This window comes from Rhinoderma darwinii, chromosome 2 (assembly GCF_050947455.1).
Source record: "Rhinoderma darwinii isolate aRhiDar2 chromosome 2, aRhiDar2.hap1, whole genome shotgun sequence".
In the NCBI taxonomy this organism is placed as follows: Eukaryota; Metazoa; Chordata; class Amphibia; order Anura; family Rhinodermatidae; genus Rhinoderma; species Rhinoderma darwinii.
In genome coordinates this window covers 294,187,837-294,259,925 of record NC_134688.1, presented here as the reverse complement: position 1 = coordinate 294,259,925, position 72,089 = coordinate 294,187,837, and the positions used below count along the sequence as shown (strand labels likewise).

Genomic DNA, 72,089 nt, shown 5'->3' with positions numbered 1-72,089 from the left:
TGGAGGGGGAACAAGAAGGTGGAAAATGAATGAAAGATGAATCCACTCATCTTACGAGACCCAGGCCCGCCCACTGTACTGTCCACCCAATCAGCTCATTTCTTGCTGTTTCCCTCTTCCTCGTGATCTGTTCAGAGGGAAAGGAATGGCTACAGCAAGAAGATGGTGTGCATGTCTGCTGCTCCCCTGCAGTACGAGCTGCTCTCTGACCCCACAGCAGATGTAAGTAGCAACTAGTAATCCAGCTCTTAACCCTTTCACTGTGTGTGTGTATGTCTGTCATGCTGAGCAGTCACACCTCAGGGCTGACAGTTTAGCATAACAGACAAAGTATCTATCTATCTATCTATCTATCTATCTATCTATCTATCTATCTATCTATCTATCTATCTATCTATCTATCTATCTATCTATCTATCTATCTATCTATCTATCCCATATCTAGCTCATATCTATCTCATATCATCTATCTATTTATCTCATATCTACACTGGCGTAGCTATAAGGGTCGCAGCGGTCGCAATTGCGACCGGGCCCCGAAGCCAGGGGGGCCCACAGCCCCCCGCACCACATCAACAAAAAGTTACTATAGTAACTCGGGCCGCGGGCCCCTGTTACTATAGTAACAGACTGACCTTACCTTCCTGGTTCCGGATCGCAGCGGAGGTCCTGACGTCACAGCGCTATGCGCCGCTCACAACATCGAGAGGACAGAACTTCCGCTGCGGCTGAAGAGGAAGGTAAGATTAGTTGCCCTGACTGGCGGGGTCCGACTCCCGGGACCCGCCAATCAGCTGTTTTGAAGGGGCCGCAGCACTCGTACGAGAGCTGCTCCCCTTCATTACGGTCACACTGTGAATCGGTGTCGGCGATTCACAGTGTGAGCGAGTAGTGAAATGAAGGGGAAGCAGCTCTCGTACGAGTACTGCGGCCCCTTCAAAACAGCTGATTGGCGGGTCCCGGGAGTCGGACCCCGCCAGTCAGGGCAACTAATCTTACCTTCCTCTTCAGCCGCGGGAGTCGGACCCAGACACATCAGCTATTGATGGCCTATCCTGAGGACAGGCCATCAATGTTTAGGGACTGCACAACCCCTTTAAGCCTACGATGTAGCAGGCCTAGAGGGCCCATGAGACAGGATCACAGATTGTGTGATCCTGTCTGCTGGGCCCTGTATCTAAGACAATCACATGGTAGGCTTAGATACATGGCCAATGTGTGATCCTGTCTGTGGGACCCTGTATCTAAGCCTACCACACTGTCGGTTTAGATACAGGGCCCCAGCACACAGTAATCTTATACTGTATAAGATTACTGTCTGCTGGACCCTGTATCTAAGCCTACCTTGTGGTAGGCTTAGATACAGGGTCCCACAGACAGTATCACACATGGGCCCTGTATCTAAGCCTAAAACATGTGTTACTAATAGTTTTTTGTGTGTTTTCTTACAGGTTTGGTCGTTGGACTACGTCGGATTCCAGGACTACTTCGATGACGGCTTTTTATATTATCAATAAAATGGTTAATGAGGGCTGTGTGGGTTTTTTTTTAATTTCAATAAAATATTTTTTCTATGTCTTTGTGGTTTTTTTTAAACTATATTACTACCGCCTTAGTAATGGCCGCCGGCTGATTGACAGCATCCATTGCTAAGGCGGGGCTTAGTGTTAGCCGGTGCAGAGGTGAACACTAACCCCCTTTATTACCCCGGTACCCACCGTCACCAGGGGTGCTGGGAAGAGCCGGGTACGATCCAGTACTTGACCATCTGTAGTGATGGTCGGCCACTGGGGTGGTAGTATCAGGAGGGGAAAGGCCAAAAACAGTGGCCCTTCCCACCCTGGTAATGCTAGGCTGCTGCTGCTTTATTGTATCTGGCTGGTTATGAAAAATGGGGGGGAACTCACGTCATTTAAAAAATAAAAATAAAATAGTAATTGGAAAGAACGATGTGGGGCCCCCCCCCAATTTTCATAACCAGCCAGATACAACACAGCAGCAGCAGCAGGCAGCATTACCAGGGTGGGAAGGGCCACTGTTTTTGGCCTTCCCCAGCCTAATACTACCAGCCTGCGGCCACCCCGGTGCCTGCCCGTCACTACAGATGGTCGGGTACTGGTTCGTACTCGGCTCTTCCCAGTACCCCTGGTGGCGGTGGGTACCGGGGTAATAATGGGGGTTAGTGTTGGCCTCTGCACCTGCTAACATTAAGCCTCGCCTTAGTAATGGAGGTTGTCAATCAGCCAGCGGCCATTACTAAGGCAGTGATAATAAAGTTTAAAAAGATACAAGCACATAGAAAAAATATTTTATTGAAATAAAAAAACACAACCCTCATTAACCATTTTATTGAGAATAAAAAACGCCGTCATTGAAGTCCTCGTATCCGAAGTCCAACAACCGAACCTGTAAAAAAATACAAACACACAAAAATAATCAGTAACACATAAAGAAGCAAAATTATTATTCTTACCTTTCCTGGGTCCAGCGCTGGAGCTGCAATGTCAGCGAGCTGAGCCCTGTATCTAATCCAATCATGTGTGATACTGTCTGCTGGGCCCTGTATCTAATCCTATCATGTGTGATACTGTCTGCTGAGTCATTGTATTTAATCCTATCATGTGTGATACTGTCTACTGAGCCACTGTATCTAATCCTATCCATAGTTTATAGGGTCGTAGTGCTATAGATATGCGGTCTCCTATACACACATTTTTTTGGGCAGACACATATGTATTGGTGCTATTTCCCCTGACATTTTAAGCCCTTAGTGACGCCCCGGCTGCTAGTGCTGCATTGTTGGGTCACTTAGGAGACCCAGCGATGCAGCTGAAAGCTGCGGACCGTCGGCCATGAGAAGTTTGCGGGGGGGGGGGGGGGCCCAATAAGAACTTTTGCATCGGGGCCCATGAGCCTTTAGCTACGCCCCTGGCGCCACAGACGTGAGCTCTTTAGGCAGGCTCTAATTTCGTCTGGCCTCGTCCCTAGTGATATGACTGGCAAAGTCTGCCTAAAATCACGACAGAAAAGCAATGTCATCCCACCCATGTGCCGGTCATTTTGTCTGATATCTCGCAAGGTTCTATCTACCACTTCTACCGCTTTATGGTTTGCCATAGTGCACTGTAACGTCTATGGCCGGGGGTCGTCGTTCAGACTTACCCCTTGACGGCCCCGGCCATGGACATCTCTCTTCACGGCGTCAGCTCCCTCCAGGAAGACTCCGGCACTCACTTCCGGGTCCTCAGACTGGTTCCCGCAGGGCGCGCGCGCCCGCGCGTGCACAGCCTTAAAGGGCCAGTACGTGTCCAGCTGTCACCCATCAATTATTAGCCCAAATGGCTGCTGGACTATAATAAGGGGTACTGCCCACTGGTTCCTTGCCTGGGCGTTGTCGTTTACCTAAGTTTGTCTTGAAAATGGTCTCCCAGTGTTTTCCAGTTCCCAGTGTTACCCGTTCCTGCTGCCTGTACCCTGTATCCCGTGCTATCGTATCTACAGTGAAAGTAAAGTTAAGTCGTGTCTTCCGCTGCATTCACGGTGTCACCTGCTGATACAGTCAAGTCGTGTCTTCCGCTGCATCCACGGTGTCACCTGCTGATACAGTCAAGTCGTATCTTCCGCTGCATCCACGGTGTCACCTGCTGTGAACAGTGGCGGATTATCATTAGGGCAGTTCGGGCGGCCGCCCAGGGCCCAAGGCTCCCGGGGGACCCATGGCCGTCCGAACCACCCATGATCGAACGGCCCCCCTCATGCCCGGTGTGGCGTTGCTAGCACTGGAGGGGGCCCCCCCGGTGCTAGCGGCAGCCACATTCACACATCAATGAAAAGTTACTATAGTAACTGGGGCCTATGTAATAAACTACACGGGCCCCTGTTACTATAGTAACTGACAGTACTTACCCCTCCTCTTCCTGGAGCGCATCGGATGTTGTGACGTCACTGCTCTGTGCGCAGCGCATAACGTCACGATGCTATGCGCCGCGCACAGCGTCCCGACAGTTGATGCAGTGAGGACCTGCGGCCGAAGAGGAGGTAAGTTTAGTTTTATTGTTTTGCTGATGGGTTGGGGTCAGACACCCGGGACCCCCGCAAATCAGCAGTTTTGAAGGGGTTGCAGCCGCTCGTACGAGCGCTACTTCCCCTTCATTCCGGTCACTTTCTCACACTGAATCGCTGACACGGACGTGTCAGTGATTCACAGTGTGAGCATGTCAGGGAAATGAAGGGGAAGCTGCACTCGTATGAGCGGCTGCAACCCCTTCAAAACAGCTAATTGGCGGGGGTCCCGGGTGTCTGACCCCAACCCATCAGCTATTGATGGTCTATACTGAAGGTAGGCCATCAATGTTCAAACCTTTAAAGCCTGTATCTAAGCCTAAAGTGTGTTAGGCTTAGATAAAGGGCCCAGCTTACACTGCATAAGAATACTGTCTGCTGGACCCTGTATCTAAGCCTACATTAGGCTTAGATACAGGGTCCAACAAACAGTATCTCACATGCACATGGGCCCTGTATCTATGGCCCTGTTCAGATCACCACCGCCCTTCCGTTGAAGGTTTCCGTCTGGTTAACCCCTCAACGGAAAGGCAAACGGAAACCTTAGCTACCGTTTGCATCACCATTGATCTCAATGGTGATGGATACTTTGCTAAAGATTTCCGTTTGGGGGGGATATTCATTTGTATCTATAGGGGGCTGTGTGTAACGCTCTCTATGGGGGGGATGTGTGATATCTACAGGGGGCTGTGTGTGGCACTATGTATGGGGGGTGTAATATCCACAGTGGCTGTGTGTGGCACTATGTACAGGGGGTTGTTCGTGACACTATGTACAGGGGGATGTGTGTGCTACTATGTACAGGGGGCTGTGTGTGGCACTATGTACAGGGGGCTGTGTGTGGCATTATGTACAGGGGGCTGTGTGTGGCACTATGTACAGGGGGCTGTGTGTATGTGGTGTTTTACAGTGTGTGGTATTATTATATTCAGGTGCACAGTCTTTTGTGCTATTATATTTAGGGGCACAGTATGTGGCACCATGATAACTTTATTTTCATTTATAGGTGTGGAAATGTTGGAAAAGTGAGGAGTCGAAGACATCTGAGTGGCAAATTCTGCAGAAATCAGTCATGGCCGGGAGATGTCGTCATGAGCTCTGGACCGGATGGAGAAGAAAAGAGGAAAAAAACTACTAGAATCTGAGACATCGTCACATGTGAGTCACTAGATTTATAGAGAATCTGTCACCTCTCCTGACATGTTTATTAGAGGAAATCCTCCTGATCTCAATGGTGATGGAAACTTTGCTAAAGATTTCCGTTTGGGGTGGATATTCATTTGTATCTATAGGGGGCTGTGTGTAACGCTCTCTATGGGGGGGATGTGTGATATCTACAGGGGGCTGTGTGTGGCGCTATGTATGGGGGGGGTGTAATATCCACAGGGGCTGTGTGTGGCACTATGTACAGGGGGCTTTTTGTGGCACTATGTACAGGGGGCTGTGTGTGGCACTATGTACAGGGGGCTGTGTGTGGCACTATGTACAGGGGGCTGTGTGTGGCACTATGTACAGGGGGATGTGTGTGGTGCTATCTATCGGGGGGGTGTAATATCTACAGGGGACTGTGTGTGGCACTATGTACAGGGGGCTGTGTGTGGCGCTATCTATTGGGGAGTTTAATATCTACAGGGGCTGTGTGTGGCGCTATGTACAGGGGGCTGTGTGTGGTGCTATCTATGGGGGGGTGTAATATCCACAGGGGCTGTGTGTGGCACTATGTACAGGGGCTGTGTGTGACAATATGTACAGGGGCTGTGTGTGGCACTATGTATAGGGGCTGTGTGTGGCGCTATCTATGGGGGGGGTGTAATATCCACAGGGGCTGTGTGTGGCACTATGTACAGGGGGCTGTGTGTGGCACTATGTACAGGGGGCTGTGTGTATGTGGTGTTTTACAGTGTGTGGCATTATTATATTCAGGCGCGCAGTCTTTTGTGCTATTATATTTAGGGGCACAGTATGTGGCACCATGATAACTTTATTTTCATTTATAGGTGTGGAAATGTTGGAAAAGTGAGGCGTCGAAGACATCTGAGTGGCAAATTCTGCAGAAATCAGCCATGGCCGGGAGATGTCGTCATGAGCTCTGGACCGGATGGAGAAGAAAAGAGGAAAAAAACTACTAGAATCTGAGACATCGTCACATGTGAGTCACTAGATTTATAGAGAATCTGTCACCTCTCCTGACATGTTTATTAGAGGAAATCCTCCTGATCTCAATGGTGATGGAAACTTTGCTAAAGATTTCCGTTTGGGGTGGATATTCATTTGTATCTATAGGGGGCTGTGTGTAACGCTCTCTATGGGGGGGATGTGTGATATCTACAGGGGGCTGTGTGTGGCGCTATGTATGGGGGGGGTGTAATATCCACAGGGGCTGTGTGTGGCACTATGTACAGGGGGCTTTTTGTGGCACTATGTACAGGGGGCTGTGTGTGGCACTATGTACAGGGGGCTGTGTGTGGCACTATGTACAGGGGGCTGTGTGTGGCACTATGTACAGGGGGATGTGTGTGGTGCTATCTATCGGGGGGGTGTAATATCTACAGGGGACTGTGTGTGGCACTATGTACAGGGGGCTGTGTGTGGCGCTATCTATTGGGGAGTTTAATATCTACAGGGGCTGTGTGTGGCGCTATGTACAGGGGGCTGTGTGTGGTGCTATCTATGGGGGGGGTGTAAGATCCACAGGGGCTGTGTGTGGCACTATGTACAGGGGCTGTGTGTGACACTATGTACAGGGGCTGTGTGTGGCACTATGTATAGGGGCTGTGTGTGGCGCTATCTATGGGGGGGGGTGTAATATCCACAGGGGCTGTGTGTGGCACTATGTACAGGGGGCTGTGTGTGGCACTATGTACAGGGGGCTGTGTGTATGTGGTGTTTTACAGTGTGTGGCATTATTATATTCAGGCGCGCAGTCTTTTGTGCTATTATATTTAGGGGCACAGTATGTGGCACCATGATAACTTTATTTTCATTTATAGGTGTGGAAATGTTGGAAAAGTGAGGCGTCGAAGACATCTGAGTGGCAAATTCTGCAGAAATCAGCCATGGCCGGGAGATGTCGTCATGAGCTCTGGACCGGATGGAGAAGAAAAGAGGAAAAAAACTACTAGAATCTGAGACATCGTCACATGTGAGTCACTAGATTTATAGAGAATCTGTCACCTCTCCTGACATGTTTATTAGAGGAAATCCTCCTGATCTCAATGGTGATGGAAACTTTGCTAAAGATTTCCGTTTGGGGTGGATATTCATTTGTATCTATAGGGGGCTGTGTGTAACGCTCTCTATGGGGGGGATGTGTGATATCTACAGGGGGCTGTGTGTGGCGCTATGTATGGGGGGGGTGTAATATCCACAGGGGCTGTGTGTGGCACTATGTACAGGGGGCTTTTTGTGGCACTATGTACAGGGGGCTGTGTGTGGCACTATGTACAGGGGGCTGTGTGTGGCACTATGTACAGGGGGCTGTGTGTGGCACTATGTACAGGGGGATGTGTGTGGTGCTATCTATCGGGGGGGGTGTAATATCTACAGGGGACTGTGTGTGGCACTATGTACAGGGGGCTGTGTGTGGCGCTATCTATTGGGGAGTTTAATATCTACAGGGGCTGTGTGTGGCGCTATGTACAGGGGGCTGTGTGTGGTGCTATCTATGGGGGGGGTGTAATATCCACAGGGGCTGTGTGTGGCACTATGTACAGGGGCTGTGTGTGACACTATGTACAGGGGCTGTGTGTGGCACTATGTATAGGGGCTGTGTGTGGCACTATGTACAGGGGGCTGTGTGTATGTGGTGTTTTACAGTGTGTGGCATTATTATATTCAGGCGCGCAGTCTTTTGTGCTATTATATTTAGGGGCACAGTATGTGGCACCATGATAACTTTATTTTCATTTATAGGTGTGGAAATGTTGGAAAAGTGAGGCGTCGAAGACATCTGAGTGGCAAATTCTGCAGAAATCAGCCATGGCCGGGAGATGTCGTCATGAGCTCTGGACCGGATGGAGAAGAAAAGAGGAAAAAAACTACTAGAATCTGAGACATCGTCACATGTGAGTCACTAGATTTATAGAGAATCTGTCACCTCTCCTGACATGTTTAATATAGGAAATCCTTGTATTTCACAAAAAGTCTTTCTGCAGTCCAGGACTGATAGACAATTCCCCTTGTCAGGAGGATGTGTCCCTGCACAGTGTGATACTGTCAGTATTTAGGGACACAGCCATGTGACAAGGGGAATCCATAACACCCATTTGTTAATGCTTGCCCAAAAAGGTAGTGTTAAAAATAGTTACAGCGCGGCAGGGCGGCGGTGCTCAAGGGGGGCCCAAGTTTGGGTAACAGCCCAGGGCCCATCGTCTACTTAATCAGCCACTGGCTGTGAAAGTCAAGTCGTGCTTCTGCTACTGTCTACATTGCTTCAGGTACCCGTTCTGAACTATAGACATTGTTTTATACCTTGTTGGCCAGCTGCTACCCCGCTATGCGGTACGGCCCAGTGGGTCCACACGCCGTGACAGTCCCATATTACTAAGCAGCAATCGCGTAGAACCCTTGCTTTGTCTCTGTTTCTAGAAACATTACACACTGGGCTTTCCGTAAGATTCAAGTCAATCGGGATCTTGAACATTGTATGGGCGGTTTTGCCTCCGGGCAACAATGTGGCTGCTATGCCCGATGAAGAGACAGCAAGAGCAATTTTGCTTTGATTGCGTATTTGGGCCAAAGTGACTTTGGTGAGAAATGTTTTTTGTCCCACCAGGTGCATCTAAAAACAGCATTTCTCCCAAAGTACCATCTACGCTTTGACACACGCGATCTAATATCATACGCTGTTCCGATGTCAGACTCAAGACACCGTTCCCCATCTAAAGCTGGTGTGGGCATACCATATTGAGAGACAGGGTTAAGCCCTATAGATGTAACTATGTATTGGATAGCCAGCAAACATCGATTCCTATTACTTTCACGCAACCTGACATTTAGTTCACCGTTATTGTTTAGTTGTGCATTCCTCAAAAAGTCTTCAACTAATTTTTCCTGATATTTTTGCCACCACTGTGCAGCATCCGAAAATCCACAAAAAAACAGCAAAATGGCAAACAAATGACGCAACGATGTGGACTATCGCTGACACATGCTTCGGCCAAAGCACCACCCCAATGATGATCACCATCTAGCAAGTAAAGCACTCGGCAAGCAGCCCGGTAAGTAGGATATTCAATATCGCCAACCTTTCGCATTTCGGCAAAAGAAGTAGGTCCTCGATATGTATGTAGAAGTTAGGGTATGTTCACACGGTTTATTTACGTAATTCGGGCGTTTTTGCCCCTTGACTCTTCCAATGACGTGTTCTTTTAAAATGGCGGGCTCGTCATTCACAGATGTCCCACGTGTTCTACGATGGAAAACACCTTGCTGCTTATTATAAGTATTATATAACGAAACTTCGTTATATAACAGTGTTTTTGCGAAATCATCTGTTTCACAAAAGTATGAAAGTATGCATCAAAGTGGTTTGCCTTGGGTTTTCTAACCGCTCTGCCACATTTTCAGTGTTGAAGTAAACCCGTTCCCCGCCTTCAAGGTGAACATCAAGATGCATCTATCATGATCTGTGGGTATGTGGACCCACTGGGCCATACCGCCGTAGCGGTATAGAAGCTGGCCAATACAGAGTACCAAGTAAAGTCTATAGTTCATGCAAGGGTACCTGTTATGGTTCTGTTATGGTTCAGACAGTAGCGATGACTAGGCTCAGATGGGACCTTGGCAGCAGACACCAGGCGTGGTGTAACACAGCAGACAGATCGATGGTACAACACGACTCCAACTGGAAGACACTAAGGGACCATTTGCAAAGACTAACACGGGTAAGACAAACAACGCTCAGGCAATGAAGGAAGGGGCAGGACCCTTCTTATAGTCCAGGGTGATCATAGGAGCAATCAGTCAATCTAAAAGATGTGTGTACTCTTGTCCATAAAGGCCGGGAATGAGCTCGAGTGCGCACCCTAGTGGTCACTGCAGGACAGGATGGCCGCATGTGCTGGCATCTCTGGGGAGGAAGACGTCTGCAGGATGATAGGAGTCTGCGGTCTACGACCACGGACATTACAGCATCAATTGCAGATGTCTCTCATGAATGTTACTCTCCAGAGACCGAGAGGCTGCCATGTGAGCACGCTGTGTACTTAGCCGAGACTGACGCTGGGTAGAAGTTTCTGATGCGTGAGTTCTGGCCTGACGTAGTTGAGCTGCAGTAAGTGTTGCCTCATGATCTTCTTCAGATTCTTGAGGCCTAATTAGTCTAATTATTTTAGCATTTCTGCTATATTGAGAAATATTTGATCTTTTTCTGGAAGGCATTTACTCTCCTCAGACCGAGAGGCCGCTGTCCGAGCCCTTTGAGACAACCAATCAGATTACAGTTTTTTGTGGCAGCTAGGTGCATGAAAGCAGCGAGTGGATTGGTTGCTTTATCTCTCTTCTATATGTAATATCCAATACAGGTTGAATAGTGGAAAAGACAATTTAATACTTAATGGTATTTGGATATGTATGTTAAATTAACCTGTCTTTTTCTTTTGTTATGTTTATGTTATGTTGAAAAATAATAATAAAAATAAAATTAAAAAAAAAAGTAATATCCAATACAGACCAATGTTGGAACTGTTGTCCATAGCAACCAATCAGATTACAGTTTAGATTCTTGTGAGGCAGCTAGGAGAATGAAAGCAGCAACCTGATTGGTTATTTTATCTCCCTTCTATGTGTAAGAACCAAAATAAACAAATGTTGGAACTTTTGTCCATAGCAACCAATCAGATTGTAGTTTACATTCTTGTGAGGCAGCAGGTGAATGATAGCAGCGATCTGATTGGTTGCTATATCTCCTTACTATGTGTAAAAATCAATGTAGACAAATGTTGGAGCTGTTGTCCATAACAACCAATCAAATTACAGTTCTTTTTTTCTGAGGTAGCTCGGACAATGAAAGCAGAAACCTGATTGGTAGTTATATGTGTCTCCCATGCATAAAAAAAACAACATAGACGAAAGTTGGAGTTGTTGTCCTTAGTAACCAATCAGATCACAGCTGTAATTTGTCTGAGGCAGCTTGAAAAATTTGCTGCAATCTGATTGATTGCAACCTCTCCCTTATACAACAATCAGTATAGATGAAATTTGAAGCAGTTGCCCATAGCAACCTACTGGTGTCTATTTTTTCCAAGACAATGCAAAATGAAAGTAAAAATGTGATTGGTTGCCATGGTTTCCATGTGTTTATTGTTGTTGTTGTTGTACTAATGCAATGTAAATTAATTTTTGAAAACATTACATTCGCATATCTTCTGATTGAGTGAACTGATTGTGATGTAATAAAAACTGAATGTTACTTCAAGTTGACCCACACGTTTTTCTAAAAACTCCATCCGAATTGGGTCAGTAGTTTTTACGTGATACGTGCACAAACAAATAGACAAATAGACAAAAATTCCAAAAATGATCTTAATGCATTCTATCACTTATCCTTCATCCCCCCAATTATTTTTTTTCACAAATATTTTCAATGTACAGACACGCAAAGTTTACAGTTTTATTATATATAGAGATAGGCTAAGAGAGAAACAATTGCAATACTTTATTTGACTTTATTTTACTTATTGACTTTAAAGACCTCCATCCAAGATAAATAAAAAAGTTATAGGGCATTATTTTATAGCTATAATAAACCATGTAAAACAAGTATTATAACTCAATTGGTGTGTAATGCTTTTCAGGGGACTATGAAATCCATGCAATTTTTCATGAAAAATAGCATCAGAGTTAGGCTGGATTCACACGAGCACATTACGTCCGTAATGGGCGGAACGTATTTCGGCCGCAAGTCCCGGACCAAACACACTGCAGGGAGCCGGGCTCCTAGCATCATACTTATGTACGATGCTAGGAGTCCCTGCCTCGCCTCAGGACAGCTGCCCCGTACTGAAAACATGATTACAGTACGGGACAGTTGTCCTGCAGCGAGGCAGGGACTCCTAGCGTCGTACATAACTATGATGCTAGGAGCCCGGCACCCTGCAGTGTGTTCGGTCCGGGACTTGCGGCCGAAATACGTTCCATCCATTACGAATCCAGCCTTACTGTTCTACTTTTGAGATATTTATTGTACATTATAGGTGTCCCTAGGGTCAGGGCGCCTGCTGAAGGGAATCTTTACACAGGTTTACACTAAACAGTGCGCTCATCTGTAAATTATGCACTTAGGGCCACGTGTTATTAACTTGGCATCTGTCCACTGATTTTACCTATATGCTGTTTTACGCTTTATGTTTGTGAGTATAATAAATCAGTTTTTTTTTAAACTGCTAAACCGTGACGTTATTACACCATTGAGCGCTGTATCCCTATTTTCCCCTTTAGTGATTGAGACGGATACACAACTTAAGCATAATTTACAGATTCATTTAAACAACTACGGAGATCTTTACTGCAATATGTTCATATATTTGGACTACTTGCACCTTCAAGTCTATATACTCCGATGTGGAACTGTGACATCTCAACAAAATTTGGAGCTGCGTATTTTAGATTTTAGTTTTTGAATATATTATGGACATTTAGATGTTAATTAGGAGGAATACACCTTGTTGGGGAAAATGAAAAAGCAGCAGAGGTTGCCGTAGATGACTTAAAGGGGTTGTCCACTACCGGACAACTGATGACCTATCCACCAGATAGGTCATCAGTACATGATCTGTGGGGGTCCGACACCCGGACCCCGCACCGATCAGCTGCTCCGGTTGCCGCCGTGCACCGGACGTACATGCTGTAAGCAGTTGGCTCTGGCCACAGAATAGCAGCCGAGCTGCAGCACGACCACTATGCTATGTATGCTTCCGGCTCCGTACTTAGCAAAATGTGCTATAACATCCCGTGCAGGAGAGGTTTATCGGTGCAGGGTCTGGGTGTCGGACTTGCACGATGATATACTGATGACCTATTTGGTGGATAGGTCATCAGTTGTCCGGTAGTGGACAAACCCTTTAAGGTATGGCCTATTTGGTATCGTTGCAACCATAACTGAACGCTAAAAATATAATGTTATTTATTCCACGCGGTGAATGGCGTAAAAAAAAAAAGTAAAAAATACTGCCATAATTGATGTTTTTTTGGTCACTTTGTCTTCCAAAAATTAAAATAAAAAGTGATCAAAAAGTCGCATGTATCCAAAAATGGTACCTATAAAAACTATAACTCGTCTCGCAAAAAAACAGCCCTCATACAGGTCTCTCGATGAAAACATTTAAAAGTTATGGCTCTCACAACATGGCGACAGAAAAAATACATTATTTTTACAAAAGTCATTTTTTTGTGCAAAAAGTTGTAGAACATAAAAAAGTGCTATAAATTAGGTATCGCCGGAATCGTACTGACCCGCAGAATAAAGTTAACATCTAATTTATCTAATTTATAACGCATGGTGAGCGCTGTATAAAAACACCTAAAAAAATATGCCAGAATTGCTGTTTTTTTTTGTCACCTTGCCTCCCAAAAAAAAGGATAAAAAGTGATCAAAAAGTCGCATGTACCCCAAAATGGTACCAATAATAACAACAGCTCGTCATACCGCTACGTCTATGAAAAAATAAACTTATTTAAGGCTCCAATAAGTCAGGAAATAAAAATATCCAGTTGTGCCGGCCCAAGGGGTACATTTCTACTGTTTCAAGAGGCGAATTATCAAGGCCCTAAAATTAGGGAACCAGGAAGGGAAGGGACATAGCACATCTGCTGGAAGCGAGGGCGCCCGCATTTTAACACTTTCCGAAAAAAATTCCCCAAGCTGCAAATGTGCAGAGTGTGGACCAAAAGGGGGATAAGTAGGGACATTTATCAGTGCGACACTGGTCTGTGCAGAAAGGATTGCTTCACAGCGTAACACACTTATATGGATTATTTTATTGTTTTTTTTTACCCCATTATTATACCACCTGACTTTGCCCCTGATGTACTCTGCCCGGCTTACATGTACCCCCACATTATAAACTGAAATACCAGTAAGACTCCAAACAAAACTACTACCAAGCAAAATCCACGCTCCAAAAGCCAAATGGCGCTCCCTCCCTTCTGAACCCTACAGTGTGACCAAACAGCTGTTTACTTCCACATATATGCCATTGCCATTACCCGGGAGAACCCTTTTAACAATTTTTAGGGTGTGTGTCTCCAGTGGCACGAGCTGGGCACGACATATTTGCCACTGAATTGGCATATCTAGGGAAAAAAATAAAATTTTTACTTTGCACCATCCGCAGCGCAAACATTTATGGAAAAGGCCTGTGGGGTGAAAATGCTCACTACACCACTTAATAAATGCCTTGAGGGGTGCAGTTTCCAAAATGGGGTCACTTGTCAGGAGTTTCTTTTATTATTTCACATCAGAGCCTCTGCAATTGTGAACCAATACTGTGTAAGTCACCAAATTAGGCCTCAATTTTACATGGTACTCTTTCACTCCTGAGCCCTGTCGAATGTCCAGGCAAAAGATTAGTGCCCCATGTAGGGTGTTTCTAAAACCGGGAAACACAGCATAATAATTAGAGAGCGGTCTTGTTATGGGGGCACAAGCTGGGCACCACATATTGGTATATCTATGGAAAAAAATCCCATTTTCACTCTGCAACATTGAGTGCATACCAATTTCTGCCAAACACCTGTGGGGTTAACATGCTCACTACACCCCTACACTACACGGGTGTCGGACTTGCACGATGATATACTGATGACCTACCTGGTGGATAGGTCATCAGTTGTCCGGTAGTGGACAAACCCTTTAAGGTATGGCCTATTTTATGGGCGGAATTTAAGGTGCCAGGCAATATGTGCCTACAGGCTACTGAGATATAAATCTGGTACTATAGGCATGTTAATCTACCCCCTTTGCTAACTAAAGCTGAGTGGCAGGTGTGTGTGTTTGTGTGTGTGTGTTTGTGTGTGTGTGTGTGTGTGTGTGTGTGTGTGTGTGTGTGTGTGTGTGTGCGTGGGTGTGTGCGTGCGTGCGTGCGTGTGTGTGTGTGTGTGTGTGTGTTCATAAAAACATAGATACAGAATATAAATAATAAGGAAAAATAATAATTCTGAATTAATAATAACGATTTGTTCCTGAATATAAGGAAAATTGGCTTTTGGCTTTTTTTTTTTTTTTGCCTTCCTTTGGAGCAACATTGCAGGAGAATGGGCTAAACTGGATAGACTCATGTCTTTTTTTCAATCTTACTAACTACAGTATATTACTAATACACTTGAACAAAAATAAAAGTATTGTATACATTTCCAGCATGCAGTATGGTATAAATTCACTTTAGTTTTTACTATGTCTAAGCAATTATAGTAATATAAATTAGATGGATAGGTTTATAATTTATTACAGGACTGTGTGTGAGTATTCAAGTCTTCTGCAACTGATAATACAGCAGCTAAAAATTTTATTGGATTGCAAATAGGAAAAACATGATTCCGTGTATCTTAATTCAGGATATGCTCAGCAGACACTCCGTACTTAGCTGTTTGGCCCAGTAGAAACTCTGATGACATTTTCCATTGAAATAGTAATGTTTCAGCTTCATAGCATTTCTGATATAAGCTGTATCCAAAGGCACAGAAGACTGCCAAACAGCAAAGTAACAGACAAACCTGAAAATAAAGGCTTCTTGTTATTGAAAGTCATTGCTCTCCATCTGTTTTCCCTCAGACTAGACCTGTCAACTATAGTCAATTTGAAGCACACACTAAAAATAATCAGAATATGACAAATATATTCATTGTATCAGAAGTCAGCAGCACAGGAAAACAACTGTATGGGTGCACGCCTCGCAAGATTTGATCCAACAGTCCCTTTAGGTATAAAAAATGGAATTCCAGACTGCACTTCAATGTTTATGGGGGAGTTAGTAACAAAAGCTGGCAATGTATGTCCAGCTTTATGTTTCATTGTATGAAACAGCCACTTTTTCATGCGTATCTTGAGTTTTTAGTTTACACATTACCACAAAAATAATTAGTTATGGACATTTTAATTAAATTGCATCATATCATGAAATTATATAAAAGTTTGGGTCTACGATACAGTTTGAAAGCAGAAAGAAACACTTTCTGGAGTAATATTGTAAATGTTTTAATGCAAATCTATTTATCAGTTGAAAAAGAGGAACATTTAAGGAGTATGGAGGGACAGAGAGATTTGGGTCAAATGTAGGGTCAGCCCTTCCAAAAGAGAGACTTTTGGGAGGTATGCAATCACCCAGAGGGCAACAAACATGAATTGTGGGAAAAGGGAAATAGCTGATATCACAAACCTGAGAGGATGACATCATCTCCCCAAGGTATGTTCTGCTATGAGGCAATGTTCATACGGTACTTAAAGGAACTAGTAAATTATTATATGTCTGCAACAGGGGCGTAACTAGGAAAGACTGGGCCCCATAACAAACTTTTGACTGGGGCCCCCCCTCCCCTGGGTGTCACACAACCCCCCCCTTGTAGATAGTGCCTTTTTTACAGCCCCCCCTGTAGATAACGCCATACAGCCCCCTGTAGCTAACGCCATACAGCCCCCTCTGTAGATAACACCATACAGCTCCCCCCTGTAGATAACACCATACAGCCCCCCCTGTAGACTGTATGGCGTTATCTACAGGGGGGACAGTATGGCGTTATCTACAGAGGGGGACTGTATGGCGTTATCTACAGAGGGGGACTGTATGGCGTTATCTACAGAGGGGGACTGTATGGCGTTATCTACAGAGGGGGACTGTATGGCGTTATCTACAGGGGGGACTGTATGGCGTTATCTACAGAGGGGGACTGTATGGCGTTATCTACAGAGGGGGACTGTATGGCGTTATCTACAGAGGGGGACTGTATGGCGTTATCTACAGAGGGGGACTGTATGGCGTTATCTACAGAGGGGGACTGTATGGCGTTATCTACAGGGGGACTGTGTGGCGTTATCTACAGGGGGGACTGTGTGGCGTTATCTACAGGGGGGACTGTGTGGCGTTATCTACAGGGGGGACTGTGTGGCGTTATCTACAGGGGGACTGTGTGGCATTAACTACAGGGGGGGCTGTGTGGCGTTATCTACAGGGGGGACTGTATGGCGTTCTCTACAGGGGGACTGTATGGCGTTATCTACAGAGGGGGCTGTATGGCGCTAACGCCATACAGGCCGCACTGTAGAGAACGCCATACAGTCCCCCCTGTAGAGAACGCCATACAGCCCCCCCCTGTAGGGAACGCCATACAGCCCCCCCTGTAGGGAAAGCCATACAGCCCCCCTGTAGGGAACGCCATACAGCGCCCCCCTGTAGGGAACGCCATACAGCGCCCCCCCTGCAGGGAACGCCATACAGCGCCCCCCCATGCAGGGAACGCCATACAGCGCCCCCCCCCTGCAGGGAACGCCATACAGTGCCCCCCTGCAGGGAAAGCCATACAGCGCCCCCCCCTGCAGGGAAAGCCATACAGCGCCCCCTGCAGGGAACACCATACAGCGCCCCCCCTGCAGGGAGCGCCATACATTGTCCCCCCCTGCAGGGAACGCCATACAGCGCCCCCCCTGCAGGGAATGCCATACAGCGCCCCCCCTGCAGGGAATGCCATACAGCGACTCCCCCTGCAGGGAACGCCATACAGCGCTCCCCCCTGCAGGGAACGCCATACAGACCCCCCTGCAGGGAACGCCATACAGCCCCCCCCTGTAGGGAACGCCATACAGCCCCCCCTGTAGGGAAAGCCATACAGCCCCCCTGTAGGGAACGCCATACAGCGCCCCCCTGTAGGGAACGCCATACAGCGCCCCCCCTGCAGGGAACGCCATACAGTGCCCCCCCTGCAGGGAACGCCATATAGTGCCCCCCCCTGCAGGGAACGCCATACAGCGCCTCCCCCTGCAGGGAACGCCATACAGTGCCCCCCCTGCAGGGAACGCCATACAGCCCCCCCCCTGCAGGGAACGCCATACAGTGCCCCCCTGCAGGGAAAGCCATACAGCGCCCCCCCTGCAGGGAATGCCATACAGCGCCCCCCCTGCAGGGAATGCCATAAAGTGCCCCCCCCTGCAGGGAACGCCATACAGCGCTCCCCCCTGCAGGGAACGCCATACAGACCCCCCTGCAGGGAACGCCATACAGCACCCCCCCTGCAGGGAACGCCATACAGCCCCCCCCTGCAGGGAACGCCATACAGCCCCCACTGCAGGGAACGCCATAAAGCGCCTCCCCCCCTGTAGGGAACGCCATACAGCCCCCCCCCCAAAAAAAAAAATGCAACCTATAGTGTGTCCTACAAATAACATGCATCTCCTATCCACAGGATAGGGGATACATGTGTGATCGCTGGCATTGATAGGGAGAACGGGGGACTGAAAGTCCCCTGAAGTTCTCCATGACTAACCTCTGACTTTCGGCGTCTGTGTCGGAAGCTCAATAAAAATGAAAGGAGCGCTGGTCACGCATGCGCACAAGCGCGACCGGCGCTCCATTCATTTCTACGGAGCTGCCGACACAGACCCCGGAAGTCCGAGGTTTGTGATGGAGAACTTCAGGGGACTTTCAGTCCCCCGTTCTCCCTATCGCTGCCAACGATCACACATGTATCCCCTATCCTGTGGATAGGGGATACATGTCTTTTGTTTAATGGGAGAGCGGGGAGATACCTCCCTGCTCTGCCGTAGTGTTCAGTGGCGTCCCGCTGTAGCAGCCATAGCGGCTGCTAGCGGAGCCTCCGGCCATGGTGGGGGCCCGTTCCGGCGGGCGACACGGGCCCCCTCATGCCGCGTGCCCCATAGCAGTCGCTACAGCTGCTACGGCGGTAGTTACGCCACTGGTCTGCAATCATATACGATACATGTTGTCAATGAGCAGAATATCTTACCTTTTTGATTGCTCGCAGAATAATCTATGTTTTCTAGAGAAAAAGAAAAACATTCAAGAAAGAGTCTATGAAAATCATAAAAGGTGTCACATATGTTTGTGTGTTTTGCGTCTTTTAGAAATATCTTTGATATTTTAGTATTTTACGTACAACTTTACTTTCTTAAAACAGAAGGTATGTGGCTGCAATAATTTCCTTTCTAAATACCAAATACAAAACAAGGGGCATCATTTTTGGATAGTGTGTGAATAAAAATCATTATTTTTCGCCCATGTAGCTATGTATCTAGAACCACTAATGTAAAGCACATATACAGCTGATGAATAGGTGCCGTTTACATCAACATACAACTGTTTCAGACATGGTTTTGATCACCATCCTAAAATCAAGAACCCCTTGTCTTTGTGATGGAGGTCATCATGTGAATACATTTTGTGTTAAGAAGGCAATAATGTAATGTTAGGAGAGTTTTTATTTTAATACCCATTGTATCTCTTAGTACGGGAAGCATTTAAACAGCTTTTGACATGAAAATACAGAATCAAATCTTAAAACCTATATATCTCTAAGCTTAGCATCTCCCCCTCTATCATATGCTTTCCTCAGATAGAGGAGCATAGGACACCTGACAGAGATGCTTCAACATGAATAATTGCAAAATAAGTTCTCTTTAAAGCCATGAGGACATGCAGCAGATCTTATCCACTGTGGAGTGGCCCTCAAATGCACAGTATGCCCTTAGGCTTCGTTCACATCTGCGTTTGGGGCTCTGTTCATGGGTTTCATCTGAGCTTTCTGTCGGGGGAACCCATGAACGAAAACCAGACTGAAACAAATGGAAACCATAGGTTTCCGTTTGGATCAGCATTGATTTCAATGGTGACGGATCCATTGCAAATGGTTTCCATTTGTCACCGTTGTGTAAGGGTTCCTTTGTTTTGCCGGAATCAATACTATAGTCGACTACGCTATTCATTCCGTCAAAACAACGGAACCCTTACACAACGGTGACAAACGGAAACCGTTTGCAACGGATGCATCACCATTGAAATCAATGGTGATGCAAATGGAAACCTATGGTTTCCATTTGTTTCAGTTTGATTTCCGTTCATGGGTTCCCTTGACGGAAAGCTCAGATGGAACCCATGAACGGAGCCCTGATGAACATGTGCACGAAGCCTTAATCTGCACAGATTTTTTTTTCTGCAGCATGTAAATGGGGGTTTGTTAAAAATAATATGTCCATTACCTTGGAATGTAAAAGGACCAAGACCAAATTGCACAGTTTCCAAAGAAGCCTCACGAGATGAAGAACACTGAATGCAAAAAAAATAATAAATAAATAAAAACATTAAAAAAATAATAATACAGCTAGTAAAGAGAGGATAATATGTGACAAGGACGAATATAGAATTTACATAAAGGGCAAATCACGATCACTTACTTTTGAACAGCTGCCAGATGCAATGCTACATAGCCGAGCATTGCAAAATATGTAGACAGTATTATAGCCTTGGAAGGCAAATGATGTAACACTAAATCTGACCTCCTTAGATTTTCCATTTTCAACCACTTCAATATATGGTCCATTATCAATTGCACAACTGCCAGAGAAAATGTAGAAGATATACAAATATGAACAACTTAATTTTAGTATTATGTGTGAGTAAACAATAAGATATGATCCAAACTTGCCAAATAACCATAATGGACTGAGATGGTGTTTTCATTATGACCTTTGGAATATTGCAGAATATATACTCTATAAAGGCATGGTTCCCTTACAAGTTACCGTATTCAGTTATAAGCTTATTGCAGGTAATTCAAATTTCTCGCTGCTGCATAGGAGATCTCTGGGTATAATGCAGACTGCTGTTACTGGTAGTAGACAAAAGCTGTAGTAAAGCTTGTCCGCTTACAGGCGTTAGGCTACATTCAGATGAGCATGGATGAGTTTCGCACGTAAAAAACGCACCGTTTTTCCTACATTTTACATCCGTGTGCATTGCATATTGGCATCAGTGTGCTTTGTGTGTAGCATGCGTTTTTCACGTCTATGCAAGCACTTTTTTTTATTATTTTATTATTATTTATTTCTCTGCTTTTCTATGTAACTGATGCGTGAAACACGGACAGCACACGGATGTCGTCCGTGTGCTGTCCATGGTTTTCACGCACCCATAGACTTCAATGGGCGACTAGGTGTGCAAAAACGCATCAATATAGGACATGCAGTGAGTTTCATGCAACGGACACACGTTGCATGAAAACTCACGCATGTCTGAATAGCCCCATTGAAATGAATGGGTCTGTGTGCCGTCAGTTATATCACACGGGCGTGTATTATGCTTATCTGAATGAGCCCTTAGGGCAGAATATGATAGAAGGAGAGATGGTTGGCTCGTGAAAATATAGTATTTACATGTCAAAATGCTGACAGGACTCCTAGAGTTCTTGATCATGTTGCTTACATGAAAAAGTTTTTTCCTGTGAGCACTTTATCACCTTTTCCAGACATTACTGTAACATGTAGCAAGTGCCTAAATATAAAAGCCTGTAGTTTACAGTATATATGTTCTTGATGGCTACATATATTAAGATACTACAGCTTAGGCCTCGTTCACATCTGTGTTAGAGGCTCCGTTACCTGCCTCTATCGCAGATGTTTGGAGGCGTTCTGCTTCCGATTTTCTTGGCTGTTTTTCGCGCGTTTACGGCCCGAAAAATGGCCGAAAACACTCTGTGTGAACATACCCTAATACTATTCAAATCTAAATCTAAAAAAGACTACAAAGCTTTACAGTGCCTTTAAAGTGAATGTCCACCCATGAATTCCATTCCCTTTTTTATTTGTTTAAAATATACTATGCTGCCTGTCTGTAGCCACCACTACAGGTAGAATAGGAGATTACTGCATACTGTTACATATTAAACCCTTATCGTCGAGCGACGGATATATCTGTCACAAGAAAGTGCTAGTTCCTGCATCACGACAAACTTATCAGCGGCAGGGTAGCGACTGTTATACACAGAGGGGCTCCTGCTGCAACTGCCAGGAAAGAAGATAACTCCGATCCAGGCAGCTTAACCCCTTACATGCCCCTTAGAGCCAATCATTGCCAATGACTTACCATGGCAGCCGGGGACCTAACAAAGTCCAAAAAGGCAAAATATCAAAGCACTGGACAAGATATGGGTGCGCACCTCAAAAGGACTTGATCCAAAGTCCCTTGGAGTAGGCAAAAGGAAAAAAGTAAGGCAGCACCTCCAAAATACAAGTAGGAGCTTTATTCCCCCATTGCGACGTTTCAGTCCAGCAGGACCTTTCTCAAGCATGAGGGACCTAACAAAGGCACCCAGATCTGCCATCGGTAACTGCCTATTAGGCCTGGCAGGAAATAATGCTTTGGAATACTATGTATTCCCAAGCATTATATAAGCAATTAAACGATCGATGCTTGGAATCGCCTAGTGGGACAACAAAGTGTAAAAGCGGATTCAATAAAGTTTAATAGAAATTAAAATGTACCCTCCAAAAATAAGTAAATTAAATCTTATTTTTTATTTTTTTTAAAGGGTTCACCTTAATGAAAAAATGCACATATAAGGTACTGCCACAATCATAACGACTCGTAGAATAAAATAACTTGTTATTTATACTGCAAGGTGCATGCCATAAAGAAACCCCACAAAAACGCAATTTTTCGCAATTCCGACCCAATTTTTTTAAATTAAAATTAGTCAATAAATTATAGTTACCTCAAAATGATACTAATAAAAACTACAACTCATCCCGCAACTCAACCCTGCAAAAAACAATCGCAGAATTTCTGATTTCTTTGCATTTACTTCCGAAAAAAATAAATCAACAAATTAAGGGGTTAAACTGAATTATAAGACAGTATGCAGTAAGATCCCACTAGTAGTGGCAGAAGGTATCCAGCATGTTATCTTTGAAATTTAAGAAGATATATTAAGAATTTATTAGGACAGAATTTTTCACCTTAAAACGACATTATGATAAAAAGTGGAGAGAGATTCACTTTAGGGCATGCCCAGACGTGGCGGATTTCTTCCGAAACTGTCCGCATCTGCGTTGCAGATTCTGTTGCGGATCTGCCCAAAATGGGCATTAAATTGATGCGGACTAGCCATTGCGTATTGAGGTGAAAGTACTTCCCTTCTCTCTATCAGTGCAGGATAGAGAGAAGGGACTGCACTTTCCCTAGTGAAAGTAAAATAATTTCATACTTACTGGCCGTTGTCTTGGTGACGCGTCCCTCTTTTGGCATCCAGCCCGACCTCCCTGGATGACGCGGCAGTCCATGTGACCGCTGCAGCCTGTGATTGGCTGCAGCCGTCACTTAGACTGAAACGTCATCCTGGGAAGCCGGACTGGAGGAAGAAGCATGGAGTTATCGGTAAGTATGAACTTCTATTTTTTTTACAGGTTGATGTATATTGTGATCGGTAGTCACTGTCTAGGGTGCAGAAACAGTTACTGCCGATCGCTTAACTCTTTCAGCACTCTGGACAGTGACTATTTACTGACGTCGCCTAGCAACGCTCCCGTAATTACGGGTGCACACACGTAGTCACCCGTAATTATGGGTGCACACACGTAGTCACCCGTAATTATGGGTGCACACACGTAGTCACCCGTAATTACGGGAGCCCCATTGACTTCCTCAGTCTGGCTGTAGACCTAGAAATACATAGGTCTAGCCAGAATGAAGAAATGTCATGTTAAAAAACCAATACGCTCCGCAGCACACATAACATCTACATAACATCTGCGGACTTCATTGCGGAATTTTGAATCTCCATTGAAGTCAATGGAGAAATTCCGCAATGAGTCCGCAACCAGTCCGCCACACGTCCGCAACAACCATTGTATGCTGCGGACACCAAATTCCGCACCGCAGCCTATGCTCCGCAGCAGAATTGTCCGCAACGTGCAAACGAACCCTACTAAAAAGCTGTGGAAGGCAATGGAGAAACGGGTCCGCTGCGGATTCCAGAGCAATTCCGCCACGTCTGGCCATGCCCTTAAAGTCTGGCTCGGCTCAAAGCATGAATACTCAAGTATGACTGCAGGGGACCTAATATCCCACTCCACCCATATCACATTCAGAGGGATCCAGGACGCTAAGCATAGGACGTTAAATTAGAAGGTTCCTTGAACTGGAAAGCGAGTGGTTATCAGTGGCCACAGTTGATTTTTAAATGCCTGTAGAGTATTGTCCAACATAACAATTGCTGCACGCGGCTGAAACCCCACTCACTTGCGGCAAAATCATGCAGACGTTGGCCTCTGCAAGTACGTTATGTGTTTTTGTTGCGTGTTTGAAATGCTGTAAAAAAAATAAAATTCATCTTAAAAAAACATGCGTTTTTTAAATACCCACAATTTTTACTAAGTGCTTCGCAACTGTAATCTGGTTTTCAATTTACTGATCATAGGCTTACAGCTTTAACATTTTGTAAAACAAGTGGGTATTTAACAAAAAAAAACATGCTTTTTTTTTTTTAAAACACATTTTTTTTGGCAACATAAAATGCACAATGTAAACCACCAGTACTCCAGTTTGATGACCCCTCCAAACATATCTATTATATAACCGAGAAGGACGTGGTGTCTGAAGCTCACATAGAGCTCCGTCCCACAGTATAATACCCCCTCCCTCCCATACACAATATAATGCCCCCCTCCCTCCCATACACAGTATAATGCCCCATATGTATGGACCTAATAGAAAAATAATAACATACATACTGACCTATCCCCGTTCCCCCGCGAGGTGGAGGATCCTTCTCCTCTTCCGGTCTGTGCGATGTGAGTGACTCGGTGCAGACAGGTGCGATGACGTCACTACATTGCGCCTGCCTTCGCCGAGTCGCTCACAGCACACTGAACACAGTGCAGAGGAGGCAAAGGATTCTCCACCCGTCGTGGGAATGGGGATAGGTAAATATGTATGTTATTTTTTTTTTTGAGCTGTAAATATGGGGGCATTATACTGTGTATGGGAGGGAGGGGGGGCATTATACTGTGTATGGGAGGGAGGGGGGGCATTATACTGTGTATGGGAGGGAGGGGGGGCATTATACTGTGTATGGGAGGGAGGGGGGGCATTATATTGTGTATGGGAGGGAGGGGGGGCATTATACTGTGTATGGGAGGGAGGAGGGTCATTATACTGTGTATGGGAGGGAGGGGGGCATTATACTGTGTATGGGAGGGAGGGGGGAATTATACTGCGCACGGGAGGGAGGGGGGCATTATATTGTGTATGGGATGGAGGGGGGCATTGTATTGTGTATGGGAGGGAGGGGGGGCATTATGTTGTGTATGGGAGGGAGGGGGGCATTATATTGTGTATGGGAGGGGGGCATTATACTGTGGGGGCATCTATGGGGAGCATTATGCTGTGTGGGGGCAGCTATGTGGAGCATTATGCTGTGTGGGGGCAGCTATGGGGTGCATTATACTGTGTGGGGGAAGCTATGGGGGCATTATCCTCTGTGAGGGCAGCTATGGGGGGCATTATACTGTGGGGGCAGCTATGGGGGACATTAGACTGTGTGGGGGAAGCTATGGGGGGCATTATACAGTGTGAGGGCGGCTATGGGGGGCATTATACTGTGGGGGCAGCTATGGGGGGCATTATACTGTTTGGGGGAAGCTATGGAGTGCATTATACTGTGGGGCAGTTATGAGGGGCATTATACTGTGGGGGCAGCTATGAGGGGCATTATTCTGTGGGGGCAGCTATGATGGGCATTAAACGGTGGGATGAGCTGATATGGGGGGAATTATACTGTGTGGGGGCAGCTGTGGGGGGGCATTATGCTGTGTGCGGCATAACAGACCACTGCATTCCTTTTGCTAGCAAACCCAGGTAACTGGTTTTCTATACTAGTCTCCATATAAGGGTATTTTCACACAGCAGCGTCCGTAGCGGCTGAAATTACGGCATTTGCCGTATTGGCATGTTGAGGCGCTATTTCGCTGCGTCCATTACGGACGTAAATGGAGCTGTTTTTCCATGAAGTCAATGGAAAACGGCTCCATTTACGTCTGAAGAAGTGACAGGCACTTCTTTGACGCGGGCGTCTTTTTTACGCCCCGCCTTTTGACAGCGGGGCGTAAAAAAATTGACCGTCTGCAGAGAACATCGTAAAACCCATTCTAATGGCCGACGCTTTGGAGCCACTATTACGTCCGTAAATAGTGTGTGTGAACATACCCTAACAGTTTCTAGGACCCTGTAACATGGGGAAGGGAGATGGGAAATTAAGCTTAACTGCAGTCACACCTGTTTTTTTAGGTTATGGCTTCAAGACCATGTTTACACCTTACATTGTGGTGCTTTTGAAATCCGCATCACAAGTGCAGAAATCTGTAGCAAAACAGTATGTTAGTTTTATCTTAACATAATACTGTTGTATGAGTAACATAGTAGTCATGTTCTTAATGATTTCAAATGTTCTGTGAACGGTCATTTCTTACCCGCCTTGAATCAGCGTTATTTTTAATGAACCAGTGCCATCTTTAGTAGGAGTAGCAAAGCATTGCTCTACTCGAAGAACAAAAGCAGGGTCAGGGAACTGTGTGGTCATCCCAAAATAGACAGTTGACCCGATAGGTAAATCTTCCTGTTGCGACTGTTGCATGGGATTAGTGTATGTTGGGTTCACATAGGCAGCAAGTGTAGCGCCAGCATCAACTCCAGTGCCACCAGTATTCAGATTCTCTGTGCTGTTAAAGTCAGTGGATATATTAATGAACAATACATCAAGCTGGACCACTCAATAAGCATACCTCCCAACTTTCAAATATTGCAAAGATGCAGCGGGTGTAGCCTTTTAAGCAACACCTCTAATCCCGCCCAATCCCCGCCCATACAAGCCCAGTTGATCCCACAAAGTATCATGCTCCGATAGTGCCTTTGACACAGAATAATGCCTAGAAAAAATGGGGTTGAATCCAGCACGGACAGTTATTTTAAAATGGAAGAACTATTTCCAAGTTTAATGGGCCAGTATGTTTGGCAGGTTAAAATCAGGAATAAAGAGCACGGTGTGACATCCTGATATAGTGGAGAAAAAATTGTGGTAGTGGTAGATAGAGAGCCTACGCGTTTCAGACGCTCCAAGCGTCCTTAGTCATGGCTGAAGCTGGCCCATTAAACTTGGAAATAGTTCTTCCATTTTAAAATAACTGTCCGTGCTGGATTCAACCCCATTTTTTCTAGTCTCGTCTAATGTGTGCCGACACAAGGATCCGTGCATGAACTTTCCTAGAAATACTTCTGCATATCAAGGTGAGCTGGAGGTGCTTCTCTTATCTATCTGTGTATACAGAATAATGCCCTTTAGCTCCCACCATACAATATAATGCCCCATAGCTGCCCCAATAGAGTATAATGCCACCTTAGCTGCCACCATACACTATAATGCCCCCATAGCTGCCCCATACAGTATAATGCCCCTTTAGCTGCCACCATACAGTATAATGCCCCCTTAGCTTCCCCATACAGTATAATGCCCCATAGCTGCCCCCATACAGTATAATGCTGCCATAGCTGACCCCATACAGTATAATACCCACTCAGCTGCCCCTACTGCCAGTGCTCACATATAAAGTTCCAGTGCCCACATAGTGCCACAGTGCCCATGTAGATAGTGCTACACACAGTGCCCATGTAGAAAGCACCAGTATCCCCTGTAGATAGTGACACAGTGCCGATGTAAAGAGGGCCACATCCCCTTGAAGATAGTGCAAGCTCCCTGTAGATAGCACTACCCCCTGTAGATAGTGCCAATGGGACTCCCTCTAGGAGCGGAATCAGAGAACCAGTCAGAGCATCGGCCTCGCTGTGGCTGGGGATTCTGCTCCAGGAGGAGCCTCTGATGTCACTGTCCATATATAGACAATCAGAGGTTCCCTCTAAGAGCAGAATGTCCATACAGAGCGTCGCTAATGCTCTCTGGCCGGGGATTCCACTCCAGGAGGAGCCACTGACGTCACTGTCCATATATAAACAGTGACATCCGGGGTTCCCTCTAGGAGCGGAATGCCCGGCCGGAGCGTCGGCAATGATCTGGCAGGGGATTCGCTCTAGGAGTAGCCCCTGGCTTCACTCTCCATATATGGACAGTGATGTCAGGGGTTCCCTCTAGGATTGGAATCCCCGGCCAGAGCCTAGGCAACTCTCTGACAGGGGATCCCGCTCCAGGAGTAGCCCCTGACGTCACAGTTCATATATGGACAGTGACGTCAAATGTTCCCTCTAGGAGCAAAATCCCCAGCCAGAGCATCGGCAACACTTTGGCAGGAGTTTCCGCTCCCCTGCACTCCGCGCCTGGGGAGTCTTCTGTACTAATGCTGAAGCATGGAGCTGACGGTTCCCTTCTTCAGCATTGGGTTCAACTGTGTCTGTGTCCTGAGTACGTGGATACAGTTGACAACGGGATATACGACCGGCCGCCCGTGATACGGGACTGTTCCGCTAAATCCGGTACGGTTGGGAGGTATGCAATAAGTTTTCATATTATACTAATTAAATTCTATAGCTATTACTATGATTAAGTGTCAGGTAGGTATACATACATCATAACTGGTTTGAACACTGTGTATAGTGAAGTCTGCATGGTAATATTGTAGGAGCAGGAGAACTGAATGCTAATGTTCCCTGTAGTGATAATTCCATTGGTGATCAGTCCAGGAATATTAATGTAATTTGTAAAACTTACATGGGACAAATTTTTCTGCAAGTAAAAGAAAAAAGAAACAGAAGATGAAAATTTACATTATTCAGTAAATAGGAAACTTTCCTGTAAAGTTTTACATTTCTAGAAGTAGTTTACTAATCAGAAAAATAAATGTGGACCTCAAGGCAGATAAATTACATTGCCAATATACACTAGATGACAAAAAGTGTGTGGCCAAATTCCTAATTTTTGCTTTCAGGTGTTTCAGCCACATCCATTGCAAACAGGTTCAGAAAATCAGGCACAAAGCCATGTAATCTCTATAGACAAACATTTATATTAGGGTTTATTCAGACGAACAGGATATACGTCCGTGCAACGCGCGTGATTTTCACGCGCGTCGCACAGACCTACACCGTGTTCCAAATTATTATGCACATTGGATTTAAGTGTCATAAAAATTTAATTATTGGTTTTTCAATTAAACTCATGGATGGTATTGTGTCTTAGGGCTCTTTGGATCATTGTAATCAATCTCAGACACCTGTGATAATTAGTTTGCCAGGTGTGCCCAATCAAAGGAAAACTACTTAAGAAGGACGTTCCACGTTATTAAGCAGGCCACAGGTTTCAAGCAATATGGGAAAGAAAAAGGATCTCTCTGCAGCCGAAAAGCATGAAATAGTGCAATACCTTGGACAAGGTATGAAAACATTGGATATTTCAAGAAAACGTAGGCGAGATCATCGTACTGTGAAAAGATTTGTGGCTGATTCAGAGCACAGACGGGTTAGTTCAGATAAAGGCATAATGAGGAAGGTTTCTGCCAGACAAATTAATAGGATTAGGAGAGCAGCTGCTAAAATGCCATCGCAAAGCAGCAAACAGGTATTTGAAGCCACTGGTGCCTCTGGAGTCTTGCGAACCTCAAGGTGTAGGATCCTGCAGAGGTTTGCAAGTGTGCATAAAGCTATTATTCGGCTACCCCTAAACAATGCTCACAAGCAGAAACGGTTGCAGTGGGCTCAGAAATACATGAATACTAATTTTCAAACCGTGTTGTTTAATGATGAGTGCCGTGCAACCCTGGATGGTCGAGATGGATGGAGTAGTGGATGGTTGGTGAATGGCCACCATGTCCCAACAAGGCTGCGACATCAGCAAGGAGGTGGCGGAGTCATGTTTTGGGCTGGAATCATGGGGAGAGAGCTGGTAGGCCCCTTTAGGGTCCCTGACGGTGTGAAAATGACCTCTGCAAAGTACGTAGAGTTTATGTCTGACAACTTTCTTCCGTGGTACAAAAAGAAGAACCGCGCCTTCCGTAGCAAAATTATCTGAATGCATGACAATGCACCATTTCATGCTGCAAAGAATATCTCTGTGTCATTGGCTGCTATGGGCATAAAAGGAGAGAAACTCATGGTGTGGCCCCCATGTTCCCCTGACCTCAACCCTATTGAGGACCTTTGGAGCATCCTCAAGCAAAATATCTATGAGGGTGGGAGGCAGTTCACATTAAAACAGAAGCTCTGGAAGGTTATTCTGACATCCTGCAAAGATATTCAAGCAGAAACTGTCCAAATACTCACAAATTCAATGGATGCAAGAATTGTGAAGGTGATATCAAAGAAGGGGTCCTATGTTAACATGTAACTTGGCCTGATAAGTTTTTTTTGATTGAAAGAGCTTTTGATTTCTGTAAATATGACCTCCTGATGCTGCAAATTCAACAAATGACCATTTTAGTTCTCTTTACAACCTTTAAAATGTTTTGATCTCTGTTGTGCATAATAATGTGAAACAGTGCATATTGAGTTTTTTACGTCTAAAAAAAAAACTGTTATCATTAGGAGATTTGTTCAATAAAATTTGCATTATACTCCAACGGTTGATGGTTCGAAGATTATACTGACTGTCATTTGCATCGACTATTTAGGAAAATCAGTGAAAAATAACATTTGCATAATAATTTGGAACGCGGTGTATATTAGTCTATGGGGCCGTGCAGACATGTGCGTGATTTTTACGCAGCGTTGGTCCGCTGCGTAAAAGTCACGACATGTCCGTTCTTTGAGCGTTTTTCGCGCATCACGCACCCATTGAAGTCAATAAGTGCGTGAAAACCACGCATGCCACACGGAAGCACTTCCGTGGGACAAGCGTGATTCGCGCAACAGCTGTGAAAAGAATGAATGAAAACAGAAAAACACCATGTGCTTTTCTGTTTACAAACATCCAAATGGAGTGCCATAATGATGGCAGCTGCGCGAAAAGCACGCAGCCGCGCATCATATGCTGCTGCCACACGGAGCTGTTAAGTGCCTTTTTCGCAGGCAAAACGCCGCGTTTTTTGCGTGCGCAAAAAGCACACACTCGTGTGAATCCAGCCTCAGTAGACAACGCTGCAAAATCATGCAGAGACACAACGAAAGTAATGGCATGTGCAAGTACAAACCATTATTTGTGAATAATAAATTGCTTGTCCACAGGTAGCGGATTTGCTGTTTTTTTTCCGTCCGGAATTGTCGCCTGAAAAAATGCAACAGAATACAGAAGCAGCAAAGTGAATGAGATTGAACAAATCTCATCCACAAGCTGCGTAAATACAGAGCGAAAAAACGCTCAGAAATGGACCTGCGGTTCGGAATTTTATTCCGCAGCATGTCAATGGCATTTGCATAAACGCTGCATATTTGCTGTGGGTTTTCCCCATTGGATTCAAAGGGAGGTAAAACTCGCAACAAATAGCAGTTGTTGCTTTTTTTGTGGCAGGTTCGCAGGGAATCGGCCGCAAAAAAAACGCAACTCTGGAAAAAAAAACAACTATACTTACCTAGGATTCTGTGTTTCTTCCTCCAGGCTGGCCTTACAGGCTGTAACGGCAGTCATATGGGATGAAACATCATCCCAGAAGGCTGGCTTGCTGGCAGTCCGGTTATTGCAGCAGTTTTCCACAGCAGATTGGTGCGGTTATTGGTCCGGAATTCCCTGTGGCGCACAGGGCGGATATGCTGCGTGCTTTTACACAGCGTATCTGCCCCGTGTGAACCCGGCCTAAAGAGGCTGCAGCCCTCATACAAGTGCTGCTGCCCCTTCACACAGCTGTTAGTAGACGGGAATGCCTAGAGTCAGACCCCCACCGATCAAATGGGTTATCCAATGGATAAGTTAAATTTTGGATAACCTCTTTAAGGCCAAAAATGGTGGAATCATTAAGGGGTTAATGCCTAGGCATTTAGAATGGCATGTGCAACAAGATTGTATAGTTGTCCACATATTTTTGGCCAGGTAGTGGTGTACATTTTTAATGGGTGCCAAGGTTGAAAATGCTGTAATTCAGGTCGTATAAAAGGTGTATATACTTTCCATAAGCGTAAAAGCAGCTTGGAACATTCTATATTGATGTTCTGACGATACTGATACATTTTGCAGAGTGGACAATAGCAAGGGTATCTTCAGACGTTGCAGTAGAGGTAATGTTAAAACAGCATTCAAAACCAGCATGCGTTTTTACCATGATTTGGTGCATTTTGCGATGCAATAAAAAGTTAAACCACATCGAAAAATGCAGCAAATCGCAGTAAAAATGCATGTGGTATTCGGATGTGTTTTTTCATTGCAGTTCTAACCGCTCTTAAACCAATACGTGTGAATGGACCTTTAGGGCATGCCCACACGTGGCGGATTTCCTCCACAACTGTCCGCATCAATGCCGCACAGAATCTGCGTTGCAGATTCTGCGGCGGATCTGCCCAAAATGTGCAGTAAATTGATGCGGACTAGCTGCTGCGGACTGCGGTAAAAGTGCTTCCCTTCTCTCTATCAGTGCAGGATAGAGAGAAGGGACAGCACTTTCCCTAGTGAAAGTAAACAAATTTAATACTTACCGGCCGTTGTCTTGGTGACGCGTCCCTCTTTCGGCATCCAGCCCGACCTCCCTGGATGACGCGGCAGTCCTTGTGACCGCTGCAGCCTGTGATTGACTGCAGCCGTCACTTAGACTGAAACGTCATCCTGGGAAGCCGGACTGGAGACAGAAGCAGGGAGTTCTCGGTAAGTATGAACTTCTATTTTTTTTACAGGTTGCTGTATATTGGGATCGGTAGTCACTGTCCAGGGTGCAGAAACAGTTACTGCCGATCGCTTAACTCTTTCAGCACCCTGGACAGTGACTATTTACTGACGTCTCCTAGCAACGCTCCCGTAATTACGGGAGCCCCATTGACTTCCTCAGTCTGGCTGTAGACCTAGAAATACATAGGTCCAGCCAGAATGAAGAAATGTCATGTCAAAAAAGTAAGACTCATCCGCAGCACACATAACATGTGCATGACAGCTGCAGACTTCATTGCGGAACTTAGAATCTCCATTGAAGTCAATGGAGAAATTCCGCCATGAGTCCGCAACCAGTCCGCCACAACTCCGCAACATCCATTGCATGCTGCGGACACCAAATTCCGCACCGCAGCCTATGCTCCGCAGCGGAATTTTCCGCTTCGTCTAAACGAACCCTACTAAATAGAAGTGGAAGTCAATGGAGAAACGGCTCCGCTGCGGATTAACGCTGCGGAGTGTCCGCAGCGGAATTCAAGAGCAATTCCGCCACGTGTGGCTTTGCCCTTAGGCTGGGTTCACACGGTGTGGTCAAAATGCGTTTTAAAACGCGATTTTCCGGAAACCGTGGCAAAACGCATTTTTTGCGACGTGTCAACCAAGCCTATCGCAACATGTGAACCAACCGTTTTTTCAACGAAAAATGCTTTAAATTGCGGTAAAAACTTTTTTGTGCGGTTCTAAACGAAACTCAACTGCAACGTGTGAATGGAAACTTAGGCTGGGTTAACATAGTGCATTTTTGTTGTGTTATCAAACACAGCATTTAAAATTTGCATATATTTTTGTAAAACAAAACATGCATTTTTCAAAGTGTTTTCAAGCACAGCATACAGAAATGCATCTGAAAAAAAACCGCATGGGTTTTTTAACCGTTTCAGCTGTAGGTGCTTTTCACGCGTGTCGTACGCATCTATATAAGGGCGGGTTCACACATGGCGGAATTGCACTTAAATTCCGCTGCGGACACTCCGCAGCGTTAATCCGCAGCGGAGCCGTTTCTACATTGACTTTCACTTTAATTTAGCAGTGTTCGTTTACACGATGCGTACAATTCCGCTGCGGAGCATAGGCTGCGGAGCGGAATTTGGTGTCCGCAGCATGCTCTGTCTGTTGCGGAGCAGTGGCGGACTCATGGCGGAATTTCTCCATTGACTTCAATGGAGATTCAAAGTTCCGCAATGAAGTCCGCAGCTGTCATGCACATGTCATGTGTGCTGCGGATGCGTCTTGCTTTTTTTACTTGACATTTCTTCATTCTGGCTGGACCTATGTATTTCTAGGTCTACAGCCAGACTGAGGAAGTCAATGGGGCTCCCGTAATGACGGGAGCGTTGCTAGGAGACGTCAGTAAATAGTCACTGTCCAGGGTGCTGAAAGAGTTAAGCGATCGGCAGTAACTGTTTCTGCACCCGGGACAGTGACTACCGATCCCAATATACATGTATCTGTAAAAAAAAATGAAGTTCGTACTTACCGAGAACTCCCTGTTTCTGTCTCCAGTCCGGCCTCCCAGGATGACGTTTCAGTGTAAGTGACGGCTGCAGCCAATCACAGGCCAAGCACAGGCTGCAGCGGTCACATGGACTGGCGCGTCATCCAGGGAGGTCGGGCTGGATGCCGAAGGAGGGACGCGTCATAAAGACAACGGGCGGTAAGTATGAATTTCTTTTACTTTCACTAGGGAAAGTGCTGTCCCTTCTCTCTATCCTGCACTGATAGGGAGAAGGGAAGCACTTTTCCCGCAGTCCGCAGCAGCTAGTCCGCATCAATTTTCTGCACATTTTGTGCAGATCCGCAGCCGTAATCCGCAACCCGGATTAGGTGCGGCATTGATGCGGACAGTTGCGGAGGAATTCCGCCATGTGTGGTCATGCCCTTAGTCTATGGGGGCATGCAGACAGTCCGTGAGTTTTACTCAGCGTGAGTGCGCTGAAAAAAACTCACAACATGTCCTTTCTTTGTGCGCTGTCCCCGCATCACGCACCCATTGAAGTCTATGGGTGCGTGAAAACCATGCATGCCGCACGGAACTGCGTGATTCGCGCAACAGCTGTCAAACTCTGAATGTAAACAGAAAAGCACCACGTGCTTTTCTGTTTACAAACATCCAAACAGGGTGTCATAATGATGGCGGCTGCGCGAAAATCACGCAGCTGCGCATCATACACTGATGACACACACAGCAGTTAAGTGCCTTTTGCGCACGCAATACGCCGCGATTTTTGCGTGCGCAAAACGCACACGCTCGTGTAAATCAGGCCGTAATGTGGTTTTGAATTTAAGGCTGGGTTCACACACCCTATTTACGGATGTAATTCGGGTGTTTTAGCCCCGAATTACGTCCGAAAATACGGCTCCAAAGCGGCAGCAAACATCTGCCCATTCATTTGAATGGGTTTTACGATGTTCTGTGCCGACGGTCATTTTTTTTCAAGTACCTGTCACTTCTTTAGACGTAATTGGAGCCGTTTTCCATTGACTCCATGGAAAAACAGCTCCAATTACGTCCGTAATGGACGCAGCAAAAAGCGCCTGCACATGCCATTACGTCTGAAATTCCGGAGCTGTTTTCTCCTGAAAACAGCTCCATAATTTCAGACGTAACGGAGGCTGCCGTGTGAACATACCCTAATAGTTCTAGGCTTACCACTTTGAAAAACGCATGGGTATTTAAAAACGCATGCGTTTTTTAGATGCATTTTTTAGGCTGCATTTGTAAATGCAACAAAAACGCACTGCTAGGACACAAATACTCTCAGGGATGCAACATTTTCAACAGGTTCCCTACGTAGCTGACAAAAGTTTGAAAATATTTCAAATAAGCCATATCTTAATATACAACTAAAATAAATATTTTGGGGATGTAATACTTTATATCCTATAAAAATGAGAAGATTCCCCTTAGGGTATGTTCACACGCAGTGTTTTCAACGTAATACGGGAGTTTTACGCCTCAAATTACGCCTGAAAAAACGCCCCTAATATGCCTACAAACATCTGCCCATTGCGTTCAATGGGTTTTACGGTGTTCTGTTCCCACGAGCCTAAGGGTATGTTCACACGAGGGCGTCCGTTACGGCTGAAATTACGGGGATGTTTCAGCCTGAAAACATCCCCGTAATTTCAGCCGTAACGGCATGTGCAGGCGCTTGAACGCCGCGTCCATTACGGCCGTAATTAGCGCTGCTATTCATTGGAGTCAATGAATAACGGCTCCAATTACGGCCAAAGAAGTGACAGGTCACTTCTTTGACGTGGGCGTCTAGTTACGCGCCGTCATTTGACTGCGGCGCGTAAATATACGCCTCGTGTGAACAGACAAACGTCTGCCCATTGCTTTCAATGGGCAGATGTTTGTCAGCGCTATTGAGGCGCTATTTTCAGACGTAATTCGGGGCAGAAACGCCCGAATTACGTCCGTAAATAGGCCGTGTGAACATACCCTTAATTTTACGCGTCGCTGTCAAAATACGGCGTGTAAAATGACGGCTCGTAAAAAGAAGTGCAGGACAGTTCTTGGGACGTTTTTGGAGGCGTTTTTCATTGACTCCATTGAAAAACAGCTCCAAAAACGGCCGTAAAATTCGCAGCGAAAAACGTGAGTTGCTACAAGAACGTCTGAAAATCTGTTTTTGCCTGAAAACAGCTCCGTATTTTCAGACGTTTTTAGTCACTGCGTGTGAACATACGCTTAAGCCAATGATCAGATTTGATTTTGAGTTAAATTGCTCCAGTAACACCATATCACACTGTGATGTGACTATCAACGACTATACAATGCCCAGGTACTACCCAAATACAGTATTTAATCATGCTATTTAGTGTTCAGTTTATACCCATAGTAAGTGATTAATAATGTCACCATACAGTGCTCAATTCTCCCAATTAATTACCATTTAATACCCCAATACACAAACACTGTGGGCCGCATGTACTAAGACTGACGTTACATAGTATTAGTCAGTATTCCATAGGAGTAAGATGCAAGTACTAAATTAAGAGGAGCACAACTCTTAATAAATTAGTCGCATCTTTTGTTGTCCGTGCCCCCGACTATGAAATCTGAGTTGCCGTAGATCTTGGCTAGAATTTAAGCCATTTTATGGCGTAAAATGTAATAAGCCCCCTTTTTGGAAAAAAGGCTGGGCGCGGCGTAAAAGTGCTAAAAGTTGAAAATGTTAGCACAAAACAGCCGTGCGCCTAATTTTGCAACTTTTTCACTCCACGAAAATGGCACTAATCATCTAATAAGAGCCAACACACACACACACACACACACAGACGACGCATATGCTACACACATACCTATATACCAACGACGCATACAATAAACTAATAAACACTGCACATAAATGTATACAATACAAACGTACATATACATACAGGCATCACACATACACTACATACATATGCAATCACCCCGCGTACTCTACACAAATACATGTACACACCACAATTACACTACACAATTTCATAAACACACTACATACTGTAAATATCAAGTATATCACACTATATAAATATCAAATATAAACATGGCTATGAGAGAGAGGCATAGCAGAATAGATGGATTGACGGGGTCAAAGCACGAGAGTATAGGTAGTGTTTAGATATAAAATAGGTTTTGTAGATTCAGGTCCAATGCACACGCCCGTAATTATGGCCCATAATACTTCTATTGTTCACGGGTACCTTCCCGTTTGCGTACAGGAAAGGTGCCCGGGCAGTTGAAAAACATAGAACATGTCCTATTTCAGGCCGTAATTTGGGCACGGGCAGACCAATAGAAGTCTATGGGGCTCCCGTAATTACGGGTGGCTACGTGTGTGCACCCGTGATTACGGGAGCGTTGCTAGGCGACGTCAGGGGATTTCCATTTTTTAATAAAGAGAAGCAGAGAAAATGGCGTCTGAGCGATCATGTGACCCTTGTAAGGGGTTTGGACACGATTGTGATATCATTTCCAGCCCCCCTTTTTTTACGGGTTCGTAAATACTGGTGAATACGTATGACAACGGACCCGTATTTACCCGTAAATACGGGTTAAATACGGGTGAAAAACGTGTGACCCGTATTTACGGCCAGTATTTATGGGAGGGAAAAAATACGGTCGTGTGCATGGGGCCTTAGTGCATGTTCTTGATATAGGGGTGTTAAAGCTTTAAGAAGAAGCATGATGGGGTCAGGAAAAGTTGACATGACTCATGTGGGTAGGGGAAGGATTTGTTTATATTTATAAGGTTTATAAAGGGGACTATTGAGGAAGAGAGTCAGCACTTAGTGTAGGGGACCCCAAAAAGTTTACTCCCACCCACCACCATCCCTTTTTTTTAGGTTTTTATGGATTTAGCTTTGATGTTTTTTCTTTACAGGCCTTGATGATGTCTGAAGTTTATGCAGCTCTTGGTATGGCAGGTAAAGGGGCTTTGGAGGCAATTATTTGCAGTCAATTTCACTATGGCAATGTTGTGTAAAAACAGATAAAAACCGCATTGCAAACCACGGCAATTTGCAGTAATACCAAGTGCGTTTTTGCTGCAATTTTTTTTACCACGCGGCCAAAAACAACTCATCTAAATGCACCCGGAATTGCTGTGGAAAGTCCGCAGAGGAATTCTCCAGCGGCCGTTGTTTACACTTGTTTCTATACATTTTTAGGCACGTTAGTTCAGACGTTTCGGAAAACTCTGCTGCGGACCATAGGCTGCGGTGCAGAATTTTCAGTCCGCAGTATGCACTGTCTGTTGCGGAGAAGAAGCGGAATTTCACTGCGTATTTCAGCCTTTGCAATGCAAAAACTGAAATCTGTGGCAAGTCCGCTGTGTTTTCTGCAATGTCTGAATTACCTGTCAAATATGTTAATGTTGGTGCAGATTCGTTGCGTAATTGCCCCAAATCTGCACCAACATCTGCCACGTCTGAACGTGCCCAAAGTGTGTGGTCGTGGCAAAATAGAGCTTTTTGACCGCACAGTGTGGACCCAGCCTGACTCCACTTTTCAATCTATAACAAATCTGTCCCATTGATACAGACAAATGTAGCTCAGAAGACGTTCTGTATATACCCGACCCTAGCAGTGTTTACTTAACAAACATGACTTCATCAATCCATTTCTCATTTAACCCCTATCCGCACCAGGACGTAACTGTCCGTCGTCGCGGGAGGTTACTTCCCGCACGAGGACGTACAGTTACTGAGTTTTTCCCGGTGCACAATGTCGGCGACAGTGTGCACCGGGAACCGGGAGGTCAGCTGTCGCCGACAGCTGACACTCCACTCTTGCCGACCAGCGGTCCTTTGCCGCTGGTTTCGGTGAATTAACCCCCTTAAATTCGGCGATCAGGTGCAATCGCCGAATTTTGGGGGTTTCGAAAATATCGGCAGAAACCGGTCCGAAATCGCGGGGTTTGCCGATAGTTATTATGGCAAACGGAAGCCAAACAATGGCTTCCGGGTCTGCCATGGACGGAAGCCCATCAGGACCAACCTTCAGCTGGTCTTGATAGGCTTCCTGTCAGAGTGACAGGAAGTCAATGTGTCGTTCCCGATGGCACACTGTCGGCGACAGTGTGCATCGGGAACTTGGAGATCAGCTGTCCCCGACAGCTGACACTCCAGTGTTGCCGATCAGTGGCTCATCGCCGCTGATTTCGGCAATTAACCCGTTACATGCGGGGCTCGATTGCGATCTCCGCATGTAGCGGGTTTGTAGCGCATCAGCAACCCCCATGCAATCGTGGGGGCTTCTGATGCTTGTGATGGCACCCAGGGGCCAGACAACGGCCCCCGGGTCTGCCATGTATGTCAGCCTATGAGGATCAGCCTCTGCTGATCCTCGTAGACCAACTGTCAGAGTGACTGTGACGTCACACTGACAGTTGGAATACATTACACTACCAAGGTAGTGTAATGTATTCTAGCAGCGATCAGAGCTGCAGGTCAAAAAAATAAAAGTGTAAAAAGTAAAAAAAAAGTTAATAAACAAAAATATAAAGTGTAAAAAGTAAAAAAAGTTAATAAAAATGTTTTATAAAAGTGTAAAAATAAAAGCTTTTGTTCTCCCATAATAAGTCATTTATTATAGGGAAAAAATGAAAACGTTTAAAAAAAACTACACATATTTGGTATCACCGTGTTCGTAACGACCCAAACTATGAAACTGTAATGTTCATTTTTTCCGCACGGTGAACGCCGCAAACAAAATAAACGGAAAACTGTCAGCATCTCTATTTTTTGGTCACCACCCCTCCCAAGATATAGAATAAAAAATGATTAAAAAGTCACATTTACCCCAAAATGGTACCAATAAAAACTACAACCCGTCCCGCAAAAAACAAGACCTCCCACAGCTTTTTTGATGAAAAAATAAAAAAGTTACGGCTCAGAATTCTATTTTATAGAAACTTAATTTTATTGTGCAAACGATGCAAAACTTAAAAAAAACTATACACATATGGTATCGGCGTAATCGTACTGACCGGCAGAATAAATTAAAATGTAATTTATTGCGAACGGTGAACGCTGTAATAAATAAAGAATTGAAAGCGCCAAAATCGCTGTTTTTTGGTCACCTTAGCTCTAAAAAAGATCCTGAGGGGCCAAAATGCTCACTATACCCCTAGAAAAATTCCTTGAGGGGTGTAGATTCCAAAATAGGGTCACTTTTGGGGGGTTTCCACTGTTTTGGTCCCTCCGGGGCGTTGCAAACCCGACATGGCACTGAAAACCAATCCAGCAAAATCTGCGCTCCAAAGTCCAAAAGGCTCTCCTTCCCTCCTGAGCCCTGCTGTGAGTCCAAACGGCAGTTTACGACCACATATGGGGTATTGCCGTAATCGGGAGAAATTGCTTTACAAATGTTAGGTGGCTTTTTCTCCTTTATTCCTTGTAAAAATGTAAAAAAATTCTATGTTTCCACAGAAAAATAGGTGATTTTCATCTTCACAGACTAATTCCACTAAATTCTGCAAAAAAACGGTGTCAAAATGCTAACTATGCCCCTAGAATAATGCCTTGAAGGGTGTAGTTTCCAAAATGGGGTCACTTTTTGGGGGTTTCGACTGTTTAGGTACCACAAGACCTCCTCAAACCTGACATGGTGCCTAAAATATATTCCTAAAAAAGGGAGGCCCCAAAATCCACTAGGTGCTCCTTTGCTTCTGCGGCCTGTGTTTCAGCCCATTAGGACACTAGGGCCACATGTTGGATATTTCTAAAATCTGCAGAATCGGGGCAATAAATATTGAGTTGCGTTTCTCTGGTAAAACCTTCTGTGTTACAGATTTTTTTTTTATTACAAATGAATTTCGCCCAAAAAAAATGAAATTTGTAAATTTCACCTCTACTTTGCCTTAATTCTTGTGAAACGCCTAAAGGGTTAAAATACTTTCTGAATGTGGTTTTGAATACCTTGAGGGGTGCAGTTTTCAAAATGGGGTGATTTATGGGGACTTTCTAATATATAAGGCCCTCAAAGCCACTTCAGAACTGAACTGGTCCGTGAAAAAATGGCCTATTGAAATTTTATTGAAAATATGAGAAATTGATGCTAAAGTTCTAAGCCTCGTAACGTCCTAGAAAAATAAAAGTACATGAAAAAAAATGATGCAAACATAAAGTAGACATATGGGGGATGTTAAATAGGAACTATTTTATGTGGTATTACTATCTGTTTTACAAGCAAATACATTTAAATTTAGAAAAATGCTAATTTTTGCACTTTTTTGCTAAAATTTGAAGTTTTTCACAAATAAATATTGAATTTATCGACCAAATTTTTTCACTATCATAAAATACAATATGTCACGAGAAAACAATCTCAGAATCGCTTGGATAGGTAAAAGCATTCCGGAGTTATTACCACATAAAGTGACACATGTGAGATTTGCAAAAATCATCTGTGTTCACAAGGCCAAAACAGGCTGTGTCCTAAAGTGGTTAACTCCTTAACGCCGAAGGACGGATATATCCGTCCTCAGCAGCTGCTAGTTCGCGCAGGAGGACGGATATATCCAGTGGCGGATTATCATATGGGCGTTTCGGGCGGCCGCCCGGGGCCCGAGTCTCCCAGGGGGCCCATGGCAGCCCGAACCGCACATCATCTGCTAAATCTATTCAGCGCGCTAGCGCTGCTAAGTGCCGAAGATGAGGAGGAGCAGGGAATTGGCCGGGAAAGGGGTAGGACACGCCTCCCTGACAAGTGCGGGCCGCCGCCATTGAGTAACAGAACAGCGACGGACGGCTGTTCTGTTACTCCAAAGCAGCAGGAGGGAGAAGAGCTGGGCGGGCGGTCACCGGCGCTGAGGTCAGTATAGGCTTATCCTCCTGCCCAACTGGTTCCTGACCGCTGGCTGTATTTTTACGGCCAGCGGTCAGGGACGGGTCCTTAAAACCCGAGCCATAGACTTTCTACGGCTCGGGTTTTAACTTGCTGCCCGCGCGATCGGGCAGCTGAATGTCGGGTCTCCGGCTGTCAGTGACTGCCGGGGACCCTGAGGAGAAGATAGGAGCAGCTTTCGCTGCTTCTGTCTTCTCTGATCTCTTTTACACAGCGCTCAATGAACGCTGTGTAAAGGAATAGAGACAGCAGCAGCGGCGCTGTCTCTATTCCTCCCGGTGATCATGTGACTGGTCACATGATCGCCGGGTGCCGTTAGTGGCAGACTGTTGCTGGGTCTTACTAGACCCAGCACAGCCCTATTAGTGACAATCGTCACTATGAGAGGGCTGATTTCCCCTGTAACTGGGGCTGCTGTGCAGCTCCAGTTACAGTGGAAAAGATGGTGTAAAACAAAGAAAAAAAATATATAAAGTTCCCCAAAGGTCTTTTTTGACCTTTGGGAGACAGACCATAGTAATAAAAAATAATAAAGTAAAGTGCAAAAAAAAATGTAATAATAAATACACATAAAATACCCACCCCAATAAAAACGTCGCCCTCCCCCCCCGCCAATCATTGTTGTAACGCTAGCGCTGACCCAATTACCCTAATATAGACATGTAATATATTAAAATTTACGGTAGACAATGACGATTACAAATAAAAGGTCTATTTTAGGGTAAAACTATGTTATTACCAAAAAAAAAAATAGCTGAAACGTAAAAAAGCTTATTTTTTTACTATTATTTTCAAACTTTATGAATAAAAATTCTAAAATAGCAAAAAAGTTGTGTATAAAAACGCTAAAAAAACGAAACCTGCATTATCTACGGAAAAAACGTCGCAAAAATCACGTCGGTTTTATTTTTTTTTAATAAAAATGTGTGTTTGGGGCAACTTTGTAATTACGTTTTATTAAAAAATATTTTAACTTTTTGAGATACAGCTGCTTTGTATCCTGTATCCGTCAGGTCAGCAGGACTGACGGGATCAGTGAAACGGGCCCTGCGCTAAATTATAATCTTAAATGTGATAGATTTGAGGTGGATCCTGCGTGTCACTGATCCTGTCAGTCCTGCTGACCTGACGGATACAGGATACAAAGCAGCTGTATCTCAAAAAGTAAAAATATTTTTTCATAAATCACACTGATACACACACATACACTATATATATATATATATATATATATAATTATAATATAAAGTTTTTAAATGTGTACATAACCTTGTGGCACTATATACAAGGGGGAGCGCTGTGAGGCACTATATACAAGGGGGAGCGCTGTGAGGCACTATATACAAGAGTGAGCGCTGTGAGGTACTATATACAAGGAGGAGCGCTGTGAGGCACTATATACAAGTGGGAGCGCTGGGAGGCACTATATACAAGGGGGAGCGCTGTGAGGCACTATATACAAGGGGGAGCGCTGTGTGGCACTATATACAAGGGGGAGAGCTGTGTGGCACTATATACAAGGGGGGCTGTGTAGTGCTATCCACAGTGGTATGTGTGTGGCGCTCTTTATAGGGGGGGCTTTTTGGTGCTATTTACAAGAGGGGGAGGGCTGTGTGGCGCTCTCTACAGGGGGGCTGTACGGCACTATCTATAGGGGGCTGTGTGTAACGCTCTCTACGAGGGGGATGTGTGATATATAGAGGGGGCTGTGTATGGCAATATCTATGGGGGTGTGTAATATCTACAGGGGCTGTGTGTGGCACTATGTACAGGGGGCTGTGTGTATGTGGTGTTTTACAGTGTGTGGTATTATTATATTCAGGCACGCAGTGTTTGGTGCTATTATATTTAGGGGCACAGTATGTGGCACCATGATAACTTTATTTTCGTTTATAGGTGTGGAAATGTTGGAAAAGTGAGGAGACGTCTGAGTGGCAAATTCTGCAGAAATGAGTCATGGCCGGGAGAAGTCGTCATGAGCTCTGGACCGGATGGAGAAGAAAAGAGGAAAAAAACTACTAGAATCTGAGACGTCGTCACCTGTGAGTCACTAGATTTAAAAAGAATCTGTCACCTTTCCTGACATGTTTATTATAGGAATCCTTGTATTTCACAAAAAGTCTTTCTGCAGTCCAGGACTGATAGACAATTCCCCTTGTCAGGAGGTTGTGTCCCTGCACAGTGTGATACTCTCAGTATGTAGGGACACCGCGCTGTGACAAGGGAAATCGTAACACTGTTAATGCTTGCCCAAAAAGGTAGTGTTAAAAATAGTTACGGCGCGGCAGGGCGGCGGTGAGGAAGGGGGGCCCAAGTTTGGGTAACAGCCCAGGGCCCATGGTCTACTTAATCCGCCACTGGATATATCCGTCCTGTGATGGCGCGGGTACTGTCACTGTACCCACGTGATCAGCGGCAGGAGCACGGCTTTTATACACAGCCTGGCTCCTGCTGCAACTGCCGGAATTGAAGCGCGCGCCGATTCCGGCAGTTTAACCCATTAAATGCCGCTGTCAATAGTGACAGCGGCATTTAATGTGTTTGACAGAGGGAGGGAGCTTCCTCTGTCACCCGATCGGCGCCCCCGCAAACAAATCGCGGGTCGCCGTCAGGTTTCCATGACAGCCGGGGTCTAACAAAGACCCCCAGGTCTGTCTTCAGCATCTGCCTGTTAGGCGATGCCAGAGGCATGACCTAATAGATTGCCTGTCAGTTTTACACTGACAGGCAATAATGCTTTGGTATACGAAGTATACCAAAGCATTATATATGCGATCGGCACATTGCATAGTGAAGTCCCCTGGTGGGACTAAAAAAAAAAAGTAAAACAGTTAAATAAAGTTTGTGAAAAAAAATAAAATAAAAATTACACTCAAAGTCAAATAAAACTACTTTTTTGGCCCAAAAAGTGGTTTTATTTAGTAAAACGGTCAAAACAAATCACACATACACATATATGGTATCCCCGCGATCGTAACATCTTGACCAATAAAATGAACATATTAATTAAACCGCCGGATGAACGGCGTCCAAAGAAAACGCAAAAAACTACGTCAAAATTCTCTCTTTTCTCCCATTCCCCCCATAAAAAATAAAATAAAAGTTAATCTATAAGTGCTATGTACCCCAAAATAGTACTAATGAAAACTACACATTGTCCCGCAAAAATCAAGCCCACATACAACCACATCGACGGAAAAATAAAAACGTTACGTCTCTTGGAATGCGGCGATGCAAAAACAAGTAATTTTTTTCTAAAAGGCTTTTTATTGTGCAAACGTAGAAAAAACATATAAAACCTTTACATATTTGGTATCCCCGTAATCGTGCCGACCCATAGAATAAAGTTAACATGTTATTTACGCTGCATAGTAAACGGTGTAAATTTATAACGTGAAAATTAATGCTGGAATAGCTGCTTATTTTCAATTCTCTCCTAAAATAAAGTTAATAAAAGTTAATCAATATGTTATAAGCATCTAAAAATGGTACAATTACAAAATACAATTCGTCCCGCAAAAAACAAGCCCTTATACGGCTATGTCGACGGAATAAAAAAAAAGTTACGACTCTTGGAATGCGACCATGAAAAAACAAAAAATAATCCTTGGTCATTAACGTGCAAAATGGCCCTGTCATTAAGGGGTTAAATCGTAATATAAAGCAATAATAATATATTTTATGGGGCATTAAGAGGTAGATGATCAGCTATGAATGGATACATGTACTATATTCTTACAGGGTAGTTTACAGCGTGCCACTAGGGAGACTTCTTCCTTCTAGAGGAGAGCTAATTTGCATACTTTTCTCCCAGGGAGCATTGCCCTAAATGCTCCCTGCCAGCTGGATCCCCGTAAGGAAAATCAGTAAGAAAAGGTTTCAAGACTTAATATAATTTTTTTTTTTTACAGACTCCTGATTCATATCTCTGAGCTTACCGTCATTGTATTTCCGCAGGTACCCTCTGCAGTTTGTACAGTCAATGAATACACATGCTGCCCCTGCAATGTGTCCAGTACAGCTCCTGTGCAGTTGTACTGGGACAGAGTTGAGGCAGCAGGGTTATAGTGTAAGGCCTCCAACAAGTTCTTTTCCACTGATATGGTCATGTTTGCACCTTTACATGACACCGTAGAGCTCACATTATTCACACCTGTAAATATGAAATATGTCGCAAGGGTCATTTGATATGTATTCATACCCAATCTCCTAAATTTTTAGTAACATGCATATAATTAGGTAATAGATCAACTTACTAAGGCCGAGGCTTTGATAGTAGGTTGCATTAGCTGCACAAGCTGGGGTGTTATTTACGTATTGGCACACTTCATCTGCAAGACATGCTGGGGTGCAGTATGGCTCCTCTGACCGGGAAATAAAAACAAACAGGCTTAAAATTTAGGTCTTTATTTCGTTTCGAAAAGTATATACAAAACTATTTATTACATACATGTACTGCAAAACGTTGCAATGCAATGCCCCAAAGAGAACATTGAATAGCAAGTTTATACTAAACGTCACACAGGAACATTTGGTGTGAGTACTCAAACCATGAATTGAGGTATAGAGCATAGAACATGCCAATATAGAGCAGAAGTAGCATAGAAGCTCTGAAATATGGCTGCATTCATACCACAAGTATACATTTATAGTACAAAAAAATTGTATAACAACAATCTTTCTATGGGCCACAAGTATGCCAGTCTTGTCCATTCAGCATATAATGACAGTTTAACATCTGTATACTGTTTTTTGACAGTATTGGAAAGTGTAGCCTGCAGCAATTATACGATGTAAAGTATGTACAATATAGTGTGTTTTATTTATTATTAACGCATACTGTTTCATATGTTTTTTATATACTGTTAAGCATATGTTTTTTCAGGAAAAAAAACTAAACATAAAAAGAACGTACACTACCGTTCAAAAGTTTAGGGTCACTTAGAAATTTCCTTATTTTTGAAAGAAAAGCACAGTTTTTTTCAATGAAGATAACATTAAATTAATCAGAAATACACTCTATACATTGTTAATGTGGTAAATGACTATTCTAGCTGCAAACGTCTGGTTTTTAATATAATATCTACATAGGTGTATAGAGGCCCATTTCCAGCAACCATCACTCCAGTGTTCTAATGGTACATTGTGTTTGCTAACTGTGTTAGAAGGCTAATGGATGATTAGAAAACACTTGAAAACCCTTGTGCAATTATGTTAGCACCGCTGTAAACAGTTTTGCTGTTTAGAGGAGCTATAAAACTGACCTTCATTTGAGCTAGTTGAGAATCTGGAGCATTACATTTGTGGGTTCGATTAAACTCTCAAAATGGCTAGAAAAAGAGAGCTTTCATGTGAAACTCGACAGTCTATTCTTGTTCTTAGAAATGAAGGCTATTCCATGCGAGAAATTGCCAAGAAACTGAAGATTTCCTACAACGGTGTGTACTACTCCCTTCAGAGGACAGCACACACAGGCTCTAACCAGAGTAGAAAGAGAAGTGGGGGGCCTCGCTGCACAACTGAGCAACAAGACAAGTACATTAGAGTCTCTAGTTTGAGAAATAGACACCTCACAGGTGCTCAACTGGCAGCTTCATTAAATAGTACCCGCAAAACACCAGTGTCAATGTCTACAGTGAAGAGGCGACTCCGGGATGCTGGCCTTCAGGGCAGAGTGGCAAAGAAAAAGCCATATCTGAGACTGGCTAATAAAAGGAAAAGATTAATATGGGCAAAAGCACACAGACATTGGACAGAGGAAGATTGGAAAAAAAGTGTTATGGACAGACGAATTGAAGTTTGAGGTGTTTGGATCACACAGAAGAACATTTGTGAGACGGAGAACAACTGAAAAGATGCTGGAAGAGTGCCTGACGCCATCTGTCAAGCATGGTGGAGGTAATGTGATGGTCTGGGGTTGCTTTGGTGCTGGTAAAGTGGGAGATTTGTACAAGGTAAAAGGGATTTTGAATAAGGAAGGCTATCATTTCATTTTGCAACGCCATGCCATACCTTGTGGACAGCGCTTGATTGGAGCCAATTTCATCCTACAACAGGACAATGACCCAAAGCACACCTCCAAATTATGCAAGAACTATTTAGGGAAGAAGCAGGCAGCTGGTATTCTATCTGTAATGGAGTGGCCAGCGCAGTCACCAGATCTCAACCCCATAGAGCTGTTGTGGGAGCAGCTTGACCGTATGGTACGCAAGAAGTGCCCATCAAGCCAATCCAACTTGTGGGAGGGCCTTCTGGAAGCATCGGGTGAAATTTCTCCCGATTACATTAGCAAATTAACAGCTAGAATGCCAGAGGTCTGCAATGCTGTAATTGCTGCAAATGGAGCATTCTTTGACGAAAGCAAAGTTTGAAGGAGAAAATTATTATTTCAAATAAAAATCATTATTTCTAACCTTGTCAATGTCTTGACTATATTTTCTAGTCATTTTGCAACTCATTTGATAAATATAAGTGTGAGTTTTCATGGAAAACACAAAATTGTCTGGGTGACTCCAAACTTTTGAACGGTAGTGTATAGCTCGACTGTGTGGCCCAGACATCTGTGAGACTAGAGCCTTAGGCTTGATTCACATGGAATGGAAATGCTGCTGATTTTATGTATGGAATTTCCGTGTGGAAAATACGCAGCGGATTAAAGTTCCAACCATGTGGATGAAATTTGAACAAATCTCATCCACAAGCTGCTATATATTTTCCGGACAGAAATCAGAACCTGCAGATTTTCATATCCATACTCATTCTGTTATGGATGTTCACAGCGGATTTCACCCTTCTCAATATAGAAGTGGTGAAATCCACAGTAAAATTGCTGCACATGTGCTGGGGAAACACTGGAAAATCTGCTGTTTTGGGCTAGATTCATACAGGACAGAACTCCCCTGTGCAGATTTTGGGGCAAATTTTGCTGCAGATTTCATTTGCAAATTTTGCATGTAACAAGTGCAGAAAAGCTGTAGACATGCTGCGGATAGGCTGCCGAAAATCTGCAGTATATCCAGTCCATGTGAATCCAGTCCTTGTTCACACAGTGCAGATTTGCTGCAGATTTTGCCAGTATTTTTCAAGCCAAAACCAGAAATGGAACCTAAACAGAAGAAATATATAAAGGAAGGCCTTATAGGTTTGCTCTCCTGGATCCAACATTGGTTTTGGCTTAAAAAATTTATACAAAATCTGCAGCAAATCTTCAATGTGTGAAGAAGGCCTAAGGCCACGTTCACACGTGGCAGAATTTTTCCACAGCAAATGTTGGTGCAGATTTGGGGCACTTACGCAACTAATCTGCACCAACATTTGCATATTTGACAGGTAATTCAGATGTTGCAGATATCACAGCGGACTTGCCACAGATTTAAATTTTTGTATTGCAAAGGCTGAAATACGAAGTGAAATTCTGCTGCTTCTCCACAACATAATGTGCATGCTGAAGAGGGAAAATTCAGCACCGCAACCTAAGGCCTCATGCATACGACTGTAGCCATGTGCACGGCCGTGATTTTCGGGTCGGCCGGCTGCGGACTGTCAGCCGCGAGCCGCCCGCATATCGCGGGACATGCACATGGCCGCAGCCATTATTTTCAATGAGCCCAGATCGCAGAAGACGGCCGTAATAATGTGCCGCGTGTGCAGGGGGCCAAAAGTTCCAGCAATTACAACAGGTGTATTTGAACATTTCCAGCAAAAATACCTGTCAGAGAAAAATACTAATAAGTCTAGTGCACTAATAATGGAAACGTAATGTAGAAAAAATAAAAAGAGTGTAGCAATATAACTGAAATGATATGTGCATCTAAGGGCATGACCAGACGTGGCGTATTTCTTCTGCCACTGTCCGCATCAATGCCGCACATAATCTGCGTTGCAGATTCTGTTGCGGCTCTGCCTAAAATGGGCATTAAATTGATGCGGACTAGCCGTTGCGTATTGAGGTGAAAGTACTTACCTCCTCTCTATCAGTGCAGGATAGAGAGAAGGGACAGCCCTTTCCCTAGTAAAAGTAAAAGAAATTCATACTTACCCGGCCGTTGTCTTGGTGACGCGTCCCTCTCTTGACATCCAGCCCGACCTCCCTGGATGACGGGGCAGTACATGTGACCGCTGCAGCCTGTGATTGGCCTGTGATTGGCTGCAGCCGTCACTTGGACTGAAACGTCATCCCGGCAGGCCGGACTGGAGGAAGAAGCAGGGAGTTCTCGGTAAGTAGGAACTTCTATTTTTTTTACAAGTTGATGTATATTGTGATCGGAAGTCACTGTCCAGGGTGCTGAAACAGTTACTGCCGATCGCTTAACTCTTTCAGCTCCCTGGACAGTGACTATTTACTGATGTTGCCTAGCAACGCTCCCGTAATTACGGGTGCACACACACGTAGTCACCCGTAATTACGGGAGCCCCATTGACTTCTATGGGCCTGCCCGTGCTGTTATAACGGCCCGTGATTACGGGCGTTTTTACGTTAGTGTGCATGGGGCCTCAGACCTAGAAATACATAGATCCAGCCAGAATGAAGAAATGTCATGTTCGTAAAACAAATACGCTACGCAGCAGACATAACATCTGCGGACTTCATTGCGGAATTTTGACTCTGCATTGAAGTCAATGGAGAAATTCCGCAATGAGTCCGCAACAAGTCCGCTACACGTCCGCAACAACCAGTGTATGCTGCGGACACCAAATTCCGCACCGCAGCCTATGCTCCGCAGCGGAGTTTTCCGCAAAGTGTAAACGAACCCCACTAAAAAGCTGTGGAAAGCAATGGAGAAACGTGTACGCTGCGGATTTCCACAGCGGACTGTCAGCAGCGGAATTCCAGAGCAATTCCGCCACGTCTGGTCATGCCCTAAAACAGATCAACCTTTAGGCCAGGATCACACACACAGTTTTGGTGCAGTTTATGTGGCAGTTTTTGGCACAGTTGTTTAAAACAAAAGAAAGGAGATAAATTTCTTTATACTTTTCCTTCATTTTAGATCCACTCCTGTCTTTGGCTTAAAAAACAAAGCCAAAATCTGCATCAAAACTGTGTGTGTGATCCTGGCCTTAGGGTATGTGCACACGTGACGGAAAAATGCAGCAAACCCGCCTGCAGATTTCTTCAGATAAAAATCTGCAACATATACTGACATCATGTAGATGAGTTTCGTTCAAATCTCATCCATTTGTCTGTAATCCGCTGCAGATTTTCTGTGCTTAAATCCACATGGAAAATCCGCAGGATTTTCTGCTACATGTAGACCTGGCCTTAGAAATACTATTCTATGATGTAAGCATGTCTGAAATAGCAATCCTACATCTTTTTCTAAATATGAAATGTCACATGCACTTCAGAAATTGTTTAGGTTGTGATTATTTCTAGGACAAGTTTTCTTCTTTTTCCCTTTGCAGTTTTTTTTTGCAATTTTGAAGCCACAATCAGGAGTAGATTAAAGAAAAGAGGATAAGTAGAATCTTTCCTAGAAATACTTGCCCTACCTTTATGATCCCCTCCTGGTTGTGGCTTTAAAAGCGGAATAAAGAAAAAAAAACTGCACCAAAACTGCACTGTGTGTATGAGGCCTAACACTACATGTTGGGTCACAAGTTTCCTGAGCACTAATTTGTAATCTTAGTTACATCTTGAAATGTTGTTTCTATATAATTAAATATCTCACCTATACAGCAGGCTAGATCTGGATACCAGGAGAGGTTTGGGAGGCAGCAGCTGGTGGAGTTCATTGGACATGTTTGAGGGTCAGGAAGGCAGGATGATAGGGATGTGGCACACTTGCAGCCTGAACTTGGCGTACAGGAACCATTGCATGTGACACATAACGCTGGATTTCCATTTATGCCAACTGATAGAAAAAATAACACAGCAGTTTAAGAAAATTGTAAATTAATGAAGTTATACACACCTAACCCCACTTGAAAAACCATTTTTCTGTCACCTAAAAATCCATAAAATGCCCTGCACAATGCTGCTTTGCATTTACCCGTCAGATTCCCATGTCTGCATGTTCTGAGGCCTTCTTCTCCTGTGTTGGTGACCACATAACAGGTACAACATCTGTGGTCACTGGTAGTGGCTGTGGAAGTACTTACTATATAAACACCTGGAGAACTACAGTATATACTCCGTTATGATATTGTCATTGTGTAATGTGATTGACCCTTGTCAGGTTTGAGTCTTTCCTGTGCTGACTTCGCTCATGACAGCGCTGCTCGGGAATGAGGCCTTTAGGGTATGTTCACACTCAGAGTTTTCAGGTGTATTTCGGGGCATAAACGCCCCGACATAGAAAACCCTAGCTAAATGCCTACAAACATCTGCCCATAGAATTCAATGTCAAAAACGGCGTTCGGTTCAGACAGGATGTTTTTTACGCCACTGTTTGTAAAAAGAAGGAGCATGTTGCTTCTTGAGCCGTTTTTGGAGCTGTTTTTCATTGTGTCAATGGAAAAACAGCTCCAAAAACACGTTTGGCTACAAAAACGTATGAAAATCAGAGGCTGTTTTCTCTTAAAAACAGCTCCCTCATTTTCAGCCGTTTTTGATTTTGTGTGTGAACATACCCTTAGAAAGGTTATGGATTCATGTTGTTTATGAAGGAATGACTTGAATGAAGAAAACCCGGTCTTATTTCACAACTAAGCAACTGTCATTTAAGTGACTTCCCATAGAAACCTAATAGCTGCAGTGCGTAAATGGTCCAGAACACAACATTGTCAGAAGAAAAATGTAAAAATAAACGTAAAGTATAAAAAAGTGCAGGAATGTCAATCTTTATTGTTCTCACATGTGAGATGAAGAAAGTTGTACGACTGGGGAAATCCCTGTTTTCTTATGTTCAAACATAAGGTAGCTATTTATTTGAATCATAAAATTGCCGAAATGTTTCCAATTAACACCATATCACACTGGATAAGGCCCCATGCACACGACCGTAAAAAATCTCCGTAATTGCGGACCGTAATAAGGTCCGCAATTACAGACCCGCCCGGTTCTAATGGTCACAGACACCTTTCCGTATCGCTACGGATAGATGTCCGTTCCGCTGAACCGTCCCGGGAATTATCGACCATGTCCTACTTTTAGTTTTTTACGGACCGTGCTCCCATATTTTGTATGGGCGCACGGACGGAAAATGTGATTACAGGCACGGCCGTGTGCATGAGGACTAACCAATATTGCCACTTGTTTGTGTGCTCGAGAAGATGTTCTTGCCTCATGTTCACTTGTAAAGACGGTTCACTAATTTTGCACTATAAGGTGTGGAGCTACTGTATTAACCCAATTTAAGAATTATAGAATATATGGATATATGGAATATATGCATTTAGGCGGTCGTCATATCGCGCCATGCAGGAGCTGTATATTTAGAGCTGAAAAATAGGATTAAATCCTGTCTTGTGAAATAATGAAAGGCTTACAGAGTCATGTACAGTACATATAATAATTAGTCATGCTTGGAGTCTTCTACTGAGAATTTATTTTGCAATATATATATATATATAATTATATATAATCTGTCAGCATTCTTCAAACTTACCGTAACATGTAGGTGTGGAACCTGTTAATAAAGAAGAGATAACATGATTAGGACACTATGTACATTTCTTAATAATACAATATGCAACTGTAAAAGTTAATCTGTAAGTTAGAACATTACTAGCTCTTATTTATATATTTATCAACAAAATTAATGGATCATTAGTAATGAAAATTACTCTCAAATTGGTTGGGAATGGTAGAATATAATGAGTACTACAACTTAAAGAGAACCTTTCACCTGCCCATACATGTGCAGCATGTAATAGGCAGGGCTTTACAAACACTGTCTCACTTTATATATTTTTCCTATCTTCCTCCGTTATTTACATATCGGTGCCGTTATATTTGGCGCCCGGTTTGTAAATAAGCCCCTGAACTGTCAATGGGGCGTTTCTATCTAACTAAATGGCAAAGAGGAATGATGTCTTCGCTCTGACGCTGTCCAATCAGCTACGGACAGTGTCAGGGCGGCTTGCGCTGTGCTCCCTCCTGTGAGGACACACACAGAGAGCTCTCTCTGCAGAACCACCAGTCTGTGTGTGTTCTCGCGGGAGGGTGCACAGCGCAAGCCGCCCTGACACTGTCCGCAGCTGATTGGACAGTGTTAGAGCGAAGAGATCACACCCCCTTGCTATTTAATTAGATAGAAACGCCCCATTGACAGTTCAGGGATTTATTTACATATCGTGGCGCCAAATATAACTGCACCGATATGTAAATAACGGAGAAAGATAGGAAAAAAATTTAAAGTGAGACAGTGTTTGTGAAGCCCTGCCCATTACATGCTGCACTCAGCTGCAGGTGTATGGGCAGGTGAAAGGCTCTCTTTAATTATTGAGTTCCTGAGATTTAACTGCAATGAAAGAGTTTTCCAGCCAATAAAAATTGATGGCCTAACCTCCGGATAGGCCATCAATAGCTAATGGGTCGGCGTCCGACACCCGGGACCTCCGCCAATCAGCCTTCGTCTTCCATTGTAGTGAATGGGAGAAAAGGCTGCAGTACCAAATATGTGGTCATGAAGTGAATGTAGTATTTAGTAAAAGTATGGTGGTATTATTTGTCACAATGTGGTCACGGTGTTGCGGTTTTATTCAGTAACAGTATGGTGGCATTATTTAGTCACTATGTGGTGGTAATATGTGGTCAAGATTTGGTGGTATTATTTAGTAACGGAATGGAATGGTGGTATTATTCAGTCACTATGTTGTAGCAATATGTGGTCATGTTGTTGCGGTTTTATTCAGTAACAGTATGGTGGCATTATTTAGTCATTATGTGGTGGTAATATGTGGTCATGATGTGGTGGTATTATTCAGTAACAGTATGGTGGTGTTATTTAGTCACTATGTAGTCATATTGTGGCAGTATTATTCAGTAACGGAATGGTGGTATTATTCAGTCACTATGTTGTAGCAATATGTGGTCATGTTGTTGCGGTTTTATTCAGTAACAGTATGGTGGTATCATTCAGTCACTTTGTGGTGTTAGTATGTGGCCATGGTGTGGCTGTATCATTTAGTAACAGTGTGGTGGTATTATTTAGTCACTATGTGGTTGTAGTATGTGGTCATGGTGTGGAGATATTATTCAGTAACAGTATGGTGGTATTATTCATTCACTTTGTGGTGTTAGTATATGGTCATGGTGTGGCTGTATTATTTAGTAACAGTAAGTTAATATTATTCCGTAAATATCTGGAGATATTATATGGTCATGGTGTGGAGGTACTATTCAGTAACAGTATGGAGGTATTATTCCGTTACTATTTGGTGGTAATATGTGGTCATGGTGTTGAGGTATTATTCAGTAACAGTATGGTGGTATTATTCAGTCCCCATGTGGTGGTAATATGTGGTCACAGTATGGAGGTGTTATTCAGCAGCAGTATGGTGGTGTTATTCAGTTACGATGTAGCTGTAATATGTGGTCATGATGTGGCGGTATTATTCAGTAACAGTAAGGTGGTATTATCCAGTCACTATATGGTGGTAAAATGTGGTCATGGTATGGCGGTATTATTTGTCCCTTATATAGTGGTGTCATTGGTAATTTTGGCCTATTGGTATGCTGTTTTTTGTTTAGTAACATTATGATGATATTTGTTCCTTGTATAGTGGCATTATGTGGTAACATAATGACTGTATAATTTAGAGGTGTATTTTTTTATACTGTAGCTATGTTGTCTGTAAGACTAGCAACGCCATAGGAGCCCATGCATCCGAGCAAGGGGGGATTAAAAATTTGACCCATAGACCCCTGTCCATGGGTGCTGTATTACGGCTCTCTTCAACTTAGAGGTTGTGAAGATCTGCGATACTGTTGTGTGCATGAGCCCGTACTGTCCCTGCAGTCAACTGTTATTATTTAATACCAAATTAAAATAATTTGCAGATTCTGGGACAGAAAACAAAACAAAATAGTTTCAGTGAGACCACCTTGGAATATTCTATAGACCAGATCAAACAGACTGGAGACCTGCAGAAAGGGATGTGATAACAATTTATTGCCTAATGAAGATGCAGTAACTGTTTTATTATTATATAATCAGGGGTGCACTAAGGGGAATTCCAAGTACCTGGAAACCCCCTGTGAGACAGATATGAAAAGCAGTGGTAAATAATTTTATTATTATTTATTTCTGTTGTTTATATAGCGCCAATGTTTTTCAAAAATTGAAGGCAACAAGTGAACCCAGACAAATATACCCAGAAAAACATATATACACATTTGTTTTTGATGATAGAGAAAGTGGGCTTTCATGTCGTATGTATTATATCTACTTTATGTACGCACTATTTATTTCTTTGTGTAAAGTGTTTCACTCAGATCCCATATTGAAAACTATATTTGAAGTTGGCTTTGACTGATTGTTAAAAAATGTGTGGAGACTCTATGTACTTAGCACCTTTTTGTCAAAATGTTTGTCTGCATATATTTCTCTGTCACTCCTTTATTTCTGTTTGATCGATGCTCAGAGACGAGGGTTTATTGTTACAAAATCTTTGATAAAAAATTTTGACAAATTGATGATCTATTACTAGTTTCTTTTTTTTTAGAAAAAAAAAATACTATAAAACCACGAAAAATACACAATCTGGCCAAAACTATGTGAACACCTGACCATCACACCTACATGAGTTTGTAAGGCATCCCATTCCGATACCATACGCATTAATATGGAGTTGTGCCCCCTTTTGTGACCTTAACAGCCTCCACTCTTCTGAGAAGGCTTTCCACAAGATTTTGGAGTGTGTATGTGGAAATTTGAGCCCATTCAGCCTAAAGAGAATTTATGAGGTCAGACAATAATGTTGGATAAGAAGATGTCCCCTATGATGTCCGATAGGGATTGAAGTCAGGGCTCTGTGCAGGTCACTAGAGTTCCTCCACACCAAACTCGCCCAACCATACCTTTATGGACCTCACTTTGTGCACTTTGTGCACTGGGGCACAGTCATGCTGGAACAGAAAAGGGCCTTCGCCATACTCTTCCCATAATGTTGGAAGCATACAATTGTCTAAATGTCTTTTTATGCTGTAACATTAACATTACCCTTTACTGGAAATAAGGGTTTTAGGCCAAACCCTGAAAAAAGCCCCAGACCATCATCCCTCCTCAACCACATTTTAGGGTATTCTGGTAGGTAGCATTCTCCTGGCATCCGCAAAAGCCCAGATTTATCTATCAGACTGCCAGATAGTAAAATGTGATTCATCACGCCAGAGATCACATTTTTACTGTTCCAGAGTTCAATGGCGGCATGCTTTACACCACTGCAGCTGATGCTTGGCATTGCGCATGGCGATCTTAAGCTTGTGTACAGCTGCTTGACCATGGAAACCCATTACATGGAGCTCCTGTTGCACAGTTCCTGTGCTAATGTAAATTACAGGGGCAGTTAGGAACTCTGTAGTAAGTAATGCAACAGAGCATATGCAATTTGTAAGCGCCATATGCTTCAGGAATATGTGGCCTTACTCTGTGATTATGCATGGTACAGCTTTGTGACTGAGCTGTTGTTACTCCTAGTTGCTTCCACTTTACAATAATAGCACTTGCATTTAGGCTGGGGCACATCTAGCAAATAAAAAATGTCACAAACTGGCTTATGGCAAAGGTGGTATACTATGACAGTGCCACGTTTAAAGTCACGGCGCTCTTTAGTATGATCCATACTACTACCAATGTTTGTCTATGAAGATTATATGGCTGTGTGCTTGATTTTATGTACCTGTTTGCAATGCTTGTGATGAAACACCTGAACTCATAATTAGGAGGGGTATTCACTTACATTGGTATACGTTTGGTCATTAAAGTCTATGGTTGCATGCTGCCATATACATGGGGGGATTTTCCTAAATTATATGCCACAGTGCACCACAGACATAGTATGAATATATTTCCTTTGCAGTAATAATTAAAATAATGACAAGATTAAGAGGAAAATAATAGAGAACATGAGAAAAGGTAAAATATTGAACCATTAATAAACTTAAAGGGTAATATAACAAATATAAAATTGGGTTTAAGGGCTCTGAGTTGTACAGAACGATAATATAGCACGCATAAAAGTCTACAGAACTCTACTGTACCTCCGCATGCATTCACATTTATAGTCATGCACTGTTTTTGTTTTCTTTTGGATTCCCCATAAGTAATAGTAGAAATGTAGCAATCTTTATCATGACGATTAACACGTTAAATACACTGTGACAAGAAACTGGACTTTTTGAATGGTGTTTGTTGTGTTAAGTGCATGACGCCTAATAGTATAAGCACCGGGGTTGTCAATCTTCCTTTTTATTATTCTGGATAAGTTAGCCAAGAATCACAGGCAGGCTAAATATTTACAGACAAATTGGAAAGCTAACTTAGATAGATAGATAGATAGATAGATAGATAGATAGATAGATAGATAGATAGATAGATAGATAGATAGATAGATAGATAGATAGATAGATAGATAGATAGATAGATAGATAGATAGATAGATAGATAGATAGATGGATAGATGATAGATAGATAGATAGATAGATAGATAGATAGATAGATAGATAGATAGATAGATAGATAGATAGATAGATAGATAGATAGATAGATAGATAGATAGATAGATAGATAGATAGATCTGTGCACTATCTATCTATCTATCTATCTATCTATCTATCTATCTATCTATCTATCTATCTATCTATCTATCTATCTATCTATCTATCTATCTATCTATCTATCTATCTATCTATCTATCTATCTATCTATCTATCTATCTATCTATCTATCTATCTATCTATCTATCTATCTATCTATCTATCTATCTATCTATCTATCTATCTATCTATCTATCTATCTATCTATCTATCTATCTCTTATATCTATCGATGTATTTATCTATTTAATATGTCTATTCTTATAGTACATTATATGCATTTGTATATATTTTTTTGTCATAAACTTTTGATACTCACACACTTTTGCAGGCAGTTACAAAAAAAGGTTTAGATAATGGCACTGCCTCAGGGTAGAAAAGTGTAAATTGTACAATAAAATTGGAATGGTATTTAGTATTTGACATTTCTTATGTTCATCTACAGAATATTGTATATAGCGAGACCATAATTGAGATCCTTGTTGTATCCAGGTATTTACCAAATGACATCAATATTTATCACAAAACTATTTTCTATTTCACACCAAAGATTTAAGTACGTAGGAAATATAACAAATGATGCACATGTAGCATATTTTCATTCTAGTAGCAAATTATACTTTTAAATGTAACTTTACTTGACATAGTCAATGTCTGAGAATAAGAACCTTAGAGATGCTCCAGATACCTATGCTACATACCTGCAATCCCTAGTGTAGCCAGCAGCACCACCGAGCCTAGCAGTGACAACATTCTGTTGTTTTTCCCTGAATCTGGTGCAGAACAAATGACAGAAGGTGCTTCTTTTATACTTGACTTTCTCGAATAGCAGGACTGGGTGTGTCTCGAAGGGATCATAATGTTAATTTGTTTTTACTGTTGTGTTCTTTTATGTAAAAATTTATGAACCAATTGTTCAACATATTTACAAGACATATAATGCATCCTGTGTATTCATGTGATGTAATGCATATTGGTTCAATAAAAACTGTTATTGTTAAATAATATTTAGACAGATATTACTAATAATATGGCAAAGGTAATGAACCAGTTTTGAATATTTTGTTTTTTAGTGTTTCCTCTCTAAATTTATGATCTTGTTCCCTATGTGCTTAAACCAGCTGATGAGAAGCTGATATAGATGTAGCCTACATTAAACATACAATCATATACAGTATTTTTATATCTCTATATATGAATATAGATATTATAAGGATATTAGATGCCATTGGGGAGCTCTGTGACTATATAAAAACCTGAACAATTTCATTTCATGAGGGAGCAGTAGTGCATAGCCAGTGCTAAAATGAAAAAACTTGAAAGAGAACTGTTGTACAAGCTTTACTAAATACTTGAGGAACAAGTATTCACAGTAGTTTGGATCCCAGGGCAGGATGGTTAAACTGAGGTTGGGGACGTCGGCCCCACAGGAGTCCCCTCCCTGAGAGTGGTTGCACCTAAGAAGTATATTTCATGGCATATTTAATAAAAAAAATGCATGGCCAACAGAGTCAAAAATGTCAGTTTTATCTTCCTCAGAACTTGAAAGATCAGATTCCAACACTGAATATTCTGACCTGGATCGGTCCTCAAATGCCGCATAACTACTCCATAATGTGAATTACAACAAAGCTAACATGGTTATGACAACATGGATTTTTAACTGGGGTGCAGCAAGGTGCAATATATGTAACTTTGCTTACAAAATCAGTAATTCCTTAATCATAATCTGTTTATGATCAACAATTTCAGAAACTGTGAATCTGATCATGTTACATATAATCAGAGGCACAGTTTGCAATCTTTTTTATGTAGAATGCACAATCAGGAAACTTAAAATCAGGATTACGGAACATGTCTACAGCATCACATAGAAACGGTCTTGTGCCGCAAAGCACTTTATAGACACGCCTAAGGGTAGGGACACACATAGTGTAAGCACTGCAGATTTTCTACAACGGATTTAGTTGCAGAAAATCTGCAGCGTATTACAGTAGTAGCAGAGTGGATGAGATTTGAACAGTAATTCATGCAAAAGGAGCACCGACCAAGTATTGAGGGCATATACTGTACATTTCAGTTGGCCTACATTTCGGTATTAAAAATCGTTTTTGAAATTCGGCTTATATAATATTCTAATTTTCTGAGACACTAAATTTTGGGTTTTCATTAACTGTTAGCTATACTATATATTTTTCTGGTACAGAAGTTTTACTTACAGCTGATGGTTTGCAACAATTGTATCCATTCTAGGCAATCCTCTGTGAGGTAAACATCTAGACTCCATAATGATAGCTGTACCCTACCTATATTTTAACAAACTGTCAAGACAGAAAACATATATATTTTGCTCACAGACGATTGTCTACACTTGTAGTAACCTAAAGGGGCTTTTACACTGGGCGATTATCATGCAAACGAGCATTCATATAAAGCTCATTGCCGATAATTGCCCTGTGTAAACAGGGCAGCGTTCAGCAGATGAACGAGCAAACACTCAATCATCTGCTGATCATATCGGTTTAAAAAAGTCAAATATTATCGTTGTCGGCAGCACATCTCCCTGACTCGCTGCCAACATGATGATAATGTATGGGGATGAGCGATCGGAGTAACGACCAATCGTCCCCATCCATAGCTCCGTGTCACAGGAGCAAACGAGTGCCGATCAACGATGTCTCATGGATCGGCGCTCGCTGCACCGGCCTATTGTCGGCCGGTATATAAAGCCTTTAAGAGCTGTGAAAAGTTTAAGGTCTCTATAAAGATTCAGCATTTGGGTGTAAAAGTTTTTCCTGTTCAATGACAGCACATACAGATCTTTTATGGTAAGGTACTGAGTGCATTATATACAAGGTATCCTTATAAACTGGAAACCCCATTTAAGAAAAGGAGGGTATGCCAAAGTGGGTCAAATATCGTTTGTTTACATACAATTTAGTCTGTAATCAATTATCTTCATTTACATAAACTGAAATTGAAAGATTTATTTTAATTTATAAATTGCTATTGGGTCCTATTTACACCAACTTTGATCTGTATAACTGGTATAAAACAAAGTTCCTATTGACTTCTACAGAGTAGTGTAAACTATCGGAATGAGCTTATGTCTAAATGCTTAGGCTATTTCCCAATTTATTACTGTCTTTTTATGCATATCAACTTCTACTAAACTATACAACTTCTAATCACAGGTCTGTCCAAAATAAAAATTTTAAGAATACATGCGGGCTGATAACCCCAAAAGGGAATTACATTAACCTCTTCCCACAAATGGGCGTGACTGTAAGTCCTGATTAACAGTACATTCACGCCCTGTTACATCAAAATTACATCACAGTTACTGCCGATCGCCGCCGTTTAACCGCTTAAATGGGGCAGTCAATAGCGACTGCATCATCTACGTGGTTGACAGAGGGAGGGAGCTCCCTCTGTACCCACCCGTCCCTCCCCACGAGAGATCGCAAGTGCCGATTGTTGCTATGGCAACCAGGAAGCCTAGCAACGGCTTCCTGGTTGGCCAAGGGATGTCTATTAGGTCCTGCCAAAGGCAGGACCTAATAGGCTAATTGTCAGATTCTCTTGTGGTCATAATAGGTGCCTGTGCTGTGACAATATTTCTAACAAATCTATGGAGTTTTCCTCACTAAAAACTAGGGAAAAATTTCCTATTAAAAGTCATCTAGATTGTGGTAGTACCTATGTAGTTTATTTATTACACTGTACATGTAACCTACAATATGTGGGCCGCACCACCCAAACATTAAGAAATCGTGTTAATAAACATAGATTCAACGTCAGGCAGGGTTTCCTTAAACATAGCGTGTCACGTCATTGTGCGCTTAAACATGTGTGTAAGTTTGAAAATATAGTTGTGACCCCGATTGAACAGATCCCAGTGGATATACCTAATAGGTTCACTAGGCTTAAACAAAGAGAGAATTTTTGGATTTTTAAACTTGAGACTTTATATCCCAACGGCCTGAATGACCTTACTGAAACGTCATTACAATAATAAAAATGTATGCACACTTCATAGAACCACTACGCATTTATTTATCCATCTATTCAGATATTTTTTCATCTATACATATAAATAAAATAATGTTTCTTTTATATATTCTGAATTTCTTATAGATTTTTAGATACAAAGATATATGAAAAAAAAACTATTTTTGCATACATAAATTTTGGTACAAGGGTGATTATTTTTATATTATAATTATATTTATTTATACTTTCTTATACTTGTTTCTAATTTCGGATTTAGTATGTGATGATTTGCCAAATTTTGTTTACTTACGTTTTGTAGTACTTCTGTTCTCGTATTGTCCCCCCCGTACGATGTTTCTCCTGTAATCTTGTATGCTTTGCGTTCCACCGTGCGGCTCATGGTCCACGTGATGGTGTTGGGTCAGCTTGCGTTCCATCATGCGGCTCATTATCCTATTTGTCCCAAATCGGCCACCGTACAATTTGCGTTACCTAGTTACCTAGGGACGCTTTGTCGCTACTGCTATAATTAATTTACCTTGCAACACATTTTGCAATGCATTTTCCCCATGGATCAACTGTTCATCTTTTTTCCACATCTCGCAATAAGTGAGTCTCCTATTATGTTTTATATGCCTTTTATGCTAATTCTTTTATTTAAATATTTTTATGTATTAAAATGTTTTATGCTGTATATTTACAAACCCAAAAAGTTTTTTGCCTTAAATTTTGTAATTAATATTTATCTTCTTATGGTAATATTCATATATATGTTTTTTTAGACTGAAAAAACGCTTACATAATGTGTTCTGTCTGACCTTTGACCCGCTCATGTTGGCGTTTTTTTTTTGTTTACAAGCTAATTGGTCTTCATTCCCCTTTTGTATTTAAACGTGCGTGTATCGCACCGTGTGTATTGGCCTGATGAAGACGCCGGTCCGGCGTTGAAACGCGTAGCCCTGTCTTTTACAAATAAGTTTATTTCAACTTATCCCACTTTGACATCTTTACTAGCAGCGCCGTTGGTCCTTTTTGTTCCATTTCACTCAACTGTCAGATGAAGAATGACAGTTACAATACACTGCACTACATAAGTAGCGCAGTGTATTGCACAGGGGATCAGAAGATCAGATCTTCCAGTCCCCTATTAAGTGTAAAAAAAAAAGTGAAAAAAAGCAAATAAAAATGTTTAAGAAAAATAAATAAATAAAAACTTTTAACTAAAAAAAACAATAATCGCCCTGTTTCCCTGATTATTTTTACCGCACGATGAACACCGTCAATTTATTTTATAAAAAACTATGACATCATTTCTTCTTATCTAAACATTTTTTTAATAAAAAGTGATGAAAAAGTCGCAGGTACCCCAAAATAATACCAGTGGAAACTACAGTTCGTCACGCAAAAAACCTCCCACAGCGATATGAACTGAAAAATAAAAAAGTTATGTCTGTCAGAATATGATGACACTAAAACATGATTTTTGTAGAAAAGAGTATTTTTATTATTGTGGGTAAGTAGTAAAACGTAAAAAAAACAATATAAATTTGGTATCGCTATAATCGTAATCGACCCACAGAATAAAGTTAACATGTTGTTTATACAGTACGGTGAACACTGTAAAAAAAGAAGGCACAAAACAGTGCTAGAATGCCTGTTTTTTTGTTTCCTCATCTCCCAAAACATGGAATACATAGTGATAAAAATAAATTGCATGTACCCCAAAATGCAACCAATAACAATTACAGCTCGTTCCACAAAAAACAAGCCCTCACAGAGCTCCGTCAATGGAAAAATAACACGTTATAACTCTCGGAACACAATGAGGCTAAAGGATGCTAAATGATGGCCCAGACTAATTGCAGTAGTTTTTCACTAAAAAGCCCACATCATAATTTGTTAGACCCCGCAGGTGGACCCCGTAGATGCAGCAGAGATGAGGAAACTTTACGGCTTTGTGCTGCTTATAGGGCTAGTGAAGAAGTCAGAGATTAGGCAATACTGGAGCGCAGATATTTTGTATAATACCCAAAAAACCCGGACTGTGTATAATGGATTGGTTCAAAGCGTACCACACCAATCCATGGATTATTAATTTCATTATTCATTCACCCCATTATTACATCATCCTATTATGCCCTGATGCACTCCACCCAGCCTACATATACCCTGATGTACTCCTCACAGCTTACATATTGCCTGATGCACTCCGCCCGGCTTACATATACCCTGATGTACACCGCACAGCTTACATATACCCTGATGCCCTCCACACATCTTACATATGCCCCCACATTATAAGGTGAAATACCAGTAAAACCCCAAACAAAACTAGTACCAAGCAAAATCTGCGCTCCAAAAGCAATATGGAGGTTCTTCTGTGCCTGGCAGTGTGTCCAAACAGCAGTTTATGGACCACATATGGGGTATTACTGTACTCTGGAGAACCCGCATAACAATTTATGGGGTGTGTGTCTCCGGTGTCAACAACACATTGGGCACTGAAATGGCAAGTGGAAAATGGCAATTTTCAATCTGCAACATCTATTGTGTACTAATTTTTGCAAAACACTTGTGATGTCAAAATGCTCGCTACACTTCTAGATGAATTCCTTGAGGGATGTAGTTTCCAAAATGGGGTAATTTTTTGGGGGGTTTCCTCTGTACTGGTACCTCAACCCAATGCGACATGGTGTCAGAAAACGAAGCTTGTAAAATCTCCACTCCAAAAACCAAATGGCGCTCCTTCCCTTTAGAGCCTTGCTGTGTGTCCAAATAGCAGTTTACGACCACATATAGGGTATTGCCTTACTCGGGAGAAATTGCGTGACAAATTTTGGGGTGTCTTTTCTCCTGTATTCCTTGTAAAAATTCAAAATGTTTGAGCTAAAACGACATATTATTAGAAAAAATTTAGATTACATTTTTCATGGCCCAATTCTAATAAAATATATAAAACACTTGTTGTGTCAAACTATTCAGTACAACCCTAATTTAATTCCTTGAGGGGTAAAGTCTCGAAAATGGGGTCACATTTGGGAATGTCTACTGTACTAATATCTCAGGAAGCTTTGCAAATGCGACATGGTGTCCAGAAACCAATTCAGCAAAATATATGCTCAAAAAGTCAAATGGCGTGTGTCCAAACAGCAGTTTGCGAACATATATGGGGTATTGCTGTACTCGGGAGAAAATACTTTAGAAATGTTGAGGTGATTTTCTCCTATAGTCCTTGTGAAAATGCAACATTTTGAGCTACAACTACATCTTATTGGAAAATGCATATTTTTTTTATTTTCCCATCCCAATTCTAATAAATTCAGCAAAAACCTGTGGGGTCGAAATGCTCACTACACCACTAGTTTAATTCCTCAAGGGGTGAAGTTTACCAAATGGAGTCACATTTCAGGTTTTTTTTTTACTGTACTGGTACCTCAAGGGCTCTGTAAATGCAGCATGGCGCCCAGGAATCAATCTAGCAAAAGCTGCACTCCAAATGCTAAATAGCGCTCCTTCCCTTCTGAGTGCTGCTGTGTATCCAAACAGCACTTTACGACCACATGTGGGGTATTTCTCTACAATGAAGAAGTTGATTTACAAATGTTGGGGTGCTTTATTTGCTGAGAAAATTATTAATGTTGAACTACAGCTACGTCTTATTGGAAAAAAATAATAATTTTCACTGCCCATTTTTAATAAAATCTATAAGACACCTGTGGGCTCAAAATGCTCACTACACTCCTAGATGTATTCCACAATGGGTGTCGTTTACCAAATGGAGTCATATTTGGGGAGTTTCCACTGTACTGGTACCTTAGGGGCTTTGCAAAAGCGACATTGTGCAGAAAAACCAAATCAGCGAAATTTGCGCTCCAAAAGCCAAATTGCATGCCTTCCCTTCTGAGCCCTGCTGTGTATTCATACAGTAGTTTATTACAACACATTGGGTATTTCCGTACTCTGGAGAAGTTGTTGGGGTGCTTTTTCTCCTTTATCTGATGAGAAAATGAAACATTTTGAGCTAAAGCTACGTCTAGGTGGAAAAATGTTTCATTTTTAATTTTCTCTGCCCAATTCTAATAAATCTATGGACACCTGTGGGGTCTAAATGCTCACTACACTCTTTGATGAATTCCTTGTGGAATGAAGTTTCCAAAATTGGATCTTTTTTTTAGGTGTTTCCTTTGTTTTTGCACCACAACAAAAAGTTAACATTTTTCATTTTTACGTCCAAATTCTAATACAATCTCTGAAACGCCTGTGGGGTCAAAATACTCACTCAACCCCTAGATTAATTCCTTGTGGGGTGTAGCTTCCAAAATGGGGTGTTTTCTGGGGTGTTTCCTTTGTTTTGGCATCACAAGACCTCTTCTAACCTGACATGGTGCCTAAAATATAATCTAATAAAAAGAAGGTCCCAAAATCCACTAGGTGCTCCTTTGCTCCTGAGGATGGTGTTTCAGTCCATTACCACACTAGGGCCACATGTGGGATATTTCTAAAAACTGCAGAATCTTGGCAATAAATATTGAGTTGCGTTTCTCTGGCAAAACTTTATGTGTTACAGAAAAAATGGATTCAAATTGAATGAAATTTGTAAACTTCACCTCCACGTTGCTTCAATTCCTGTGAAACGCCTAAAGGGTTAAGAAACTTTCTAAATGCTGTTTTGAATACTTTGAGTGGTGCAGCTTTTAAAATGGCGTGATTTATGGGGGTTTCCCAAAATATAGGCCCTATAATAACTGGACCTTATAATAATAGGCTTTTGAAATTTTCTTGAAAATGTGTCAAATTGCTGCTAAACTTATAAGCCTTGTAACATCCTAGAAAATAAGATGATGTTCAAAACATAAAGTAGACACATGGGATATGTGAACTAGTAACTATTTTGTGTGGTATTATTATCTGTCTTGCAAGCAGATACATTCAAATGTAGAAAAATTCTAATTTGTGAATTTTTTTTTAGAAAATGTTGGTGTTTTTAACAAATAAGCAAGGAATTTATCGACCAAATTCTACCCCTGACATAAAGTACAATTTGTCACGAGAAAGCAATCTCAGAATCGCTTGGCTAGGTAAAAGCATTCCAAAGTTATTACCACATAAAGTGACACATGTCAGATTTTAACCCCTTCCCGCTCCTGGACGTACTATTACGTCATGGCAGCTGTATCGTTCGCGCTCCATGACGGAATAGTACGTCTCGGGAGTAATGGCCATTTCGGCCGTCCTCCCGACACATACAGGAGCTGTGACAGCTGCTGTCTTGTTCAGCAGCTGTCACAGCTCCTACAGCGGGGACCGATCGCTGTGTCCCCGCTGATTAACCCCGCTGATTAAACTTATAAGCCTTGTAACATCCTAGAAAATAAGATGATGTTCAAAACATAAAGTAGACACATGGGATATGTGAACTAGTAACTATTTTGTGTGGTATTATTATCTGTCTTGCAAGCAGATACATTCAAATGTAGAAAAATTCTAATTTGTGAATTTTTTTTTAGAAAATGTTGGTGTTTTTAACAAATAAGCAAGGAATTTATCGACCAAATTCTACCCCTGACATAAAGTACAATTTGTCACGAGAAAGCAATCTCAGAATCGCTTGGCTAGGTAAAAGCATTCCAAAGTTATTACCACATAAAGTGACACATGTCAGATTTTAACCCCTTCCCGCTCCTGGACGTACTATTACGTCATGGCAGCTGTATCGTTCGCGCTCCATGACGGAATAGTACGTCTCGGGAGTAACGGCCATTTCGGCCGTCCTCCCGACACATACAGGTGCTGTGACAGCTGCTGTCTTGTTCAGCAGCTGTCACAGCTCCTACAGCGGGGACCGATCGCTGTGTCCCCGCTGATTAACCCCTTAAAAGCCGCGTTCTATAGAGATCGCGGCTTTTTAGGGGTTAAGCTGCCAACGCCGGCCTGCTACGCGATAGCGGCCGGCGATGGTGACTATGGCAACCGGACACCAAACAATGGCGTCCGGCTATGCCATAGACGGAAGCCTAGTGGGTCCTGACAACGTCAGGACCCACTATGCTTGCTGTCAGTGAGTAGCTGACAGTTATAATACACTGCACTATGCATGTAGTGCAGTGTATTAGAATTGCGATCAGGGCCTCCTGCCCTCAAGTCCCCTAGTGGGACAAAGTAATACAGTAAAAAAAAAGTTAAAAGAAGTTGTGTAAAAATAAGAAAATAAAAGTTTTAAAAGTATTAAAAGTAAAAATCCCCCTTTTTCCCTTATCAGTCATTTATTATTAATAAAAATATATAAACAAACAAATAAACTGTACATAATTGGTATCGCCGCGTCCGTAACGGCCTGAACTACAAAATTATTTCGTTATTTATACCGCACGGCGAACGCCGTAAAGGAAAATAATAATAAACCGAACCACAATCACAATTGTTTGGTCACTTCACCTCCCAAAAAATAGAATAAAAAGAGATCAAAAAGTCGCATGTACCGAAAAATGGTACTGATCGAAACTACAGTTCGTTACGCAAAAAATAAGTCCTCGCACGGCTTTATTGATTGAAGAATAAAAACTTTATGGCTCTTAGAATAAGGCAACACAAAAAGTAAATGATTGTTTACAAAACGTATTTTATTGTGCAAACGCCATAAGACATAAAAAAAAAAACTATAAACATCTGGTATCGCCGTAATCGTATCGCCCTTCAGAATAAAGTGAATATGTCATTTATAGCGCACGGTGCACGCAGTAAAAAAAAAAGAATAAAAAAACAATAGTAGAATTGCTGTTTATTAGTCCCCACGCCACCTAAAAATAGAATAAAAACTGATCAAAAAGCCGCATGCACCCCAAGAAAACTACAATGCATTCCTCAAGGGGTTTAGTTTCCAAATTGGGGTCACTTTTGGGGGGTTCCCAATGTTTTGGCACCACAAGACCTCTTCAAACCGGACATGGTGCCTAATAAAAAAGAGGCCTCAAAATCCACTAGGTGCTCCTTTGCTTCGGAGGCCGGTGCTTCAGTCCATTACCGCACTAGTGCCACATGTGGGATATTTCTCAAAACTGCAGAATCTGGGCAATACGTATTAAGTTGCGTTTCTCTGATAAATCCTTTTGTGTTATAAAAAAAATGGTATAAAGAGGATTTTCTGACAAAAAAAAAATGTAAATTTCACCTCTACTTTGCTCTAAATTTCTGTGAAACACCTAAAGGGTTCATAAACTTTCTAAATGCTGTTGTGAATACTTTGAGGGGTCTAGTTTCTAAAATGGCGTATTTGATAGGGGTTTCTAATATATGGGCCCCTCAAAGCAACTTCAGAACTGAACTGGAACCTAAAAAAATAAATAAATGAGGCAATACTTCGCTTCTTACATTATACTGATAATGAGCCGTGCCCACCCGGAGATGACCCCAGTTTTGACCGTTTGTATAAACGGAGACCCCTATTAGACCGTTCCAGTGCCCGGTTTTCCCAAGCATTCACCCCCGAGAAGTGTATTTCTATTGATGAGTCCCTGGTACATTTTAAAGGGAGGGTTCAATTCCGCGAGTACCTGCCGGGTAAGAGGGCAAGGTATGGCGTGAAGATGTATAAGCTGCGAGAGTGCATCCGGGTATACCTACAGGTTTAGGCTATATGAAGGAAAGGCCACCCCCAAACCAGACTGCATCCTGGACTACAATAGGTACATGGGAGGTGTGGACTTGTTAGATCAAATCCTGAAGCCCTACAGCGCCATGCGGTGTGGTATAAGAAGCTGGCCGGGAACATCATACAGATGGCATTGTACAATGCGTACGTGCTACGTCGATGTGCAGGCCAGACGGGAACTTTCCTGGAATTTCAAGAGGTGATTATCAAGAAACTAATCTTTAGGGACCAAGAAGGGGGGGCACCCAGTACTTCTGGAAGCGGAGCCACACGCATCGTACCAAGGTGGCAACACTTTCCAGGAGAAGTTCCCCAAACTGGCAAGAAGGGAAAAAGTCAAAAGAGGTGCAAAGTCTGCTATAAGGGATGACACAATATATCAATGTGACACGTGTCCCGAATAACCAGAGCTCTGTATGAAAGTCAGTTTTAAAATTTATCATACATCCCTTGGTTTATAATTTACCCCAATTTTACTTACCCTGACGCACTCCGCACAGCTTATCCCCCCTCGTCTTTCCCCTCTGAGCCCTGCTGTGTGTCCAGGCAGCTGATAACAGCCACATGTAGGGTATTGCCATACCCGGGAGAACCCACATTACAGTTTATGGGGTGTAGGTCTCTGGTCAAAATGCTCACTACACCTCTAGATGAATGCCTTAAGGGTGTAGTTATTAAAACGGGGTCACTTCTTGCGGGTTTCAACTGTACTGGTACCTCAGGTGCTTCTGCATACATGACTTCGCACTAGAAAATCCCCAGTAGGCCAAATGGTGGTCCTTTCCTTCTGAGCCCTCCCATGGGCCCAAACGGCAGTTTATCACAACAAATGGGGTATTGCGGCACTCAGAACAAATTGCGCAACAGCATGGGGTATTTTGTTTCTTGTGAAAATAAGAAATTTTCAGCCCAAACTATATATTATTTGAAAAAAATAATTTTGTTTTCATTCCCAGCCCAATTCAAATAAGTTCTGGGAAAAAACTATGGGGTCAAAATGGTCACAACACACATAAATGAATTCCTCGAGGGGTGTAGTTCCCAAAATGGGGTCATTTGTGGTTGGTTTCTATTGCTTTGATACCTCTGGGGCTCTGAAAATGCGACATGGCACCCGAAAGCCAATCCAGCAAAATCTGGACGCCAAAGAACACACAGCGCTCCTTTCCTTCTGAGCCCTCCCATAGGCCCAAACGGCAGTTTATCACCACAAATGGGGTATTGCCGCACTCAGGACAAATTGGGCAACAAAATGGAGTATTTTATTTCTTGTGAAAATAAGAATTTTTGAGCTAAAATGACATATTATAGGAAAAAATATATATTTTTAAATTCCCAGCCCAATTCAAATAAGTTCTGTGAAGAAACTATGGGGTCTAAAAGGTCACATTACCCATAAATGAATTCCTTGAGGGGTATAGTTTCCAAAATGGGGTCACTTCTGATGGGTTTCCGTTGCTTTGATACCTCTGGGGCTCTGCAAATGCGACATGGCACCCGAAAACCAAACCAGCAAAATCTGTACTCTAAAGAACACACAGCGCTCCTTCTCTTCTGAGGCCT

The 72,089-nt window shown here is 42.9% G+C and overlaps 1 protein-coding gene across 1 annotated transcript; it reads right to left on the bottom strand.

The window, feature by feature from the left end:
• Nucleotides 1-15,703: 15,703 nt before the first annotated feature.
• Nucleotides 15,704-59,638, bottom strand: LOC142741820 (uromodulin-like). Its single transcript, XM_075851149.1, has 11 exons — nt 59,587-59,638; nt 53,734-53,754; nt 51,856-52,038; nt 46,441-46,548; nt 46,123-46,337; nt 28,631-28,788; nt 26,528-26,776; nt 20,459-20,618; nt 20,264-20,330; nt 19,015-19,047; nt 15,704-15,774 (listed from the first exon to the last, which is right to left on the bottom strand). Exons 1-11 carry the CDS (start codon nt 59,636-59,638, stop codon nt 15,704-15,706), a joined length of 1,317 nt encoding a protein of 438 aa, XP_075707264.1.
• Nucleotides 59,639-72,089: the final 12,451 nt, after the last annotated feature.

Excerpts from the sequence above, each read along its gene's own strand:
- LOC142741820 (XM_075851149.1), bottom strand. The coding sequence starts at position 59,638 with ATGTTGTCACTGCTAGGCTCGGTGGTGCTGCTGGCTACACTAGGGATT. Across the intron at positions 26,777-28,630 it reads GTGTTCAAACCAGTTATGAT|CACAGAGAATCTGAATACTG; the intron begins GTATGTATACCT and ends TGACTTTAACAG. Across the intron at positions 15,775-19,014 it reads TTCTGCGAGCAATCAAAAAG|GTTTGTCTGTTACTTTGCTG; the intron begins GTAAGATATTCT and ends CTTTATTTTCAG.